The sequence below is a fragment of the Cornus florida genome, unplaced genomic scaffold (genome assembly GCF_030987335.1).
Source record: "Cornus florida cultivar Cherokee Brave unplaced genomic scaffold, ASM3098733v1 CherokeeBrave_3.0.0_Hap2_Chr04, whole genome shotgun sequence".
Classification (NCBI taxonomy): domain Eukaryota; kingdom Viridiplantae; phylum Streptophyta; class Magnoliopsida; order Cornales; family Cornaceae; genus Cornus; species Cornus florida.
The window spans coordinates 103152464-103216526 of NW_026775574.1; the positions used below are offsets into that span (position 1 = coordinate 103152464).

The window sequence follows — 64063 nt, forward strand, 5'->3', positions numbered from 1 at the left end:
CCATTGATGATAAGCACAGGTTTTACGAGCTTAGTTCATGTCTTGGTTTGTTGGATTTTGGTTTCTAGACTTGGCTTTGGCAACAAAGGTGCTGCCCTGTCCAATGCCATCTCTTATTGGATCAATGTATTGATTTTGGCCATTTATATCAAGTTTTCGCCTTCATGTCAGAAGACTTGGACAGGATTTTCTAAGGAGGGTATGAAGAATCTTCTCAGCTTTCTATCATTAGCTATTCCTTCAACTCTTATGCTCTGGTGAGTTTTGAATCTTCCTACATATCCAACATTACAATTTCTAATGTTTTTACCAAAATGAGCAATTAATTATTAAGTACATCTTTTCCAAACTACCCACCCTGCAAAGTCTAATGTGATCCTGTGATATTATTCAGCTTGGAAATGTGGTCATATGAAATTTTGGTTCTTATGTCTGGTTTTCTTCCCAATCCAAAGCTAGAGACCTCAATGATGTCAGTCAGGTTCGCGTCTTTATCTATATACTCAAATTTTTTGATAAAATATTCTTGGACTTTTCTTTGCTATGAAACATTTTTCTCTCAATTTTTTTGGGCAGCAGTTGTTTTCACTGTTATGGTCATGCTTATGAGGTGCATCTGTAGTGTAGTCTCAATTCTAATTCACACACACATACACACACGCATATGGTTCCAAGTGCATCACTGTAACTCCTTCATTGACTTCAATTTTCTTTCTACAGTCTCAACACAATTTCATTGGTCTTCAGAATCCCATTTGGTTTTGGCAGTGCAGTAAGGTATGTTCTGCTAAAAACCGCGACAATGACCCCTCACTAGCCACAGAACTGTGTGAATATATTTTGACAATTTCACTTCTTGTATCTCGGGTTCAAAGCACGAGAGTGTCAAATGAATTAGGTGCAGGGCAGCCACGTGCTGCACGACTTGCGGCCCGGGTTGTGATATTCCTGGCAGTTGCAGAGGGCTTCTTAGTGAGCTTGGTTTCAGTTTCAGTGCGAGGCGTTTGGGGCTATCTGTACACCAATGAGAAGGAAGTTGTAAAATATTTGGCTTGTATAATGCCAGTGCTTGCCATTTCCAACTTCATGGATGGAATTCAGGCTGTACTCTCAGGTATAAGCTTCAATTATCCCTCTAGAAAACATAGCACATTTGTTCTAATCGGTATAATTATATTAATTAATGAAAATATTTATTTTCAGAGAACTATAACAATTTTTTATTTTCTGAGTTTTTGAAAACAGAACGAAACAGTCCCTTAATTTCTTGAAAATGGTTGCTTTGAATTTCTTTTCCCCTTTAATTCATGTACCTCCTACAATTGATCCTAACATCAAGGGAACTTTTTGAATTGCAAAAGGCATCGCAAGAGGATGTGGTTGGCAGAAGATTGGTGCATTTGTGAATCTAGGAGCATATTACTTTGTGGGCCTTCCTTGTGCAATTATCTTAACTTTTGTTTTCCACTTGGGAGGAAAGGTAAGAATTTAGACCCATCTTTCATGCATCTCCTTTCTAGCATTATTTTTTTTACCCGACAAAGAACTTCCACAATATTTTTGAGAGACTCGAACCTTCTACCTTTTACCGTGAAAGGAAAGAATATCACTAAATTACAAACTTTGTACCTTTCTCGCATTATGGATGCGCACTTTTTGCAGGGTCTTTGGATGGGAATCATTAGTGGGAGTGGTCTGCAAGCATTACTACTTTTAGTTATCACCTTGCGCACAGATTGGGAGCATCAAGTAAAAATTTGATCTTTCCCTTCAAATTGGTCAATGAAATCTACAGTTGCATCAACATAGTTTCCTTAAAATGTTCTTTGCTTTACTTTTTCAGGCAAGGATGGCTAGGGAGAGAGTTTATTCTTCCAGCATACCCACATATACGTCAGGGTCATGAAAACCATTTAAGGGGAGAAATTATTAGATGGTCCCGGCCAATCACATACAGCCATGAATGCAATTCTGTTAAATTTTTACAATTCTTTTTTTGCTTGTGTATGTGATTGCGAGAATTATGCCAGGACTATGTAATAATTTTTTAGTACAAAATATCAAAATGCGTAATTCATGCAATAAAACTAGTGATTATATTAAATTCTCCTAAATTTGTTCTAGGGTTTCTCTCCCATTTCCTGTATGTTTTCTTAATTTATTTTAGAATTTTCCCTCTTTAAAATTTGCTTTTCCTTCTTGCTGCCAACTCATATATCAATATCATTGTAATGTAGTAGCATGAAAATCATTTACAATATGCCATATCAATAAAGTAGAAAGCATTAGCACCAGTGGGCCCTCCTTTGAAAAAATTGTACTTGAAGTACTTTGCAACCAATGTTGTCTGGGGTAAAACCAAACAATTATGTCTTTATCCAATTCACTGCAGGCTGCTAACAAATGAATGGGCTGGGACTCTTTTTTAATATTATTTCCTAAATGTTTGATTTCTTGTTGTGTGTGTTCTTATTTTATCCGACTGTGTGTTATATCAGGGAACACATATCTTGTTGTCTGCGTGCCGAAAGTTATTTAGTGTCAGTCTGTCTAATAATTTATTACTTCCAATGTTTCGTCGTATGGATCGGGTCGATACGCGATTTGTATCGGTCAGTTTACACTGATTTTATCCGAATCCGTTACATCGCAATCACAATCTATACCGCGACCGTGATTGATGTTGCGAACCATCCCAACACGAATCAAGCTTAGATTATGTCTGCGAGTGTAATTTTTAAAAAATTATTTGTACTTAAAAAAGGAATTTATTCTAAAACTTTATAGTGCAAAAGGTATTGGAGCCTAAATCTTTTTTAACTAGACCAACCTTATTACCTTTTGAGGTTAATTTGAATTCTTTTTCATCTTTGCTATGTTTCCGAACCATGGGCTTTGTATGAATCTTGATCCAATTTTATTTTATGGGTCAAAACCCAAGTTCTATATATATATATATATATATATATATATTACTAAGTAATAGGGCTCACATTGTTCATTGAGACGAAAGAGTGTATTAGGGCTAAGATTTGAGAGGTTTATACATCTCTCTTTTTTCTCTCAATGTGTTGTGCAATTTAAGATTTACGATTATGTTATTGGACATTATGCAGTGATGTAGTTGGTAGAGTGTCCAACTCTTCAAGTGGGTGTGCCCATATTCCAAAAAATTAAATCATTCAACAAGAACTAAATACACCCACAAGATCACCGTATTACCAGCTTACCCACTGAAAAATAATATTTTTGTCAATATTATTATATTATGAACCAATGTATGATAATTAATACAACAACAAAGAATACACAAGAGAATATATCATGTTCTTTTGCTTATTGTTTTTCCGTCTTTTCAATCTTCTACTTATACTTTCCACTTCATTTATCAAAGCCCGTAGACCGGCCCATTTTAAGCCCACAGCCCGGCGCTATCCCAAAGCCCAAGGGCCGGGCTGGGGTTTCTAAAATCGCCTTTCCTAAATTGCTGATTATAATGTTTTTTCTTGAGAACTTTAACGACTAATCCTTGTTATGCAATAAGGAATAGGTTACCTTAAAATTTTGACCTATTTTAAACAGTGGATAATGAGGGTTTCAATAATATCAATTTCCTTCATGTCTGTAACAGCAACATGGAATTAAAGGCAGATTATTATCATGACTTATTATTGCACTTGCAAGTCCCCCATCCTCTCTGGTTGGCATCAAGATCATGATAAATGTACTCACATGTCTCAATTGGATCACCTTTCAAGATACAATCAAGTGAACAATTGAATATACCAACAACTTTTTAGAATATATATAAGGGTAAAGGGCAAAAAAAAAACCCTGAATTATAGGCCAAAATGCAATAAATTTCCCTGAACTACAAAAAATACAATTAACCCTCTGAATTACGGTACTTGGTTGCAATTTACCTACTCCGGTGACCGACAGAAATATTTTGACCGTTTTTAGGCGCGTGTATGCTACTTTTTTTCTAAATGGCCATTTTACCCTTGTCATACAAAAATACCAAAAAGCCCTTTTATTCCCCAAAACCATTACCCTAATTTGTATTTATATATATATATATATCATTCTAAATCAATAGTTGGTGGATTCATCTTGGTCTTTATCTGCAATATCTCTCTTCTCTATCTCTATCATCTACTATCCACATATATACACAAATATATATAGATTATTGCAAAGAATGAGGTCAACTGGTGAATCCTCTTGCAATTCTGGCATTCAAAGAGGTGTGTTCAAGAATAAGAGATGTTTTTGTGGTGTCAAGGCTATTGTATACATATCTGACTCCAACAACAATCCGGGTAAGCTATATTTCAAATGCAATAAGGATTTAAGTCCTTATACGTTCTGGGAATGGTGGGTTGAACCTGGTATCGAAGATAAAGTACCAACACCAGCACCTCGCCTAGTTATTCTACCTCCTTCACCAAGTTTTGTAAATAATGGGCTGCCATTGAATGTAGAGTGCAATCAAATTGTAAAAACCATGTATATTAGGAGCATAGTTTTGTTTGCGATGTCTTTTGTAGTTTTAATTGTTTCAGCTTTTCTGAAATGAATATTTTGTTGGGTTTTCTAATCTATTGTTTTGGGAGTTTGTAGGTATGACATATGTCAGATCTCTTGTAATATGTTGGTTGTGTTGACATTGTAATATATTTTGAAGTTCTAATATGTAGGTTGTGTTACATTGTAAATCAAATGAATTCCATTTACACCAAAATCAGATGCATTAACACCACCAGCTGAGATGCAATGCATTGACACAAAAACCAGTTTGTGACACCAACTAACCTGCAATGCATTGACTCCAAGCATTTAAGCACTTATGGTACCTATATTCAATACCATTTATTGACACTAATAACACTTACAAATTGAGTTGTAAGTTTCAACCATCATGAACGCACAACTTATAGCACCTGAGCTACAGTTACAACATGTATTCACATCAGTCAATACCTGCACTTACCACATATATCACATCAATTAACACAATTTTTAACAAGTATTACTGAATTGGACTAAGCATTTATAGTACTTGTATTCACTTAACTTAATGTCTGCACTTACTACCTGTATTCACACTACTCCATGCAATAATAACATATCACTATTATAAGCAAGCATACTGAACTGGATTTACATAACCAAATTATTCTTACAATAGCCATAACCAAAGTACTTAACATTTTTACATAACATAAAAATACTTAAACATTCTTACATAACATTAACTTAATGCATACTACATGTCAACAGACACAAAGAGGCAAAAAATACTTCCAGTTCTTTATATCAATAGTAGCTATCATCAGTCAGTACCAACCACACCCAAAAATCTGCAGTTGAAGTTATCTACTATAATCACTGTCCATCATGGACCTGTAAAAGAAGTTGGAAAAATAAATAATTTATTAACATGTCTATGAATCAACCTATTAAGAAGTTGACAAAAAAATGAAACACACCTAAAACTGGATGCCTGTGTTGATGACAACTGTGAAAATTGTATGTTATAAACCTATCAAGAATATACACAAGTTAGTTCACCTTGCAATAAAAAATAAAATAAAATAAAAAACCTTGTTAAAAGTGTACCTCTTGACTCTGAATTGCAGTAGGAATTTCATTTCCAATAGCAGCTCTTCCACTTCTTACACCTCTCCTGCCCCTTCCTCTCAATAGTATTCCTCTTCCTCTTCCTCTTCCTCCTCCAAGTATTAGTGGTTTGTCTCCCCTTTTTGAAGGAGGTTTCTCAATGACCAAAGGTGCTGGGAGTTTACAAGTCCTTGAGTTATGGCTTTTCTCCCTGCATTTTAAACATTTCAACAAATCCTTTGACCTACTAACCTTGGTTGGTTTCCTTGAAATACTAGGCTCATCATTTTTCTTATTCCTTGTCTTCTTTGGTCTACCAATAGGTTTCTTAAAGATTGGTGGAAGCAATTGCTCACTAGGTTGTGATTTCAGCAACTTTCTCATAGGAAATGGATTGATCAAACCAGTATATGGCTTTAAGTAGGTTTCCTTATGATAGTATAGATCAACATATGATTTAGGCACATCCGTCCTTGTAAAAATGCATGCTACAACATGTTTACAAGGGATACCAGTCATATTCCATACCCTGCAGGTGCAAGTCTTCTTTCCAAGATCAACTGCCGCACTGATACCAAAGCATTCAACCTTATACTTGTTATCACCAGCATAGTGCACCTTGCACATCCTTATTGTCTTCTTCACTTTGTTCAATTTGTTTTGAATTTCTGGATACAATAAGCCATCCTTTGATTCCATCCACTCCTTTTTCTGTTGGAATCTCAACATGAGATGCCTCCTAATCCACTCTAACATATAAACTATTGGTTTATCCCTGACTTTAAGAATGACAGCATTCCAGCTTTCACACATATTATTGATCACCATATCACTTTTTGATTGGCATGTGAAACCTGACCCTAACCACATTTCAGATAGCACATTCTGAAGCCAACCATAAGCTTGAACATTCAATTCCTTTATCTTTCTCATACCTTCCTCATATGTGCATCAAAATCAACTTCTATATATGACCTTGCAGCCTTCAACAACTTATTTTTCACTGCTTGTGATACCCTCTAATTTCGGAACACGGGTTGATCAGGTCCACTCACAAAATCAGGGAATTTCAAAACAATTAAAGTATTTCAAATAAGCACAGAGTACAAAATGAAATAAAAGAATAAATAATACGCTGAAAAAAAACTAATAAATAAAATTTCCATTAATAACTCGCCAATGGATACAACTCGGGAATCACTTAACTCAATGACCCCTTAGCCAAAATCCACTATCCATAAATCCATTAATAATTACTAAAGTAATAATATCCTACTTTGAAAAAAAATAAAAAAAAATAGATAAGTCCTCCAGCTGCAGATCCTCAACCTTGAGACTTGAACTTCTAATAACCTAAAAAATAAATCGTGGGTTAAACCCTACGAGCAATCTCTCTCTACCAAGCCTCTGAAAACTAATAAGCAGATCATCTCTGATTAAAACCAAACCTAATAAAGTTTTAAGTTTAATAAAAATACACATATGTATAAATAATTATATATAATATAACATTCACATCCATTAATAGGTTCACTAATTTTCAAAACCATTAAACCATAATTAAAACATAATCCTACCTAAACCAATCCACAATTTCATTTTAAATAATTATTTAATCATTTAAATAATAAACCATAATCTAAGGAATAGTTCCTTTAATCCAAAATCCTATAACCACTAATGAATGATTTTATTTATTTAAATCATAAAATAAAGATTTATGCTTTGGCAATTTATCCATGCCCTCTCCAATATTATTTTATTAATATATATAAAATAATACACTAATTTGTAAATAATCGACTATTCTAATTTAAGAATAACAAATCATAATCCAACCTATACATACAATAACCATAGATGAAATTTTAATTATCTAACACATAACAATTTAATTACGCTTTGGCAAATCAACCATATCATTATAAATATATTTATTTATATATTGGCAACTCAAAAATGCCTCCTTAAGTATATTTATTTATACTTTAGCAATTCAACCATGCCTCCATAAGTATATTTATTCATACATTGGCAAATCAACCATGCCATGATAAATATATTTATTTATATATTTAAATTAATCACTCATCCATGTTTCCTATGTATATATTTTATTCATAAAAACAAGGCAATATTTTTTTTTAAGCCTTTGGCAACTCACCCATGCCTACAATTCATCCATGTGATACCACTCGAATCCGAGACATGGACTGATCAGGCCGAAGCCCAAACCCTATGGAATATCAAACAATTAATATATAAACGAACACGGAATACAAAAAGATTTAAGAAAATGAATAATAAAGCTGAAAGAATTATTAAATATAAAATCCTCCAAAATTAAAGATTAAAATAATCCAACTCTCCAAAACTTCCAAGAGTATAACTCGGGAATCCATCTAGTGGACCCCTAAATAAAATCTCAAATCATAAGTAAACAACTGAAGGTAGAATCCAAATCAAAACATGGAATGAAATTCTACATCATCAGTAGAGTGAATGACCTTCTCTGCTCAGCCCGACCAAGCCCTAAGACTGGAATCGTCTGATACTTGAAAAATATAAGAGTGGGTCAGGCCAACGAACAAGTTCCAATCAAACTGCAATCCATACAGTGACCCGATACGCAGATATATCCTAGATATCTCACAATATCTATCTAGTCCATAAATATATATATATCCACACTAAGGGACATTCACTGAACTAAAAAGGGGGTCTCAACTTGAATAGAAGGCAACATGCAAAAACGCACTCAAAGGTGGGCATGAATACCAAGACCTAACAGGGTACACCTCAACCTATCATAGTCAGCTACGCATCCACTGCATATATGCACCCTAACCAACGAGCCTGAGACTCAAGCTCATCTTGTGGTACCATAACCATATATTTAAAGTCCGTCCAAAACTAGAGTATGTCATTCAATTATATAATGATCTGATATAAGATTTATAATCCAATTAGTCACTCAACTTATTCAGTTGATCTGACATAACTTCAAACACTAATTAATCCATGTAGTCACTCAACTTACTCAGTTGATCTGACCTAAATATAATTAGGATTCAATTTTTACAATCCATTCCCTTATTCCAATTGGGTAGGTCCTGGCGTTTTGAGCTAAACCATCCCTAGTATGCCACCCTCACATACCGGTGCATACAATCCACAACATACAGATAATTCACAGAACTTAATGTAATAATTCAGCAATTATAATCCAACACATAAATCCAAATAATTAACAAAATATAAGTTAATAATTCCTCAATTAAAATCCAGGTTAACTTCCATTAATTGGCAGAATATAATACAATAATTTAGCAATTAAAATCCAACACCTAATTCCATGTAATTCACATAATATATTTTAATAATTCTTTAATAAAAATCCAAGAGAAGCATAACAAAATCTAATATGTATAAGACCTTATTATGCATCCAAAACAAATTTAGAAATCATACTCCAATCATCTAAGTTGTTAAAATAAGTTTAAGCAACTAAATACTTTATATCGGTCAACAGTGTGCGACATTGCTTAGAACTTCCACACTGTGAATACCATTAGCATATAGAGATAAATTATGCATTGTGGATTCTAATATAGCATAATATCATGTTTAGAGTCCATGCTACAGTCCGTTAAATTGTTAACAAAAGATTAAACAATTTAATCCTTCCTATCCGTTAACAGCGTGCAAAGTTGCTTATTTTTATACTGTTCATTCTATTTGCACAACGGATCAAATTATGCAATTAGAGAGTTTAAAATCCCATGAAATTACTTTTAAAATCCTCAATCCAGTCCTTGAAACAATCTAGAATACCAAATACGGCCAAAACAGTGCCCAAAACAGTTCTGGAACACGTCTAAACAAAGGAGCCTGCTCTCAAAACCACAGAGCAGGCTCAATACACCATGGAGCCGGCTCCCTAGCCCTTGGAGCCGGCTCTATGAAGAGGGGAGCCGGCTCCCAACCTCCTAGAGCCGGCTTTCTCCTCTTTGAGAACACTAATCCGCTTCTGATCCGTTTCTGCCCATCTGCTTCGTCTCCGGCCTCTTCCTACCCTTCTGTTCTTCCTTAAAACTGATCTTAACTGTCTAATATATATCCAATATCATCCCAGTCCTTTGTTTACAACAGTAAGAATTAATACAACGATTAAAACAGTACCACTTTGTTATGCTTTAAAAACAGACGACGAACTTCCAAACTTGCAAGAATTATTTCAGACAAAATGAAACACATACAGATAATCAATTTGACATATATTACACATGCAAAAATCAATTAATATTCAATTAAAATCCCAGAGATCATCTAGGTATGCACAGAACACAGGCCAATGGGAGAGAGGAAGAAAAGAACTTGCCTGTGCAGTTTTGGAATCAAAACCTTGTCGCCATCTTCCTAAGCTTTTCGACGACGTCCGTTTACTGTCAACTCAACCTTCCCTTCTCTTAGGTCCGACCTTTAATCCATAGCCGAAACCCTTACTGCAATTGCTCTGTTTTTCTCACAATCGCTCTCTATTTCTCTCTATATCTTTGGTACATGAATAGGGTTTTTCCAACCCTTTTTGCAGACTTATAATAGTATATTTATAGGCACAAAATAAAACCTAAGTCCAATTGCTAACCTAAGACAGAAACCCTAATTAAACCCTAGTCGGCCAATACGTGATATAAAAGAACCTAATATTCACCTTAATAATTACAACTAAGTAACTACCACACAAGCGTAATATACAGAAAACAAATAATTAAAACAAAACCCAATTAACTCATTTAAATAACCTTCAATTAAAATAAACAGGCAAATCAATTAAAAATAAACAGGCAAATAAAACAATAAAAATGTAATAAAATAATTATTAAAAATGCCGAGACTATCCTTTTAAAATTAGGAGTATTACATTCTTCCCCCCTAACAAAAAGAATTCTATCCTCGGAATTCGCTCTTACCTTCTTCCATTATTTCAGGAAACTGCAAGCGAATAACATCCTCCCTAACTCGATCCGTAATCATAAATGGACCGACAAACCACGATAACAACTTCCCTTTCTTCCTAAAGCGAATTATTCCTTTCATAGGAGACATTTTGAGTAAAACCTGATCCCCAACCTGAAACTCCAAAGCACGAGTACGACGATCAGCATAACTCTTTTGCCGACTCTGAGCAGTGCGCATGCGATCCCTAATAGGAGCAATCTTCTTAGAAGTATCCTTAATGAACTCTGGACCTAAGAATTTGCTCTCGCTAACCTCCAACCAATAAACAGGCAATCGACACGGTCTGCCGTATAATGCCTCAAATGGTGCCATACCAATAGTCTTCTAAAAACTATTGTTATATGTAGACTCCACAAGTGGCAAATAATCCTCCCAGTGGCCCTTGAAATCAAGAACACACGACCGAAGCATATCCTCCATAATCTGATTAACCCTCTCAGTCTATCCATCAGTCTAAGGATGATAAGCACGCTAAGATACAATTCTGTACCCAAAGCCTGCTGAAAACTCTTCCAAAATCTTGACACAAAGCGAATCCCTGTTTGATATAATAGACAACAGAATTCCATGCAGCTTTACAATCTCCGCAATATAAAGTCTCACCAACTGCTCCGAAGTGAAGTCAGTGCAAAAAGGCAAGAAATGAGCTGATTTAGTCAATCTATCAACGATGACCCAAATGGAATTGTGATCCTTATAGGAATTAAGCAGTCCCTCTACAAAATCCATAGAAATGCTCTCCCATATCCACTCCGGTATCAGTAGTGGCTGTAGAGCTCCTGGAGGCCGCTAATGATCAATCTTGACCATCTGACAAGTACTACATCGAGAGACAAAAATAGCAATGTCCTTTTTCATACCTGCCCACCAAAACTGCCGCTTCATATCCTGATACATCTTGTCTCCTCCTAGATGAATAGAAAACTCATAGTGGTGAGTCTCCGTCATCATATCCTTCCTCAAATCGTCAGTAGAAGGTACCCCCAAATGTCCTTTGTACCTCAAACCTCCATCAGTCCCAACATAGTAAAATGGGACCTCCCCAGAAGTGATCTCTCCAATTTTGTCAATGCACTGTTGATCTGTGAGTTACGCCTTCAAAACTTTATGAATGATAGAAGGTGTAACTACTATGCAAGCCATAAAAGCATCCGACATCTCATCTACCGTCATCAAAGCATTCCACTCAGTAGTGTTTAGAGTAGAAAGACTAGCAACAGGTCAGTGACTGAGTGCATCTGCCACCACATTCGCTTTCCCCAGATGGTACCGTATAGAGAAATGATAGTCTTTCACAAACTCTAACCATCGATGTCGTCTCATATTCAACTCCCACTGAGTGAACAAATACTGCAGACCCTTATGATCACTAAATAATCTGAAGGATTTTCCCAACAGATAATGCTTCCAAATGCATAAGGTAAGGACCACAACTGCCAATTCCAAATCATGTGTTGGATAATTAAGCTCGTGTAGCTTAAGCTTTCAAGATCTATATGAAATCGGTCGCTCCTCCTGCATCACAACACATCCAAGACCCTGCAAAGAAGCATCTGTATAGACAAGATACTCAACCTCGCTCTATGGAGTAGATAGAACCGGTGCAAAAGTCAAATTGCGCTTTAGCTCATCAAGAGCTTCCTGACAGTGTTCATCCCACACGAACCGTACACCCTTTTTAGTCAAATGAGTGAGTGGTCCCGCTATTTTTGAAAACCCCAGGATGAACCTACGATAATATCCTGCCAACCCGAGAAAACTTCGAATCTCGGTAGGTGAAGTAGGCTGTCCCACTCAACCACTGTTGAAACCTTGGCTGTATCTACCGCTATTCCTCTTTCTGACACCACATGACCCAAAAACTTCACCTCCCGCTGCCAAAATTCACACTTCTCGAACTTAGCAAATAATTGGTGCTCATAAAGCGTCTGCAAGACTATGCAAAGATGTTTAGCATGATCGTCATCTGACTTTGAATAAATCAAAATGTCATCTATGAAGACAATGACAAATTAATCTAAATAAGCCCTGAAGACTCTGTTCATTAAGTCCATGAAAACTGCTGGTGCATTAGTCAGTCCAAAAGGCATGACACGAAACTCATAAGACCCATATCTAGTGAGAAACGTTGTCCTCGGAACGTCTTGCTCCCTAACCCGAAGTTGATGATATCCAGAACGCAGATTAATCTTAGAGAAGTATGTAACTCCCTTCAACTGATCAAAAAGATCATCAATCCTGGGCAAAAGGTACTTGTTACGAATAGTAACCTTATTCAACTCCCTGTAATTTATACACAGGTGAAGCGAACCATCTTTCTTCTTCACAAACAAACCAATGCTCCCTAGGGTGAAGTACTCCTATGAATAAAACCTTGGTTGAGTAATTGTTGAATCTGACCACTCAGCTCTCACATCTCCACTGGTGCCATCCTGTATAGTGCCCTAGCAATAGGCGTAGTGCCTGGAGCTAAGTCAATCACAAAGTCGATCTCGCGGCGAGGTGGCAACCCTGGAATCTCCTGAAATACATCTAGAAAATCCTGTACAATTGGTATGCTATCCAAAGATACAGTAATCCTTTCCTCCGTTTCCTCCTCCATATGGAACAAATAAGTGCTAGTGACCCCATTAGAACGTAGCATAGCGACGACGTACATACCTGACCAGGTATGGTAAAAACAAAAGACCTATCATAATAATTAACTTGGGCATGGTAGTGAGATAACCAATCCATCCCAAATATCACATCATAAGTTTGTATGTCCAGGACCAAAATATTAGCTAGAAATCTGAGTCTACCAATATCTAGTGTCACAAGCCCATCACTCTCATGTAAAATGGTTGTATTGCCTAAAGGTGTAGAAATTCCCTGAGGTCTATTGGATACCCGCGTCGTCATCCCTAAACTATATCCCAAATGCTCAGAATACTCCGTAGAGCAAAACACGTAAAGTAAACAAAATACTCCAAAATCTACCCACTTTTAAATTATTGTTCTATCCTGGGAATTCCTCCTTCAAAATCAAACCTACCATATTGATTTACAAAAGTTCTTTTATAAACTCCTTGGTAATCGTCCCGTCTCAACACAACGTACATACAAGCAAATATTTCTTTACATGTCCAAAAACCAATCACTCCACTGTGATAATCATTTATTATCGCGACAATCACATTCCAAACTAGTTTAATAAAACCATTAATGTAACTATCACTAAAATGATCTCATGTAACACAAAAGAAACCAAACCAGCAGTTCATTTTATTAAGAACTTTTCCAAACCATAAACTATTAAACGAATAGTCGTAAAATATTCTTTAACATAATATTAGTGTACGTGATAAATCCGTACTACACTTTTACTAATACCTCCTCTACTACTAGTAATTGAAATTACTCTTAAAAGAGCATTCATCCTTGAACACCGGTGCCCTCTATCTTGGATGCTCTCCTCCATCCTGATCTTCTTTTGGGTCTTCCTCTCCGCTTGGCTCAGTTTCGAGCACCACCGAAGTTGTGTTGGGTCCACAGTAGGGTGGCCAATCTTGCACACCAGAAACCTTCCTTGACTTATACTCCGAAGCAACACCTATTGGAACCAATTCCTTGGTCTCCAATTCTGCCTTCTTGGTCGGCCTTCGCAGGGGAATCGTCTGAGTAACCTTCTTCTTCCATGGGTCCTTCTTTGCTTTCATCGCGGACCACATCCTTTTCCTAGTGCCAAACATTCTGGAATTACAGAATAAACTTGACATCAGTACTTTCTAAACGAACCGTAAAGGAATCTAACGAATCTTAAACTTAAGCTCTAATCAAAAGAAAATGTTATGCGGAAGTCTTAATACGAAACACCCTAGAGACACTTGAACCTGGAGTGCTCTGATACCAACTGTGATACCCCTCGAATTCGAGACATGGATTGATCAGGCCCAAGCCCAAACCCGAGGGAATATCAAACAATTAATATATAATCGAACACGAAATACAAAAAGATTTAAGAAAATGAATAATAAAGCTGAAAGAATTATTAAATATAAAATCCTCCAAAATTAAAGATTAAAATAATCCAACTCTCCAAAACCTCCAAGAGTACAACTCGGGAATCCATCTAGTGGACCACTAAATAAAATCTCAAATTATAAGTAAACAACTGAAGGTAGAATCCAAATCAAAACATGGAATGAAATTCTACGTCGTCTGTAAAGTGAATATAAGAGTGGGTCAGGCCCACGAACAAGTTTTAATCTAACTACAATCTATACAGTGACTCGATACGTAAATACATCCTAAATATCTCACAATATCTATCTAATCCATAAATATATATATATATATATATTAAGGGACATTCACTGAACTACAAAGGGGGTCTCAACCTGAATAGAAGGCAACATGCAAAAACGCACCCAAAGGTGGGCATGAATACCTAGACCTAACAGGGTACACCTCAACCTATCATAGCCAGCTACGCATCCACTGCATATACACATCCTAACCAACGAGCCTGAGACTCAAGCTCATCTTGTGGTACCATAACCATATATTTAAAGTATGTCCAAAACTAGAGTATGTCATTCAATTATATAATGATCTGACATAAGATTTATAATTTAGTTAGTCACTCAACTTATTCAGTTGATCTGACATAACTCCAAACACTAATTAATCCATGTAGTCACTCAACTGACTCAGTTGATCTGACCTAAATATAAGTAGGATTCAATTTTTACTATCCATTCCCTTATTCCAATAGGATAGGTCCTGGCGTTTTGAGCTAAACTATCCCTAGTATGCCACCGTCACATACCGGTGCATACAATCCACAACATCCAGATAATTGACAGAATTTAATGTAATAATTCAGCAATTATAATTCAACACATAAATCCAAATAATTGACAGAATATAAGTTAATAATTCCTCAATTAAAATCTAGGTTAACTTCCATTAATTGGCAGAATATAATATAATAATTCAGTAATTAAAATCCAACACCTAATTCTATGTAATTGACATAATATATTTTAATAATTCTTCAATAAAAATCTAAGAGAAGCATAACAAAATCTAATATGTATAAGACCCTATTATGCATCCAAAACAAATTTAGAAATCATACTCCAGTCATCTAAGTTGCTAAAATAAGTTTAAGCAACTAAATACTTTATATCCGTCAATAGTGTGCGACATTTCTTAGAACTTCCACACTGTGAATACCATTAGCATATAGAGATAAATTATGCATTGTGGGTTCTAATACAGTATAATATCATATTTAGAGTCCATGCTACAGTCCGTTAAACTGTTAACAAAAGATTAAACAATCTAATCCTTCCTATCCGTTAACAACATGCAAGTTGCTTATTTTTATATTCTTCATTCTATTTGCACTACGGATCAAATTATGCAATTAGAGAGTTTAAAATCCCATGAAATTACTTTTAAAATCTTCAATCCAGTCCTTAAAACAATCCAGAATACCAAATACGGCCAAAACAATGCCCAAAACAGTTCTGGAACACGTCCAAACAAGGGAGCCTGCTCTCAAAACCACAGAGTAGGCTCAATGCACCATGGAGCCGGCTCCCTAGCCCTTAGAGCTAGCTCTATGAAGAGGGGAGCCGGCTCCCAACCTCCTAGAGCCGGCTCTTGTAATACCCCTAATTTTAAAATGATAGTCTCAGTATTTATTTATTTGTTTTAATTGTATTTTTAATTATTTAATTGATTATTTGACTAATTGCTTATGTGTTTAATTGAATTAGATATTACTTGATTATTTGATTATGTGTCTATGTATTATTTGTATTTGTCTATGTGTTAATTGTTTAATTAGATTATGTGCTTAAATGGTGTTTTGATTAATTGTAAATTAAATATTTTCTTTTCTTTTATTATTTTATTTTATTTTTCTTTTATGGTTGTGGTTAGTAGTAATGGGCCAACCAATTGGGTCCCATGAACTACTTGGATAGGAGGTTGGATGTTTATGAATTATTACCCATGGATAATGTATGTGTATATATAGATATATATTATATACATATATAAAAAGGAAAGTAATTTATTAATTATTTTTATGGTAACTTGGGTAGTAATATTTAATCTGATGTATATGTTTTATATTTAAATAATAAAAATATACATAGATTTGATACGTGTTATGTTTTAAGTTACTTTATAATATTATGGTAACTTAAGTATTATTGGATAATCCATTAATAAATAATGAAATGTGTATAATTTATTTATTTAATAAACATATATATAAATTATATACGTAACATATTTTACTTACCTTTTTAATATATATATAAAAGAGAAAGTAATTTATTAATTACTTTTACGGTAATTTGGGTAGTATTATTTAATCTGATGTATATGTTTATTTAAATAATAAAAATATACATAGATTTGATACGTGTTATGTTTTAAGTTACTTTATAATATTATGGTAACTTAAATATTATTGGATAATCCATTAATAAATAATGGAATGTGTATAATTTATTTATTTAATAAACATATACATAAATTATATACGTAACATATTTTGCTTACCTTTTTAATATTTTTATTTTCATTTTTTTTTTTTAGTTGACTTGGATTGGGAAAAGGGTTAGGGTTATTTTATTTAGCCTATAAATATATAGCTATAGGTTGTAAAAAGGGGTTAGAAATATTCACGTGATATATACTGGAGAGATAGTGTTAGAGAGGGAAGGAGGAAAAGGAATGAATGAGGAGAAAAACCATGTAGAGAGAATATTAAGGAAGAAAAAGTTTAACTTTCGATCCGAAAGTTTAAGGCAAGTTTAATTCGTGTTTCTGTACATGCCTAGGAAATTCCAGGATTTATTAAACACATAAAATTAAATAATTATGCATGTTTAATTGGATTAGAACATAGGTTTTATGAAATTGGTTCATATCTGTTCTTGTATTATGAATTGATAAATACATGATTTTGATTAGATTTTCGGTGTGAATTTTTATATGTTTACATTATGTATTTTTCATATCTGTGGAATGATGGAACGTATAAACATGCCTAAGATTCCTGAACATTAAATAGGAACTAGCTTTGGGTTTAAATAAATTTAAATAGACTCAATCATAATGATGTTTGCTATTTGAATGTTTTAAACAAACGAATAGATTTAATCTTTTAAAATATTTTAGTAATTAAGATTAAATGTGTAGGATGAATTGAATATGGAGAATGCTTATGTGATGGTATAATAAAATATCATCATGTATAAGATTCAGTTTGTGTGGGACATATGATATAGCAAGCTTAAATAAATAATAAGCCATTCCTATTTTGTGATAGCTTGATATCATATTATCATAGTTATTTCTGGATTGTTTGATGTTTTTCCTTAATTGTTACATTAATTATTGAATTGTGTGGTTTAATGCACCGGTATGGGACGGTAGCATTCTAGGGATGGATTAACTTATCAGTTAAGTCCTACCTATTTTATATAAGGGAATGGATTAACTAAAATGTTAAGTCCTACTTATATTTAAGTCAGGTCAGCTGAACAAGTTGAATGACTTATGGAGGATTAATTTATTATATAAGGGAATGGATTAACTAAAATATTAAGTCCTACTTATATTCAAGTCAGGTCAGCTGAACAAGTTGAATGACTTATGGAGGATTAATTTATATTGGATAGGATGGTTACTAGATTTTATATATATAAGTATGGTGCCATGGTATGAGCTTAAGTCTAAGGATCAATGGTTAGGGCGCGTATATCGCCAGGGATGTGTAGCTAGATATAGTGTAGTTGTATACCCTGGTAGGTCTAGGTACTCATGCCCACTATATGTGCGTTTTGCATGTTGCCTACTATTCAAGTTGAGACAACCCTATAGTCTAGTGAGGTTCCTTTAGTGTGTATATATATATATATACGAACTACTAGTTACTGTTGGATTGACTAGGATGTATACGTGTATCGGATCTCTGCTTGGACTGTAGTAGAGTAGAACTTGTTTGTGGGCCTGACCCACCATTATTTTTCAGGTGTTCGTCACGAGTAGAGGTTGTTCGTGCTGAGCGGGGATCAGTCTACTTCATTCTTCTGATGCTACATAGGAGTTCCTTTATGATTCAGTTTCCTATTTTAGATTACTGTCATTTATTTAGTTTGGATTTTCTAGGGGTCCACACAGTATGGATTCCCGAGTTGTATTTTGGAGGATCAGTTGTATCAGAAGAGTTTATTAATTAATAGAAATATATTATGAGGTTTATTATTAGATTATCATTTTAGTTTCTTGTCAGCATTTTATTTATTCTTCTTTATTCTTTTGTACTCTGTGTTCGTTTATTATCAATTTGCTTTGATATCCTCGGGTATTCGGGCGTGGGCCTGGCCAACCCGCATTCAGAAATTCGGGGGTATCACAGCTCTCTCCTCTTTGAGAGCACTAATCCGCTTCTGATCCGTTTCTGCCCATCTGCTTCATCTCCGGCCTCTTCCTACCCTTCTGTTCTTCCTTAAAACTGATCTTAACAGTCTAATATATATCCAGTATCATCCCAGACCTTTGTTTACAATAGTAAGAATTAATACAACGATTAAAACAGTACCAATTTGTTATGCTTTAAAAACAGACGACGAACTTCCAAACTTGCAAGAATTATTTCAAACAAAATGAAACACATACAGATGATCAATTTGACATATATTACATATGCAAAACTCAATTAATATTCAATTAAAATCCTAGAGATCATCTAGGTATGCACAAAGCATAGGCCAAGGGGAGAGAAGAAGAAAAGAACTTGCCTGTGCAATTTTGGAATCAAAACCTTATCGTCGTCTTCCTAAGCTTTCCGACGATGTCCGTTTACTGTCAACTCAACCTCCTACCGCTCAACCTTCCTTTCTCCTAGGTCCGACCTTTAATCCACAGCCGAAACCCTCACTGTAATTGCTCTGTTTTTCTCACAATCGCTCTCTGTTTCTCTCTATATCTTTGGCACGTGAATAGGGTTTTTCCAACCCTTTTTACAGACTTATAACAGTATACTTATAGGCACAAAATAAAAAACAAGTCCAATTGCTAACCTAAGACAGAAACCCTAGTCGGCCAATGCGTGATATAAAAGAATAAAACCTAATTTTCACCTTAATAATTACAACTAAGTAACTACCACACAAGCGTAATATACAGAAAATAAATAATTAAAACAAAACCCAATTAACTCATTTAAATAACCTTCAATTAAAATAAGAGGGCAAATCAATTAAAAATAAACAGGCAAATAAAACAATAAAAATGCAATAAAATAATTATTAAAAATGCCGAGACTATTCTTTTAAAATTAGGGGTATTACAATCCATGTACCAATTTTAGACTCAACGATAGCTAATAGACATTCATATAGATTATAAGCATATCACTAATTTAATAACCAGTCCATCCAAATATATCAAGTAAGAATAATAACACTAATAATCTTAATTAACATACATATATATACACATATATTGTGATACCCCTCGGATCCGAGACATGGGTTGATCAGGCCCGAGCCCAAACCCGAGAGAAATATCAAACAATTAATATTTAAAACGAACACAGATTGCAAAATGAATTAAGAATAAATATTAAAACCTGCAAGATCTCTAAATATAAAATTCTCAAATATTAAAGATTAATAAAATCCAAATCCTTCCAAAACCTCCAATAGTTTAAACAACTCGGGAATCCATCTCTAGTGGACCCCTAATAAAAATCCAATCCGAAATGTAAATAACTGAAAGAACATCTCGACGGAAGAGTGAGTGATAGTCTCTGCTCAGCATGATCAAGCCTACGACTAGAACTGTCGAACACCTGAAAAATAGAAGTGGGTCAGGCCCACGAACAAGTTTTATCCTACTACAATCCGAACAGAGACTCTATAAGCATGTACATCCTAAACAACTCAACAATAGCTATGTAGTCCGTACATATATATATATATATCCACACTACGGGACTCTCACTAGACTATGAAGAGGGTCCCAACCTGAACAGAAGGCAACATGCAAAACGCACCTGAGTGGGCATGAGTACCTAAGCTTAAACAGGGTATACCTCAACCAACATAGCCAGCTACGCATCCTACTGCATATATGCTCCCTAACCGTCAATCCTAAGACTCAAGCTCATATCGCGGTACCATAAGTATATATTTAAAGTCCTATCATATCCATCCAAACCAATCAAATTAGTCATTCAGCTTGTGTAACTTCTTTGACTTAACATAGATAACAAGTAATCCATTTAGTCATTCAGCTTGTGCAGCTTCTTTGACTTAAATATAAGTAGGATTTATTTTATAATTCATTCCCTTATTCCAGCGTAGGTAAGATTTAATATTTTGAAACTAAAACAATCCCTAATATGCCACCGTCCCATACCGGTGCATACAATCCATACATCTAATAGTTGATAATACAGATAATGATTATAAATACCAACTAATCCATAATAAGCAGAATCAAAATATGTAATTGAACATGCTTGCTTTACACCACTACACAGTTATCCAAGAATTGATAACACATTTAACATATGTATGCGTCAATTTATCCATTATAAGCATATAATCATTCTGTAATCTAACATGCTTATATTTTCCTACGGAAACATGAACAAACAATAATTTCATTCACAAATAAATTGTTACTCATAAGATTATGCAATTTAAATCCTCCACCTCTAGGAACAGTCCACAAATTTACTTAAAAATTATATATTGTTCAAGTAACAACCATTAATTGGTTTATCATGCATTAACAAATCCTCTAAAATTTTAATTTGATCTTAGACATCAACTAAATTTCTGAATTACAGCTCCTACGCACCTCAGTAGTGCCGAAAACCAACCCAGAATTCGAAAATATGTTAAAACTGAAAAAGGGGTGGAGCCGCCTCCACACCATGTGGAGCCACCTCCACACCACCTAGAGCCGGCTCCACCCTTGTGGGGAGCCGCCTTTTCTCCCTCTTTTCCTATCTGCTAGTTTTCCTTCACATGTTTCCTCTCCGGTGACGTCCAGTTTATCTGTCCTCAACTTTTAAGGTTTCTACTGATTAAAATTAAGTTCCAGTGTGTTCTAGAGATTTTAAAAATCATTAATCGCTAATTAACTTCAATACGAACAAGAAATATGCACAAAAACAAGAAAACAAGTAAATATGGATTCATGCACACATACAGATTTAATCTAATCTATCATGCAAACCAGATTAATCTTTGATGTTTATTTACTCTTGGAGCTGTATTAGGCATGTAAAGAACACGAGTCAAAGGAAAAGAGTTAGGAGTAGAACTTGCCTTTGAGATTTGGTTCAAAATTTCAGCGTTGTCTTCCTAAGGTTTCCAGCGAACGTTCTGTTTTCTCTCTATATCTTCTCCTTGGTCCAACTCTCGAACAACACCCCTTTAATCCTTCCTTGGTTCAGCCTTAGTCCTAGCTAAACCCTAACCAAGGTACTCTATTTCTCTCCGTCTCTCTGTATACGTGAATAGGGTTTTTCTAACCCTAGCAAACGTACTGTTCTATATATAAAGGCTAAAACAAAACCTTAGTCCATGTATAATTAGAGACAAAACCCTAATTAAATCATAGTCGGCCCATAGAATAAAACCTAAGTTATAATCTATGTCGGCTACACAAACGTGACTTCTAAAAGAAAACCCTAAGTAAATAACGTATTACTCATTTAACGTATGTACATAATTAAACAACTATAATAAATAACTATAATAAATCAATTAAAGACACATAATAAATAAAAACAATTTACCAATTAAATCAAATAATTCAATTAAATCAAATAATCCAAATAATTCAACTAATAACAATTAATTCAAATAACCAAGCAACAAAAAATAATTAAATAATTAAAAATGCAACAAAATACTTAATTAAAATACCAAGACTACATATATTATATAATATATGTGTATAATCCTTCCTTAATAATCCTTAATTATTTAAAATCACATGTACATATATATATATCAACAATTATATATATATATATATATATATATATATATATATATATATATATATCATCATTCCATAACCAATTATTAATTTATTATATTAGTAGCAAATTAAATGCTACTAAATATGTCAGAAAGCACATAAATACTCCATCTCGGTTTAAATAATTTTACGACACCGTCTCACTAAAATGTAAATATCTTTTAGTATGATGGGAATCTAAGAATGAAATTGGTACCATTGGAAAGAGGACGAAAAATCCTTAAATTTGAGCTCAAGAATGACCCAATTTCGATTTAAAATGATTGAGTTATGACCGTTTCAATTTTATGTCACAAACATGGAAAAAAATAGGCTGAGCTCAGACGCTAATGTGAGAGCGCCCACACCAGATTATATCATTGAGCTCACACAAATGCACCCACACTAGATTAGCTCACTTGAGCTCACATGTATGCACCCACACCAAATTATTTCACCTGAGCTCACATGTATACACCCACACCAGATCAATCTTCTATTGACCAAAGCTAATCCATGGTCCAGATTCATATGCGCACCATACTTCAATGCGCCGCGATGCACCAAATCAATCCACTTATATCAAACTCTTTCAACAGTCTAGAGCAGCGTACGCACCATCATTCCATGCACCATCCCACACTGGATTACAACCCAATTATTGCGCCACTCTTACGGACGCCTCCGGTGAGTATATATGTATAAATAATATATATATATATATATATATCCAATAAATATATAAAAATAAATTCTAATAAATTCCCAAAAATATCAGAAAATTCCAGAAAATTTAAGAAAAATTTCAGAAATTCCGAAAACCATAAATAACCATCTTAGGTCATAAATAACCTATAAATTGATTTAAAATATACACAACACCTATATATTACAATTAAACCTTAAAACTCCAAAAAATATTAAATAATAATAATTCATGCTTTTAACCATTTCGATTAAATCCTGATTTAATCAAACAAAATTAACTTAATGTATTTGATTAATCTGTTCTAATCATGATTTAAATTAATAAATTTAATCTAAAACATTGATACTTAAGGTGAAATACTTATGAGTTTAAGGAGGAAAAATAGAGAAAACTCACCTGAAGGTTTCAAAACGAAACCGACGCTTCAAGCATTAATCGTCTCTTCCAAATCCAACGTCCTCTTTTTTCAGATCCAGCATCCTCCTTGTCAGCCTTCTCTTCTTCTCTCTCTCTACCTTTTCTATTTTCTAACGTGAAAAATTTTCAATAATAAAACCTTATGTGTATATTTATACACATTAATTACCCTAACCCTATTCCTACTAGGATTACCAAATAAAAATAATAATTTTTATCTTTAAATAATATTTATATATATATATATATATTTATACCTTTTATAATTAATCATTCGTTAATTAAATCGTATATATCTATATATATCTATTAGTTAATTAGTTATTGATATATATAGATATATACGATTTAATTAACTAATGATTAATTATAAAAGGTATATATATATATATATAATTATCCAAAAACGATCATTTAAATAATCACATAACCATGAGCCTTTATTAATTAACCCAATAAGGCTTTATCCAAGCCCAAAACCATATCCTTTGGTCCAACTTTCCTTAAGCCTAACCCAATTAATTTTAAAAAATAAAATAATTAAATAAACACTTAAATTAAAATAACTTATTACATAAAGCACATAAACAAACAAGAATTTACAACTAAGTCATATTATACCAATAAAATCAACACGCCAACAATTGAATCAATAATTAAGCACACACACAACGATCATCATATCAATAATTCATGAAATATAAATAAAATAAAACAATTAATCTAAGCACCCAATAAAACAAATCAATTAAAACTTAAAATAAACGCAATTAATTTAATTTAAATCAAATAAATCATTTAAAAATAAAATAAAAGTAATTAATCCCAATTTAATAAATCATTTAAAATATCGGGGTATTACACTGCTGCCCTTTAAATCTGAGTTTGAAGTTCTCATATAAATGCCTCACATAATATCAATAGACTGAACCCTCCATGATATGCTCAAAAGTTTCAATCAATCCCTGCATTAATAACAAATTATAGTAAAATAACAAATTTTAAAATAAAATATTGTACTACCTCCATCCCAATATAGTTGTCCACTTCGTAAACTGTGACTCACAATGTGAGTCACAGTTTACGAAGTGTGAGTCACAGTTTACGAAATGGACAACTATATTGGGACGGAGGGAGTAGTAAAATACTGACCTTTTTATTTATCAGATATGAATGTGATGTCAATATGAGGCCCCATAGCCTCCATCAGTCCTGTCATAAACCAACTCCAATAACCCCTTGTCTCAGCCTCAACTACTGCAATTGCAATTAGGAACATTTGTTCATTCCCATCAATAGATATTGCACTCAAAAGGTGGCCACCATATGAACCCTTCAAAAATTAACCATAAACACCAATAAGTTGCCTACAACTTTCTTTAAAACCCTTTATCATTGCAGCAAATCTCCTCACATTCTCTTCACATGTGGGGTCAGTTTGAATTTTAACAACACTTCTAGGGTTCGATGTATCTACTAACTGATAGTATTCCCTCTTCTTTTGATATTGTTCTTCTTCATTTCCCTCAATGACTTCAATAACTTTTCTTTTTACCCTTCTTACTTTGTGTTTGGACACATCAATGTTCATATCAGAAGCAATAGTGGTCCTTAGTGCATCACAAGGCATGGTTGTTCATTCTCATTTGCTCTAAGTACTTAGTGACCAAGTAAAAAAAAGGATGTTTGTCCATTACTATGAAACCAAAAGCAGTTGGTATGTTCTGATTGATAGGTCTTCACTATCAAGCAATCCTCACCATCTAGTTTGCTTGCATATACCTTCCACCCACATTCAGCCTTATATACTGTAGAGATCCTATCACCATCATTTTTTTTGAACGTTATATCAAACCTGCCTTTCAATGATGTTTCTTTAAATGTCAATTTAAAGTGTGCAGCTGTCCCAAATTTTATTCCTAATTCTAGTTCTTTTACATCCAAATCCCTTGAAGGAATATACTTTGGGTACTTAGGACTACTATCCTCCTCATTTGATCCACAAAAACTGATTAACTCATCACTAGAAGCATAATCTAAATCCTATTTTGAAATATCATTATTTGACCTATTTGAGTCTAAGTTATCTGTTGGAAGCCAAATCTCTTCCCCTTGCACATTCAACAAAGGTGCAACAATGTACAACTTAATGGTGGTTGTTTCATAGTCATAAAACATCCTAAGTACATCCAAGTCACATCTAACTTCTCTGAAGCTTTGATTGCCCTCTAAAAACGGTACTTTGTAAAACACTTCAACCAACTCCCCATATCCCATGTTATTTTTCATCTCTTGAAAATCATCATATGACATGATGTCTGGGTCAACTGTTGGAATCATAATGAAATTTTCTCCTATGTATGACATAGGGGGTATTTTAGAGAACACACCCCTATGATAGAGTTCAATGCTGTAAAAGTGCATCTACATAACAAAAACCCAAATAAACCAAAAATTTTAATCACACTTGAAAGTAAACAATTAAAAAAGTTAACTAAATACTTTAATCGCACATTAAAGTAAACAACTAAAAAGGTTGTTGAGATTTCAAAAAGGTCAATAAGAAGCACAAAAAGTCAAAAAGTGCAATAGAGGATACACTTAAATAAGAGTACAAAAAAAAAAAAAACAAACAAACTTGAGCAGGGCCACTTCACCAGTAACATTGTCAAAACCAACTGCACACTTTAATCATGAATATGCACAAACAAAAAAAATGAACAACAAGGACCACTTAATAATAAAACAACATACAAATGGGCCACTAAATGACAGAACATAACATATAAGACACAAATAGTGAAAGCATATATAGTGAAGATCACAACTTTATACATAAAACACATATCACAAGTCTTTTTTTTGTTGGTCGACAACAAAACAAAACTTTAAATAAAAAATTGTGAGCAAGATTCTTTAGATAATAAATCATGTATTGTCAACGTTAAATTGGTACAATGTTCATTGTTGAGCCAAATGTTTCTGCCAAAAATTATACAACCATGCACCATTATCACGTCCCATTCATAGATGAAAAAAACAAAAGAAAAATAACAGCAAAAAAGAATCCTAAACCCTAACATTCTTGCAACAAAAAATAGTAGAACACTTGAGAAATGATAGTATCGCAATTGATTTTCGTGATTTAAACAAAAAGAAAAATAAAATAAAATTATAATATTAAACCCTAACATTTTTTAGACACAAAATTGTACCCAACAACACTATAATAGTTGAGATTAGTAAATTGCAACTAATTTTTGTGGATTAACACAATATTTAGTAATTAATAGTCATATATTTACCGATTAATTGAAGAACAAAAATCAAGTACGTTTACAATTTTTGGCTTGTTCTCAATTGCGATCCTTAGCTTCAGAAGCTTGGTGGCCTCCAAGCCAAAATAGTTGTATTCGGCGCAAAGTGAGGATGAGATATAACTGAGGTGGTTCACATTCCTTGATAAGGTGGTTTCGGTGGTGTCAATTTGTTATTGGCTCTTCAGATTACAATTGTCATGTCATTGTTTTCATTTTAGACCTATAAAATTTTAATGAAACTACGTCGTTTTGTATGAGGGTATGAATGTCATTTAACATTTCCGGTGAGGGAGTTTGACCGAATAAGTTACTGTTGTCCTTAATTGCAACAAATTAATATTTCAAGGGGGTTTCTTGTAATTCAAAGTAGTTATTTGCAAAACTCTCATAGTTTAGGGGGGTTTTTTTTGCATGTTACCCTATATATAATTATATATCGTAAAAGAGCAAGTCTATGATGAGAATGCTCTCAGCAGTTTCATCCATTGTATAATTCAGGGGTCCATGGCGTGAGCTCTTCAAGAGATTGCCCCATTTTTTTAACCAACCACATATGTCAGTTTTATTTAATTTTTTACTTACGATTTGCCGGTACAATGTAATCTCAGACCACATAAAGAGCAAGTCTATGATGAAAGCACTTTCAACACCTCATCCATTGAATCCGCTTTATAATTCAGCTAATCTAATGGACAAGGGCGCTAGCTCACTGGGAGGTTGTCCTCACCTTTCCTAATTATATAAGTTAGTTAATCAAAGTTGTGGGTGTTGTCTCACCCTTCTCTCACATACAGAGTCCTCCTCCCAATTTCTTCAAGCAACAGTCAAACATGGATGAAGAAGACTCCAAAACTCTTCTTGAATCTCCTCTGATTCCTGAAAAGGGTCATGACCTTGGTGGTGAACTAACCAAGAAACGTAGTGAGATACCAGAGACTATTGCAGAGCTCAAACTGCAACTGAAGTTGGCAGGCCCTCTGGTTGTGGTTAATTTCTTGCAGTACAGTCTACAGATGATATCGGTCATGTTCGTAGGCCATCTCGGAGAACTTTCTCTTTCAAGTGCCTCTCTGGCTACTTCATTTGCAGGAGTGACAGGTTTTAGCTTTATGGTAAGGCTTCTTCTTGTATATTTAATTTTATGTCCCATTTTCTCTCATTTGTTTTACATTTTCTTCATAAATATACACACTAAATCAATCCCATTATGTATGTATTCATCTCATTGTGTTCAGATAATTAAAAACTTTTCAAACTTTTAAATTTGATGCATTGCCTGGCTTCATAACCTTCTTATTTTATCAGCATGTTGATGAAATTAAAGAGATGCCCTTCAGAAGTATGTCTTTGTCATTGTCATCTTGATGTAATCTACTCATTTATTATGTATGGCATGCATATATCACATTTGTCCCCACACTCATTATATACCATCTACCACATCTACCATAGTTGGAGCAACTTAGAACTCCTAAAAGAGTTTCTATAATAGTAACATATATATATATACATACAGCAACAACAGCAAAATAAACTATTAACCACCATATATATACTCTTAAAACATGAGCTGTTAGAGTACATTATGGATAATATGATTTTAGATTGGACAAAGTCTCTAGTTCAAATCTCATCGTCTACTTGATGAACATAATTGATACACAAGTAGAACAATCTGGCTAGAGCAGATGATGATGAGATAATATAAATGCTCAAGTTAAACGCTCTCTAACACTTAAACCTTTTTAGAGTATGTGGATAACATAAACTGCAGATCCAAAATGTGATTACATCTCAAATTTGAGAGAATCATTTAGCATTTCAATTTTTCATTTTTAACTAGATGGGAATGGGAAGCGCACTAGAAACATTCTGTGGACAAGCCTACGGAGCAAAGCAGTGTCGTATGCTTGGCATTCACATGCAGAGAGCTATGCTTGTGGTTGTGCTACTGAGCATTCCTATATCAGTCCTCTGGGCCTACTCGGGGTACATTTTCACTAGATGTGGACAAGACTTGGAGATTTCAGAACACGCGGGGATATACGCTCGTTGGTTGATCCCTAGCATTTTCCCTTATGGCATCCTCCAGTGCCAACTCAGGTTCTTGCAGACTCAAAATAGTGTAAAGCCATTGATGTTGATCACCGCCTTCACAAGTTTAGTTCATGTCTTTGTGTGTTGGACTTTGGTTTTTCGGGTTGGATTTGGTAACAAAGGTGCTGCTCTGTCCAACACCATCTCTTATTGGATCAATGTACTGATTTTGGCCATTTATATCAAGTTTTCGCCTTCATGTCAAAGGACTTGGACAGGATTTTCTAAAGAGGGTATGAAAAATATTGTCGGATTTCTTTCATTAGCTATTCCTTCTGCTATTATGTTCTGGTGAGTTTGAATCTTCCTACACTTCCAAGTTCCAACATTAGTATTTGTAATATTTCTAACAAATTGAGCAATTACTTATAAAGTACATCAATGTCTAATTTGATTCTGTGACATGTACCAGCTTGGAATACTGGTCATTTGAACCTTTAGTTCTCATGTCTGGTCTTCTTCCCAATCCAAAGCTAGAGACCTCAATGATGTCAATCAGGTTTGTATCTTTATATATATATATATATTATCCTGGATGCCTATACTCAAATATTCTATATATATACTGAAATGTTCTTAGAGTTTCCTATGATAAGAAACAATTTTCTCTCAAAATTTGGGCAGCTGTTGTTTCTACTGTTCTGGCCATACATATGAGGAGCATCTGTAGTAGTTTTTACTTCTAATTCAGCAGGAAAAAAAAAAAAAAAAAAAACACACTTGCACCGCAATTACATATCAGAAAACGGAACGTTGTTTTCTGAACTATATTTGTTGTTATTATTGACTTAGGATGACCTACTCATGTATATATGATTCCAAGTGCATCACTTTAATTAATTTCAATTATCTTTCCCCAGCTTTAACACAAGTGCAGTGGTCTTCAGAATCTCATGTGGTTTTGGCAGTGCAGTTAGGTATGTTCTGCTAAACACCGCGACATGACCCCTCATTAGCTATAGTACCCTGTGAATATTATTTTGACAATTGCAACTCTTGTATCTCGGGTTCAAAGCACGAGAGTTTCAAACGAATTAGGAGCAGGGAAACCACATGCTGCACGACTTGCAGCCCGGGTTGTGTTATTCCTGGCTGTTGCAGCAAGCTTCCTAGTTGGCTTGGTTTCAGTTGCAGTACGAGACGTTTGGGGCTATCTGTACACCAATGAAGAGGAAGTTGTCAAATACTTGGCTTCTGTCATGCCAGTGCTTGCCACTTCCAACTTCATGGATGGAATTCAGGCTGCACTCTCCGGTTAGAGCTTCTATTATCCCTCTCAAAAACATATATACCACATTGTTTCTTGAACATATACCTCCTACAACATAGTTTCTTGAAAATGGCTCCTTTTTAAAAAATAAAAAATAAAAATTAGGGCTTTTAATTCATAACATATACCACCTAGAATTGATCCTAACAATCATCGGAATTTCTTGAAATGAAAAAGGCATAGCAAGAGGATGTGGTAGGCAGAAGATTGGTGCAATTGTGAATCTAGGAGCATATTACTTTGTGGGCATCCCTTGTGCAATTATCTTAACTTTTGTTTTCGACTTTGGAGGGAAGGTAAGAATGTATAGATAGCTAGCTAGCTCCTTCTTCCGTTTGACATTTATCGTGCTTTCTAGCGTTATTCATGGCCCGGTTTTTTGCAGGGTCTTTGGATGGGAATCATTAGTGGGATTAGTGTGCAAGCATTGCTGCTTTTATCTATCACCATGCGCACAGATTGGGAGCAACAAGTAAATTAAATTGAATCTTTCCCTTCAAATTGGCCGGTCACTGAAATAGTTTTCGTTAATTGTTCTTTGCACTATTTTTTCAGGCAAGGAAGGCTAGGGACAGAGTGAATTCTTCCAGCATCCCCATTGATATGGCATGATCATGAAGATGTTTAAGCAGCATCCCTTCCACTCTAAGACATATATGGAAGTTTGATGATACAAATTATCAAAATGTACACTATATTCCATAAGACCAGTGATTATATTAAACTTTGTGCTAAGTAGGAAGCATAAGCTTTAAGCACAAGAGCTATCAGAGAAGTTACAATACTCCAGCGGTATTTTGACATGTGATACCTCTCAGGGACGGAGGCAGAAATTGTGTCAAGGGTGTACAATGCAATAAAAAAAATTTTGAGAGAACAATTTTAAAATTTTAAAGAATTATACATACAAAAATACAAAATTTTAAAAGTTGAGGTGGGCCAATTTAGAAAAGCGTTCATTATGAGGTTAAAATAGTAGTATGAAATTTTAAGTAATTGAGACTTTCCTCTCTATGAACACTTCTCTAACTTGTCACGAGTCCAAAGCCATCTTAATGAACGATTTTAACCTAATTTTTACACTTAAATTTTTGAAAGTGTAAAAATTTTCTTAATCTATAATTAATACTCCGTATTTAAATTTTTACATTTCAAAATTCAGCCCTTAAAAAATTAGTACTTCATTTTCAATTTTATCAAATAACAATTGTTTAATAATAGTATGAGTTGTCATGGCTTTGGACTCGTGACACTTTTTTCCGTCACATCGTACACAGTACCAAATCAGGGACATGAATTTAGAAATAAAAAAAATTAGTTAAAATTTTAAATTAAAATTCCTCTAATTTGATATTCCAAATGTAACATTACTGCTTTTGTAAATCACAACAATTTGTCTGAATATATATATACACACACACAATTGGTGTCTATATATATATATATACCCAATTGTTATACCCCAATTGTTATTGAGGTAGGTGCTAGTCTACTGAGCTACCACAATTGACCGTCCCATGTGCAGCACATGGCTTCCAATTTCAAAAAAAAAATCAACAAGCACTCAATGCCCAAAAAGACACCCACAACCCCAAACCACCATCTTCTTCTTGTTCCCTCATTCCTTCCTCATATCCCCTCTGTATTCCAGATAAGCCTGAAAGAGTACATATGAACCTCACTAGATCCAAAACAACATGTCTGTTTTCACTATTTATTTCCTTCTTCATCCTCTCATCTTACACTGCTCATGACCAGACCAGCACCAGTGGCTGCTCATCCTTCTATGCTTGGATCCTCCTGCTTGCAGGGTCCTTTCTCGTTGCAGCATTGGCCATTGTTGCTCTCCGCGCCACTGTCGTGACATGGATCACCGTGTTGGTTCTCCTAACCGTCGCTGGAAAGCATAGCCGGGTTCTTGTTTCTGAGGGAAAGAAGATCACCACTGATGTTGCAGTGTACCTGGTCAAGGCTGTGCTCAAAGAAAGAGGCGTTTTTGCTGTTACAACTTGTGCAACTGTTCTAAGCTTAATGGCCATGGCTTTTAGCTTTTAATATAGGTACCCTTTTTTCTTTGCCCTCGCAGAAATTTGAACTCCCGGTCTTCTATTTGAATGTAAGAAAGTACTACCGATAGGCACGATGAATTATTTTAAAGTATGATTATGTATGTGTGTGTATATATATATATATATGAAATGATTCTTTAAAACTTCTTAGGATTTGCTTTATGCTATATTTGGGAACACTGAATCAATATTTTGGATTTGAAATTGAAAAAAAATTTAATCAAAACTTTGAACTAAATTTTTTCCAATCCTAAATCTAAACTATCGATTCAGCGTTTCCAAGCACAATATAAAAGCCATGCTTGTTTAAAGCTCCTTATTGCTAACTGTATGATATAATTGGGACTGATTAAGTTTGATTTTGTGTATTGATGAAACAAGTTAAGAAATTGGATGATTAATATGATAGGTATATATTGATGACATTTTTTGTTATGGTATGTTCCTTTGTTTAATCATTGAAAGGTTCTGAAGATTCCCTTAATTTCAGTTGCATATTTTCTGGTTCAATAAGTGGTATATGTACTTAAAATTCAAACTAAAAGGCCATATGGAAGCGATTCAATAAGTGGTATATATACACGATGGAGTTCAATGTTGTAAAAGTGCATCTACATAACAAAAACTCACATAAACCAAATACTTTAATCACACTTGAAAGTAAACAATTAAAAAAGTTAACCAAATATTTTAATCACACATTAAAGTAAACAACTAAAAAGGTTGTTGAGATTTCAAAAATATGATACCCCCAGATCTCCGAATGCGGGTTGGCCAGACTCACGCCCGATTACCCGAGGATATCAAAACAAACTGGTAATAATCGAACACAGAGTACAAAATAGATAATAAGAATAAAAAAATGACTGAAAGAAACTAAAATAATAATCCATTAATAAATCCTCATAATAAAATTTTATTAATAAATTTTTCTGATACAAATAATCCTCCATCTTATACAACTCGGGAATCCATACTATGTGGACCCTTAGAAAACCAAACTAACCAAATGACAGCAGAAACTGTCTACATCAGAAAACTAAAATATAAAGAAACTCCTAAATAACATAATCCGGAAGAGTGAAGTAGATGATCCATGCTCAGCACGAACAATCCCTACTCTTGACGAATACCTGAAAAATAATAGTTGTTCAGGCCCACAAATAAGTTCTACTCTATTATGGTCCAAGCAGAGACCCGATACGCAAATACATCCTAGGTAACTCAACAATAACTATATAGTCTATAACTATATATATATCCACACTAAAGAACTCTCATTGGACTACAGGCCGGTCTCAACCTGACTAGTAGGCAACATGCAAAACGCACCTGAAGTGAGCATGAGTACCTACACCTAGCAGGGTACACCTTAAACCATCATAACCAGCTATCCATCCCAATGCATATACGCTCCCTAACCGTCGATCATGAGACTCAAGCTCATATCGAGGTACCATAAAAATATATTTAAAATCCATCCAAACCAAAGTAGTGCCGCTCAACTGTTTTTTGCCATGACACGAAATATAAGTAGGATTTAAATGTTATAATTAATCCATTCCCTTATTCCAGAAGAGATAGGAGTTAACATTTTGATCTAATCCGTCCCTAATATGCCACCGTCCCATACTGGTGCATACAATCCACAAAACAAACCAATAATTGATAAAACAGATGAATCAGTTCAACAATTAAAATCCAGAATAGGTAGAAGTTAGCATTTTGATCTAATTCGTACCTAATATGCAACCGTCTCATACTGGTGCATATAATCCACAAAATCCATATAATTGATAGAAACAGAATTAAACAGTTCATCAATCATAGTCCAGAGCAAGCATAATAAAAATCTGATATGTGCTCGAGCAAAATAATAACTCTAAGTAGAATGCATTTAATTTTTACAATCATAAATTACCATGCATCTCAAATAGATTATTTTAACCTCCAAGACATAGTTAAACTATTTAAATTCAATTAATTGATTGAATTAGTTTAACTCCATTATTCCTCCATTTAAATTTCTAAATAATAGCAAGCAGTTTAATTCCTTCAATAACAATACGCAGACCTATTTAAAGTGTCGTATTGTTCAAGTCCATTAACCTGTTAATGTAGATTATGCATTGTAGGAGTTAGTCCCATCATCTCAACCATTTAATTCATCTAAATTGTCACAATGCCATTGGAACAACCCAAACTGCCAAACAGAACTTAAAAAAAAAAAAAATCAATTTCTGCAAGTTCCAGCGCAAGAGCAAGCTCTGTCCTCTTGGGAGCCGTCTCCCCACAAGTGGGAGCCGGCTCTGTAGTGCTGGGAGCCAGCTCCCTCCAAGTGGGAGCCTGCTCTGTCCATGAGGGAGCCGGCTCCCTCCATTAAGGAGCCGTCTCTCTCTCCCTTAAAAGCAGTCTACCTATTTCCGTCATCTTCTTCGCCTCCGGCAATGTCTAGAACCCTCTGTAGTTATTTTATTAAGGTTCCTAGACTTAAATCTGTGACCCAATTAATCCCAGAAATTCATACAACATAGTATGCATCATTAACAAGAATTAAAACATAATATGAAACAATTTATGCTATAAATCAATTTCAATTTAACAACACATAATATAATTTAAAGTCTAAATTAACATGCATACTTAATCAATATTAATGTCCGTTTAGTTCCCGAAGACTGTCTAGGCATGCACAGAACACAGGTCAAAGGAAAAGAGCAAGAAATAGAACTTGCCTTTGGTTTCAGTTTTAGAACCTTAAACCGTCTTCTCTAATATTTTCGACGACTCCTTAACTGCCATCTACTACTTCTGGTTCAACCCATAAGCAACCATCTTCCTTCCTCCTTGGTCCGACCTTCACTCTACTGCCAAAACCCCAACTGATCCTCTCAATTTCTCTCCAACCTCTTTGTATTTTTCCCTGCCTCCACTGATACATGAACAGGGTTCTAAAACCCTTGGCAAGCACAACCTTACATATATATAGGTTTATACAACCCTAATCCCAACCCTATTAAGTCGGCTAACACAAAAGAAAAGAAAATAAAATAAAAATATAATTACACACACACATATAAAATCCTATACTTGATCACCAAATATATATATATATAATATCCTAACATAATATGACAAGTATTAACATTAAAATAAACAATTAATAATAATAATACTCAAATAATCAAACAATTAAACAATTAAACAATTAATATAAACAATTAACAATTAGCCAAATAATCGAACAATTAATTCAATTAAACACATACCATCAAGCCACATAATCCATTAAAATACACAAGAAATAAAAATTAAATTTCAATTATATCCTTTTAAAAATTAGGGGTATTACAAAAAAAGGTCAAAAATAAGCACAAAGTGTAATAGAGGATGCACTTAAATAAGACTACAAAAGAAAAAAACTAATTTGAGTAGGACCACTTCACCAGTAACATTGTCAAAACCAATTACACACTTTAATAATGAATAAGCACAAAAAGAAAAAAGAACAACAAAGACCACTTAATAATAAAACAACATACAAATGGGCCACTAAATGACAGAACATAACATATAAGACACAAATAATGAAAGCATATATAATGTTTGATGCAATAAAGAAAAACAAGAACATAACTTTATACATAAAACACATATCACAAGTCTTTTTTTGTCGATCGAGAACAAAACAAAACTTTAAATTTTTTTAAATAATTTGTCAGCAAGATTCTTTAGATAATAAATCATGTATTGTCAACGTTAAATTGGTACAATGTTCATTGTTGAACCAAATGTTTCTACCAAAAATTATACAACGATGCACCATTATCACGTCGCATTCACAGATAAAAAAAACAAAAGAAAAATAACATCAAAGAAGAATCCTAAACCCTAAAATTCTTGCAACAAAAAATAATAGAACACTTGAGAAATTATAGTATCGCAACATATTTTTGTGGTTTAAACAAAAAGAAAAATCAAATCAAATTATAATATTAAACCCTAACACAATAACCCAACAACATAATAACAGTTGAGATTAGTAAATCGCAACTAATTTTTGTGGATTAACACAATATTTAGTAATTTATAGTCATATATTTACCGATTAAAGAACAAAAATCAAGCACGCTTACAGTTTTTTGCTTGTTCTTAATCGCGATCCTTGGCTTCAGAAGCTTGCTAGTCTCCAAGCCAAAGTAGTTGTATTCGGCGCAAAGTGAGAATAAGACAAAGTGAGAATGAGGTATAGTTGAGGTGGTTCACATTCCTTATACCTAGGGTTGTTGATAAAGTGGTTGCTGAGGTGTTAATTTATTATTGGCTCTTCATATTACAATCTATCATGTCATTGGTTTCAATTTAGACCTATGAAATTTTAATGAAACTACGTCATTTTGTATGAGGGAATGAATGTAATAACCCGAACCCAGAGGTCTGAATCGTTAACCGGGTCCTTACCCGAACCCGTGGTCACCTAAGTCCATTTGCATCACTTCTAGTGTCAAAGCGTCACCAATACACCTCAAGTCTAGGTCAACACATCATCATTATGCCTTAATTATACTTCAAAAAGGTTCTAAGTAACTTTTCAAGGTTCAAAGACTAATCATGCAAGAGAAGGAAACAAGGTACACCCAACAGCTTCATTTCGGTCGACCGAAGTGGAGCTTCGGTTAGCCGAAGTGAGCTTCCTATTCCGGTCGACTGAAATGGCCAACCGGTCAGCCAAACCCTAAAAGTCCCAAGAGCAAGAAAATAATCGGTCGACCGAAGTGCCATTTCGGTCAACCGAAATGGCTCTGATGAGCCCTGGGCCTGATAATGAACAACTGCTCTTGTAGAAATGATTAAAGTTCAATGGAGACTTTGAAAAATGATCTAAGTTTGTCCCAAAACATTATGAAATGAATCATACTACAAACATGGATGAAAACATCAACAATTGATCACATTATAACATCATTTACTTCATCCGAACCAGAATTAGACATTAGTCTTTACAATTTATCGGATTACATCAAAATGAAGTCAAGGCCCAAAGTTATAAGTTACAAGGCCATACTGCACAACTTGATACATGTTCAAAATGACATTTTACAAAATGGCATCAAGTCCACAAAATGGTTGTAAGACACACACTTCTGTTCTCTTCACGCTGGTGGTGGATTATCATCCACCAACTCCTTCCCGTAACCTAAAAAATGTTATAATGAATGGGTGAGCATAAGCTCAGTAGGAGGTGCCTAAGGCACACCTCTTGGGACCCTTTGAATCCACACAATGAAAAGGAATAAAGGAATTGGGATCATACCACTTTCGGGAAGAATATAACTACAATAGCAACGTCAATAATCCAAGTCATGAGTGAAAATGCCGTGCAATGAAATGCAATGACATGTGATGTTGCTCTCCATTTCCAAAACCAATTCCATTATCCTTTCCAAACCGTTAGTGAAACCTGTCACATAGCAACTCCGTGGTGGCACGAGAGGAAGGTTAGCCACTGTCCCTGACCCATGGCAACTCCATGGCGTCATTTGGGACCTAGGTGACTAAACCATGCTAAGGAGATCTCCCTAGTCCCCTCTAGGCCTCACTAATGCCACGGTCCCTAGGTAACTCCTAGGCGGCCTAGTTTTCGTAAAACCCTTTCAAAACTTCTTTCCCAAAATCCCATTTTTCTTTCTTTCAAAACCATATTCCCATTTCTTTCCCAATGAAATGCATAGATGTTTCATGCCTTTTATGTCATATCAACCTTTATCATCACACATCAATTTCAAGATTTTACTACTTAGCATGCTTCACAAGAAGTTCTAAAGAAATAACATACTTCTTTCAACAACATGCTAGCATGGTCAGAAAGTAAGACATGGAATTAAATTCATATAAGCATGTTATTTCATGTAACACCAATTAAAACACACAAACACATATCTCATTGCAACAATTTGATCATTTTAAAGGAAAACTAACACAATTTAACATGCTCGACAACAAATCAAGTAAGATGATTCACAAGGGAGCAAGAAAAAGTGAATTAGGAACCCCTACCTCAAAGAAGATGGAAAACCCCCAATTCCCAAGCCCTAGATTTGAAAATTCTAGGATGCACCCAAGCTGAAATTGCTTATATCAATGTGAAGATCTCGCTGAGTTCTTCGTCTTGCCGCAAACGGCACCCAAAAGTTCCTACAAATGAGGGAGAAATTGAAGTTTGAAGCTTTGATGCAAAAGAAAAGAAAAAATGGAAGAAAAAGAGTGAGAGAGATAGAGTGCTAGGAGTGGGAGGAAAGATTGAGGCCAAACAAGGCCTCTTTGCCACTAATACGTTTTAGTGGAAAGTGGGTCCCACCCTTAAAATTCAAGTTTTTGACTTTTCTTTTCTTTTTCCACCACACACGCACATGTACACAAACCAAACAAATACCACATAAAGCACATTAATTAAACTAAATGAAATGCAAATGGAACCAACCAACACCCCCATGCGCGACAATTTCGGTAGTAGGTCCCACACGGGACCGTCCGGCCCGAAAAACAGAAAAATGCAAAAATGACAACACTTACATTTCCAAGAGACCTAAACTAAGTGGAATGCCCCCAACCAACTCTCTGACACTCCCGACACACCCCACGGTGTCCGATACGCAAAACGTGAAAAGACAAAAATTTCCTTGCAACAACAACAATTCTGAAAAAATGGAAAATGAAGAAAAATGGAAATATTACAATGAATGTCATTTAAGATTTCCGGTGAGGGAGTTTGACCGGATAAGTTACTGTTGTCCTTAATTGCAACAAATTGATACTTCAAGGGGGTTTCTTGTAATTCAGGGGGGTTATTTGCAAAACATTCATAGTTTAGGGGTTTTTTTGCACTTTACCCTATATATAATTATATATGGTAAAAGAGCTAGTCTATGATGAGAATGCTCTCAGCAGTCTCATCCATTGTATAATTCAGGGGTCCAAGGCGTGAGCTCTTCAAGAGATTGCCCCATTTTTTTAATCAAGCAAATAGGTCAGCTTTATTTAATTTTTTAGTTACAATTTGCTGGTACAATGTAATCTCGGACCATATAAAGAGCAAGTCTATGATGAAAGCACTTTCAACACCTCATCCATTGAATCCGCTTTATAATTCAGCTAATCTAATGGACGAGGGTGCGAGCTCACTGGGAGGTTGTCCTCACTTTTCATATTTATGTAAGTTAGCTAACCAAAGTTGTAGGTGTTGTCTCACCCTTCCCTTCACATACAGAGTCCTCCTCCCAATTTCTTCAAGCAACAGTCAAACATGGATGAAGAAGACTCCAGCACTCTTCTTGAATCTCCTCTGATTCATGAAAAGGGTCATGACCTTGGTGGTGAACTGACCAAGAAATGTAGTCAGATACCAGAGACTATTGCAGAGCTCAAACTGCAACTGAAGTTGGCAGGCCCTCTGGTTATGGTTAATTTTTTGCAGTACAGTCTACAGATGATATCGGTCATGTTCGTAGGCCATCTTGGAGAACTTTCCCTTTCGAGTGCCTCTCTGGCTACTTCATTTGCAGGAGTGACAGGTTTCAGCTTCATGGTAAGGCTTCTTCTTGTATTTTTTATTTTATGTCCCATTTTCTCTCATTTGTTTTACATTTTCTTCATAAATATACACACTAAATCAATCCCATTATATATGTATTCATCTCATTGTGTTCAGATAATTAAAAACTTTTCAAAGTTCTAAATTTGAATCATTGCCTTGCTTCATAACCTTTTCATTTTATCAGCATGTTGATGAAATTAAAGAGATGCCCTTCGGAAGTATGTCTTTGTCATTGTCATCTTGATGTAATAATCTACTCATTTATTATGTATGGCATACATATATCACATTTGTCCCCACTCTCATTATATACCATCTACCACATCTACCATAGTTGGAGCAACTTAGAACTCCTAAAAGAGTTTCTATAATAGTACTAACATATATATATAAACAGCAACAACAGCAAAATAACTATTAACCACCATATATATACTCTAAAAACATGAGCTGTTAGAGTAGATTATGGATCATATGATATTAGATTGGACAAAGTCTCGAGTTCAAATCTCATTGTCTACTTGATGAACATAATTGATACACATGTAGAACAATCTGGCTAGAGCAGACGATGATGAGATAATATAAATGCTGAAGTTATATGCTCTCTAACTGCAGATCCAAAATGTGATTACATCTCAAATTTGAGAGAATCATTTAGCATTTCAATTTTTCATTTTTAACTAGATGGGAATGGGAAGCGCACTAGAAACATTCTGTGGACAAGCCCACGGAGCAAAGCAGTATCATATGCTTGGCATTCACATGCAGAGAGCTATGCTTGTGGTTGTGCTACTGAGCATTCCTATATCAGTCCTCTGGGCCTACTCGGGGTACATTTTCACTAGATGTGGACAAGACTTGGAGATTTCAGAACACGCGGGGATATATGCTCGTTGGTTGATCCCTAGCATTTTCCCTTATGGCATCCTCCAGTGCCAACTCAGGTTCTTGCAGACTCAAAATAGTGTAAAGCCATTGATGATGATCACCGCCTTCACAAGTTTAGTTCATGTCTTTGTGTGTTGGACTTTGGTTTTTCGGGTTGGATTTGGTAACAAAGGTGCTGCTCTGTCCAACACCATCTCTTATTGGATCAATGTACTGATTTTGGCTATTTATATCAAGTTTTCGCCTTCATGTCAAAGGACTTGGACAGGATTTTCTAAGGAGGGTATGAAAAATATTGTCGGATTTCTTTCATTAGCTATTCCTTCTGCTATTATGTTATGGTGAGTTTGAATCTTCCTACACTTCCAAGTTCCGACATTAATATTTCTAATCTTTCTAACGAAATGAGCAATTACTTATAAAGAACGTCAATGTATAATTTGATTCTGTGACATGTACCAGCTTGGAATACTGGGCATTCGAATCTTTAGTTCTCATGTCCGGTCTTCTTCCCAATCCAAAGCTAGAGACCTCAATGATGTCAATCAGGTTTGTATCTTTATATATATAATTGTACACTTTTTTTTTTTTTCCCCTTGATGCCTATGCTCAAATATTCTATATACTCAAATGTTCTTAGAGTTTCCTATGATAAGAAACAATTTTCTCTCAAAAAATTTGGGCAGCTGTTGTTTCTACTGTTCTGACCATGCATATGAGGAGCATCTGTAGTATTGTTACTTCTAATTCAGCAGGGAAAAAAAAAAAAAAAACACTTGCACCGCGATTACATATCAGAAAACAAAACATTGTTTTCTGAAATATATTTGTTGTTATTATTGACTTGGGATAACCTACTCATGTATATATGATTCCAAGTGCATCACTTTAATTAATTTCAATCATCTTTCCCCAGCTTTAACACATGTGCAGTGGTCTTCAGAATCTCATTTGGTTTAGGCAGTGCAGTAAGGTATGTTCTGCTAAACACTGCGACATGACCCCTCATTAGCTATAGTACTCTGATTATTATTTTGACAATTTCAACTCTTGTATCTCGGGTTCAAAGCACGAGAGTTTCAAACGAATTAGGAGCAGGGAAACCACATGCTGCACGACTTGCAGCCCGGGTTGTGTTATTCCTGGCTGTTGCAGCAAGCTTCCTAGTTGGCTTGGTTTCAGTTGCAGCAGGAGACGTTTGGGGCTATGTGTACACCAATGAAGAGGAAGTTGTCAAATACTTGGCTTCTGTAATGCCAGTCCTTGCCACTTCCAACTTCATGGATGGAATTCAAGCTGCACTCTCTGGTTAGAGCTTCTATTATCCCTCTCAAAAACATACCACATTGTTTCTTGAACATATACCTCCTACAACATAGTTTCTTGAAATTGGGCTCTCTTTTATTTATTTTTTTTTTCGGGCTTTTAATTCATAACATATACCACCTAGAATTGATCCTAACAATCATGGGAATTTCTTGAAATGCAAAAGGCATAGCAAGAGGATGTGGTAGGCAGAAGATTGGTGCAATTGTGAATCTAGGAGCATATTACTTTGTGGGCATTCCTTGTGCAGTTATCTTAACTTTTGTTTTCGACTTTCGAGGGAAGGTAAGAATGTATGTATAGCTAGCTAGCTCCTTCTTCCTTTTGACATTTATCGCGCTTTCTAGCGTTATTCATGGCCCGGTTTTTTGCAGGGTCTTTGGATGGGAATCATTAGTGGGATTAGTGTGCAAGCATTGTTGCTTTTAGCTATCACCATGCGCACAGATTGGGAGCAACAAGTAAATAAAATTGAATCTTTCCCTGAAAATTGGCCGGTCACGGAAATAGTTTTCGTTAACTGTTCTTTGCTTTATTTTTTCAGGCAAGGAAGGCTAGGGACAGAGTTAATTGTTCCAGCATCCCCATTGATATGGCATGATCATGAAGATGTTTAAGCAGCATCCCTTTCAAAATGTACACTATATTCCATAAGACCAGTGATTAAATTAAACTTTGTGTGTTAACCTTAAATGCTACTCATTTCAGACATGCATATATATGATGCTCATATGAAATGACATGGGAAATTAGATGAGCTGAGACTAATGGAAAAAAAAAAAAATCCTGGTAAATAATGTATGATTTATAGAAATGTGATTATGACACCTCTTTGTTTATAGACTTCTAAGGGTATAATCTTATAATTGATCACAATGGCATTCTATATTCAGACAAAACAATCCTCAAAATATTAACAGTTAACTTGCAAGAAGCGCAGTGTATCAATTAACAAAATTATTTTGGGCAATTAATTGATGAGCAAATTAAACAACTCCTCAAGTGTTTTAACCCTCTAAATCATCAACAATTGACCATCAAATAGAAAATCTTAAATTTTAATCAACCCATGAAACAATTGCAGTTTAGAGTGTGAAGACATCAAACTCACCAACACCCCCATCTCTCATAGAAAATTCTAGAATATTTCAGGCTATCGTATTTCGGGACTCCGAGCGATCGAATGTCATGATGAGACTCACTTAATGAATGATCTAACGAGGAACTCATCATTGCCTCTGTATTAACAGCTTTATGATCCATTGGATCAAACTCTCTAAATCACTCCTCTTTGCTTATAATACATGCCATAAGAGCCCCCATAATGGAGGTGCCCTGATGGTGTCGGTTGAATTGACCAGCATTTGGTTACTTAGGATAACCCAATTAAATAATCCAGCCATCTCATTTTAAGTGTTTTAATAAACTTAATTTAAAATAAATAAATAATAATAAATAAATAAATAATAATTATGGGTAAATTAAAAAGTGAGTATGATAACCCAATAATTAAAAAAACCTCATCATAATAGTATGAAATTCTAAGTAATTGTGACTTTCCTCATAATGAAGGCTAAAACACTTAAAATTTCGAAAGAGTGTCAAAATATTCTTAATCTATAATTAATATTTAAATTTCTACATTTCAAAATTCAACCCTTAAAAGATTAATGCTTAATTTTTAATTTTATCAAATAATAATCGTTGAATAATGATATGGGATGTTAGCGACTTAGCGCATTTACACAGTATCAAGATGGCTTTGGACTCGTGGCACTTTTTTTCATTTAGAAATCACCAAAAAAAAAAAAATTAATTAATTAATTAATTAATTAAAATTTTAAATTAAATTTCCTCAAATTTTAAATTTAAACCAACCCTTTCATAACAATTAGTGCTTTTCTAAATCATAACAATTGGTGTATATATCTATAGATATATATATACACACACCAATTGTTATTGAGGTAGGTGCTAGTCTACTTAGATAACACAATTGACCGTCCCATGTGCAGCACATGGCTTCCAGTTCCAAAAAAATTCTACAACCACTCAATGCCAAAAAGACACCCACAACCACAAACAACCCTCTTCTTCTTCTTCCCTCATTCCTTCCTCACATCCTCTCTGTATTCCAGATAAGCCTGAAAGAGTACATATGAACCTCACTAGATCCAAAACAACATGCCTGTTTTCACTATTTATTTCCTTCTTCATCCTCTCATCTTACACTACTCATGACCAGACCAGCACCAGTGGCTGCTCATCCTTCTATGCTTGGATCCTCCTGCTTGCAGGGGCTTTTCTCGTTGCAGCATTGGCCATTGTTGCTCTCCGCGCCACCGTCGTGACATGGATCACCGTGTTGGTTCTCCTAACCGTCGCTGGAAAGCGTCGCCGGGTTCTTGTTTCTGAGGGAAAGAAGATCACCACTGATGTTGCAGTGTACCTGGTCAAGGTTGTGCTCAAAGAAAGAGGCCTTTTTGCTGTTACAACTTGTGCAACTGTTCTAAGCTTAATGGCCATGGCTTTTAGCTTTTAATATAGGTACCCTTTTTTCTTTGCCCCTTGTAGAAATTTGAACTCTCAGTCTTCTACTTCAAAATGTAAGAAAGTACTACTGATAGGCATGATGAATTATTTTAAAGTATGATCATGTATATATATATAAATATATGTATATGTATATATGAAATGATCCTTTAAAACTTTTTAGGATTTGCTTTATGTTATATTTGGAAGCACTGAATCAACATTTTGGATTTGAAATTAAAAAAATTTAATCAAAACTTTGAACTAAATTTTTTCTAATCCTAAATCTATACTATCGATTCGGCGTTTCCAAGCACAATATAAAAAGGTCATGCTTGTTCACTAACATATAAGGATGAAAGCTCCTTATTACTAACTGTATAGTATAATTGGACTGATTAAGTTTGATTTTGTGTATTGATGAAACAAGTTAAGAAATTGGATGATTAATATGATAGGTATATATTGATGACATTTTTTGTTATGGTATGTTCCTTTGTTTAATCATTGAAAGGTTTTGAAGATTCCCTTAATTTCAGTTGCATATTTTCTGGTTCAACAAGTGGTATATATACTTAAAATTCCAGCTAAAAGCCCATATGTAATGAGATTCATAACTTTTGCAACTATCATTTTGATGATACATCTCGCGCGCACACACGTTATATATGTAAATATACATACATACATATATATATATATATATATATATATATATATCACACACACACACACACACACACATATTTAATTAAAAGGTCTAATGTCCAAACTTTTCCCAAAGATATTCCTTAGTCAGTCACTTTTATGTATGTATCTTTTAACCTATAAATAATTCAAAAAATTTCAAATTTAGGCAGATCATGTGACAGTCAATATATTAGCAATGAAAAATCCTTGGGTTGAAGAGGGTTTCAAGTGTAAGACAATCAAACCCAGTTCAAATTGGACTGTGTAGTTCAATATAAGTTGGCTCAGACTTTTTCTGCTCACATTTTAATGTTTGTACTTTTTTTTTTCTTTTTTGCAATAATTATTATTATTTTTATAATGGAGAATCTTTTTTCTTTTCTGTTCTGTTCCTTTAGGCTAAGAGGAAGTTTCGAATTTCCTAAAAAAAATTTCTTTTTTTTTTTTTTTTTCATCAGAAGGATCATTTGTTGTATGTATTTATTTATTTATTTCTGGACAAGTACTTCATATGTTTGATAATTATTAATTTCTTGAAAGGGTTGTACAAAAATTATCAGTGTTAGCATTCCTAACATTTTTGGCCTCCTATGTGATTTAGGCAGCTCTCCTTCAAGTTTTCTCATATCACAACTTAAGGGGATCGGGAAATATGACTCTCATCTACTTTATTGGTTCAAGACACTTTATATTTTTTTGTTTAGAGTAGTAATATCAAAAGAATCATCTCATTGTCAATTCTTTTTACTTAACTAAATTGAAAGAGGTTTTTTAAATTGGTAAAAAATCAAAAGATCATTTAATAAATCTTTAAATCTAATAGTAAATAGGGCGAACTCAATACTCTGATAACGAGAGAGTTCTTTTAATAGCATTACTCTTTTTGTTTCATATAAACAATTATGAATAGTTCAAGCTCGGATTGAATTTGTTCGTCAAGTAAAAGAATCAAACTCGAGCTATTTTTTAAGCTCCTTTTATTGAACATGGTGTGCCTCAATCATGTCCCATGGCTTGTTATGCTTTTGAACAGGCTCAAAAGGCCCATGTACATTTTGAATTCTTATATTTAAAAGGTTTTACTCATACTGTATGAAATAAGTTGAGCCCAACACTCATCGTTCCAAAAATAAGGCCCAAATAGATTTTACCCTAACAGATTGAATTCAAGTCGATCTCAAATTCTCAATGGTTGCATTTGTCAAAGGGATAAGTACGAAATCTAGCGAACACCAGCCCCACATCGCTCTTCTCCATCGCATGTCGAATGGTTCAAGTTTTTGGGTTTTGGGCCTCGAATTTAGTGTGTGCGGGGCATTTTGAGAAAGATGGACCAGTCCAATTTAGGTGAAGTTTTTAGCTGAGGAAGATTGTCCCGGTTTCAAACCCCAACACTTTATTATGACTCTTGATTTAACAGCGCTGTTGTTGTGGGGCCAGTTGCATCCTCTAGTTAAATTTTTATCTAATTCACAAATGTCAAAATGATTTATTTCTAATAGTTTTGAATTTCGATCAGCTTTAGGAGAAGGTTTCTTAATCATTTTTTATTCAATGCAAATTTCACATTTATCATTGTAATCATCATTGTAAGAAATGAAACCATGAATTCACATATACTTTAAAGATCAAAACTTCAAGTGTGCAAAACGTGCATGCCAAATAGAAAAAGAACAAACAATATAAGCAGAAGAACTTATTTTATTAATACTTAACCTAAACATTCCATCACAAACATAATCCTTCTTAACAAAAATTTCGTTCTTTGACAGAGTTAACTTATCGACTTCTAGTATAGCCTTAATGCCATTCTTACACAACAAATTTACATATACAAGATTCTTTATAATTTTTGGAGATGAAAAATATTCCGCAATATCAATTTCTTTCATGAAGTAAGCTTTATTTCAACATTTCGTTTTCAAAACTATAGTGGAGTTAAGATTTCCCATCAGAACCTCTAGATCATCCACATATTTTTAAGTCTTGTAATGTGTTTTATCATTACACATATGAATAGTAGTCGAATCAAGCCACCAATCTGAGACTTGGTTGTTGTTGCCATGTTCAATTCAGTAATCATGCCAATTTGCATTGTCGACACCATAGCAACAAGATCAGTTATCTTTTCTTCCATCATATTAGCACTATTTGAATTGTTGACAGTCTTTTTCTTTTCATTCTTCTTATACCTCCAATCATAAATAAAATGCCTTTTCATTTCACAATGGAACACATAGTCTAAGAGGCTTTTTATTCTTATAAGGATAGTTTCTTTTGAAAATTCCTTTATTTTTTTAACTTGAGACTTTTCTGATATTTATTTGATTTACCTCCCTTCACATAATTCACTTTGAAAGAATTTTCAACATAAAATTTCTTATCACGAATCTAAGTTTCTTTTAAGGAAAGTGAATATCTGCCTCAGAAGTTTGTACTTTTTTGGATTATCAAGTTCGTGTTTGATCATCTTTAAGTTTCAAAAGTATAAACATTGAAATTTCGGAAGTCTGGTCATCTTCAACAATTTTATAGTTTACAAACGTTGGCATTGGGTTCTTTTGCTTCAATAGAATTTTATTTTAAAAGTTCTTTCATGATTATGGATGTGTAACATCTTCAACAATTGTTATGACATATCACAATTTATGTTTAGGGATGTATAGGTGCACTCAATGGAACACAAGTTGGTGTAGTCATTCTAGTAGATAAATAACTTCATGGCGTATATGATTTAATTTAGGGTAAATTACACAGACACCCTTAAGGTTAGGTCATATTTTAGGTAGATGAAAATTTTGGTTTTAACTTTTACTTACACCCCAATTTACTTTTTGACCTTGACACATGCAATTTGACCCTTTTACCCCCTTTGTGTATATACACATATATACACAATGTTTGTAAATGTCAAAATCTTCATCACCGCCAACTACCACCGCTGGTCGCGGTGCTTAGACCATCAAATCCCCATTTTTTATTTTCATTTTCAGCCCCATCATTGCAACTTCACACATCAAAAAACACACAAACCACAAACTCATTTTCATACCCGTCTCTGCAACTTCACACATCAAAATAAATAAATAAATAAAATTGTATGTATATATGATAGTGGTGGTCCTCGTCAACAACCTCGTACCCCTCGCCGGAATCCAATCTTTAATTTAAAATTTGAGAACCATCATAATCTTGACATACCCCCCATCTCCTCGGTGGTGGTAATTGTTGGGAAACGTGCAAGTTTTAAAAACTTTTGAGGGATTTTAATTCATAGATCTTGATTTATCACATAGAGACAAGTTTTATGCAAAAATAAAAATATGATGTATCATTCAATTAATGGATTGAATACTTGCATCAAAGGTCTGAGTAAACCTTTAAATCTTTCCTCTAAAGTGAATGTTCTCACTTATTGTAGATCCTTTAGCAAGATGCCTTATCCTTGGATCTCCATCTTTTTGGTAATTGTTTTGCCTTTAGGAATTACTCATAAGCCTCCATGAATGATCTTCGAAAATTATGCTTGTGGGAGCCTCCATTAGATGAGAATATAAACCTAATTTTCTAGAAAGAGAAAATATATTGTTTTTTCCTTCTACTAACATTACACCTAAAATATACATAGACCATGTATATTTATAGGCAACATAAAGGTAAAGAAAATGAAACAACTAATCATTCTCAATCTCTAATTCACATGTCTCAAATCTAATATGATTCCAATATCAAGTTGGGCTGTGAGTGAGAATCCTTTGGGCTTATTATTTTATTGGCTACAATGAATTAATAATTGGCCTGGTTCATGGACCCAATTCAATCAATTCATAAATTAATTTCTACTCCACTAAAAGAAATTAATTGAACTCCAATTAAATAATAAATAACCTCTAAGTCAATATTGCACTTTGACCCCTCTATGTATAATTAGTTATCGGATAAATAAAGCTATCAATCCGACTACTTAATTAATATATTTATTTTGGTACCATTGATTATTTCTAGCTTGATCACAATAAAACATTTGTTTGACAAAAATAATAATTTAAATAAATAAATATATAATAAATCATTTTGTTTAAAAACACACGAAGGCCTTCGAATTTACTTTGTGATCAACCATAATCAATACAAAATAAATACAAGTAGCAATGATGCAAATATTGAAAATATAACCCTCTAACTATTAATTACATAACTACCCAAAGTGTCGGTCTAAGGATCCCGAAGAATCCGCCGAACAAATCAAAGTAATTATTAATTAATAAAAAAGTCTATAATTTTCTCATGCTTAAGAGTCAAATGCCATGACGGTGATATGGAGCAATTGCATACGACAACTCTCACAATATATCTCAACCTAACGCGGATCCAGTTCAAATCTTAATTAATTATGAGTCCATCCATAATTACCGATTATGAACCATTTATGATTACTATTTATATATCATGCATTGATTGCCATCACATACATATATATAAATATCTCTTGTAATCAAATGGACACTATCAATTCTATAATGAATCGAAATATAATACATTGAATTCACCAATTGTATAAAATATAAATATTTCAGAAACGTTAGGAACATATGTCACTTTAATCCAAACAAGAATTTGCTATGCCAGGGCATATAAATCCCAACAGTAATTGGCAAGCAAATAGAGGCAGCGGCGTTTAGGACAATGGTGGTTTTAATGGTAGCGACGATTGGTGATGAGTTGGGATTAGGATTGTGTGTGTGATTTTGGAGCTGATTTGCGATGGCGAGAATGAATTTGCAGATCGGCGCCGCGTTGTGCCTCGCATCGGTGATTGACGCCTTGCCGGTACTGTTACCGCGGACTCCTCGACGAAGCCGGTAACCTCAAGATCTTCGACTTCGGCCTTCTCCGCCCTACCGAATCAGCTCGGCTGCGCCCCCTGCTCCTTCGCCAGAACCATTCGACGGAGCTTGGTTCATCATCTGCACCGGAGCCTTCTGCTTCATTGGCTTCTTCACGGCCATCCATGTTTTCGGCAAGCTCTACCGCTACCGATCTGGTGTCGCATGAGGTTGTTGAGAATGGATATTCAAGGCCAAACCCCTATCATCGATCTGGCCGACGCTTGTTTGGCTGTTTATATGTGTGTATATATATGTGTGTAATTTTGTGTGTATATATCTATACATATATATATATAGATATAGATATGTGTGTAATTTTATGTATATATATATATATATATGTTTGGCTGTTTTATATATTTATATAGATATATGTGTGTAATTTTGAGGAGTTTGTTTTGGGTGGTGGTGGTGGTCCGGTGGTTCTGTTTAAGGTTGAATTGGGGATGATGATAGTATGAGGAGGAAGAAGATGAAGGTGTATGCTAAGGTAATTTGGTAAACAAAAATAATCAACAAGAGGTGAAAGGGTAGTATAATCATTTAACACCTCAAAAGTATTAATCTAAAACCAAAATGTTAATCTAATTGTAAAATGACCTAATCTCAGGAGTCTAAGTGTAATTTATCCTTGAATTTAAATTCATCTTCATCACATGAGGGTAATATGGTAAAGTGAAATTATTTTACTCGTGAATGGAGGGCAAGGAAAGCAAGATGCCTTTTGGGAACCTAAGCCCTCCAAACGCTACCTAAAATCAAGAGTTCTGGGCGCTTGATAGAAGTGTTCATTGACCCATCCGACGGTGATTACTCCATCAACCCATGTAATCCTTAGTCCCACCGCATCAAGCCCCCACCGCGTGGTATTTCCTAAGCGAGTTTAAATCCAGTGTATCCAACTTCAAGCAAAGATTCTTACAATGCATACGTGGCCACCACTTGCACACAAAAAAACAAAAACCATTACAGTTCCACCCAATAGGTTAAGCGCGTACATGATGTCCACGGTTCTTACAATGAACCTGGACCATTTTTCAAATGGGATTGAAACGACTTTTGTTTCCTTCGTCTCGAATTTTTCTTTGGGAAGAAGAAAACCCAACTCCGTACGACGCTATATATATATATATATATCCATTCTTATATATAGACTTATATATACACACACAGCAGAAGGCTAGTGACATTACCATTCTAGAGAGAGAAAGAGGGAGAGTGGTGAGAGATACGGCTCATGGCTACGCGTGGAGTGCGTGAATAAAATTGAGATATATATCTCCAAAAAAAAACCAATCTTTCTATTTGTTCTCACCGATCATATCGCTCTGAATTTTGAACGATTCCTCCTAATCGCCATCGGTTCTAGGGTTAGGGTTTCGTTTATTATTTTCAGTTGAGATATACAAAAACCCTTTCGGTCCTTGAAGGTTCACACCCATGGAGTCAACTATTGTGATTAAGGTTCGGTGTATTCTACTGTTGTCGCTTTGATTTTTTCGGATCGTATAGATTGCTGTTTGGCACTTTGTTCGATTGTGATTGTCATCTGTGTTGCTTTATTATTGATGCTTTGTGTTTGTATGGTTGTGTTTTGTAGTTCAATTGATTGATTTTGTTGTTGTGTTGGTGATAAAATTGAGGAGAACGGAATTAATTATGGATATTAGGGTTTGTGTTATATGATGCACGAGAGAGAAAAAACTTTTCTTGGTTGTCTATACAATCAGGATGAGGGTTAGGGTTAGGGTTTCTGTTGGTACCCTTGGTGGGTTTTGGGTCAACCTGTAATCGGTTGTTCTATTATGTAAGCAATGCACACCCCCATGTTGGGGCTGGACTCCTCTTACCTTCCCCTTCGAGGAACAAAATTCAGTTGTGATATCTTTTTCACAAACATCTGTTACTTTCTTGTCGTGGTAGCTTGCAGATCTAGAGAATTATAGGCGGTTCGAAACCATTTTTTAAGTGGTGCATTACATTCTATCTGAAGACTTCTATATAATTCAAATATTGATTTTCTGTTTACAAGTAGTTAAGACAAGTTCTGTTATTCCTGCAGTTTTAGTTCTCACGTAATGATACAGTAGAAATAAAAGCTGTTATTTTTCTGAATGCTCAAATGTACTAATTTTTGCACCGTGGGTCTTTTTTGTAAGAACGTGAATCAAGTATATATTTACAACAACACTAATTGCATTTCATGGATAATTAAGAACCTCTACTGACACTTGGGTAGGGCTATTGTTAATTCTCTCATGAATGAAAATTTTTAAGTACTTAAAAAAGTAATATCATGTACAAATTTTCTGGACCCCTGTTCTACTCTCTACAGGGAGTTTACTGTCTTAAAAAATTGAGTTCACCTCATCTGGATGCTTTACATATTTAAGATCAGTAAAGTAGGTTTGAGCAAGTTCTGGCATTTTACAAAATTTAATAATTTATTATCATATTTCTCTAGAACTTGCTGAAGATCTTGAGCCTTGAATATTCTCTTTAACGGGTAGCATTGTGTTTAGGGAGAATGGTGATGGATCTTCATGATCCCTGAGCCCAAGGGTTGTGTTGCAGCACTAGACTTTTCTTGAAAAAATAAAGGAAGGAAAATGCTATACAATTTGGCTCCTCACCAATTTTTTAATCTGTAGACACATACGAGTGGGCCCGCATGTATTTTTCATGTGGATCTCACTACTCATGTTATAAATAAAAAGAAATGGGTTTGTTTAGCATTAGTAAGAAAAGCTTACCAATCATTTTTTCTTGTTTATAATTATTGTAATAAGGGTAACGTATGATTATATTAGCAAATACATTATTCTTTTGCTATATTTTTTACCACCTCTGAATTGGACATGTCTCCCCCTGGGGGAGGGTCTATTTGGTCATCTATATTTGGTACCATTTTACATCTTAGCTTTTACCTTGTTTTAAAACGTCTATGGGTATATTGCTCAGGTCAAATATGGAGAAACACTTAGGCGCTTTACTGCACATGTTGATGAAAATGAACAACTGGACCTTGACATGGATGGGTTGAGAGAGAAGGTCCTTAGTCTATTTAATTTTGCTCCTGATGTGGATCTTACGCTTACGTATGTGGATGAAGATGGCGATGTAGTAACCCTTGTTGATGAAGAAGATCTGCATGATGTGATGAGGCAGTCCCTGAATCCCTTGAGGATTACTGTAAAGTTGAATTCAGATAAGGGTGGTAGGTCTTATGCTAGATCTAGTGGAAGTTCTACCCCCATGAGATCACCTCGCGTACAGAATCCATCACCAATCTTTAGCACTGGTGTTACTGAAATTTTGAGATCTTTACCTGACCCGGTCCGTAAAGTACTTTCAAAACTGCCATTAGACTTTACGTCTAAAGCTACACCCTCTGCTCCAATGATCGCTGAAATTATTGAACATTATTCAAAGATTGGACAATCCCACCTGAATTCAGTTTCTGAGTTTCAGGTTGGCTCAGCATCTAGCACACATGGTGAGGGTTCAAGAAGAACTACTACGGAAGCACCAGCAAGTAAATATCCCAAGGCTAAAATGGATGAAAAGGCTACTCCAGAGGTGTTGCCAAACTCAAAACCTGAAGAACCAGCTTCTAAAATCACTGAGAATGTGAACCTTGCAGAAGTGACCAATGGAATTGAGGCATCAGTTTCAGATATACCAGCCTCTGGCCCTGTGAATCTTAACGCTAGCCCCTCTGGTGATTCTTTTCTCTCTGGGTGTGCATTTGTTAATGATACTGTTGATGACGAGGATGAGATTAAGAAGTCAGGCGAATGTCATCTGATTGGGAAGTCTGTTGGTTCCACCTCTGTTAATCTCACGCCAGTTGCACCTAAAGTTATTGCTGCTGATAACATCAAGGATATGAAGAAGGATATGAAGAAGTCTTCTTTTGGTCCTCCCAGGCTTTGTAATCCAGATTCCCAGCTTATTACTAATTTGAATGCCGGTATAAGCAACCAATTCCCTAGTAACTTTGGGAGCTCCTCAATGTCACATCTTGGTGTGAATCCTTTTAATGAATGTCCATTTACAGGGATGCCTCTGGCAAATGACTTAGCTGCTACTTGTGCTCGTGTGCATCCATTTAAAAGGAGCTACTACTACAAGAACAGTGATGATGGCTTGAGCTGCGTTGTCCATAGGGGTGTTCAATGTGATGGCTGTGGTGTTCATCCAATCATTGGACCACGGTTCAAATCCAAAGTGTAAGAAATTATGAAATATTTTCTGTTAAACTGGTAAAGATGTTTCCAAAATATAGTTTATCTTCCTTTCTTTTTGCAGGAAAGAGGATTTTGACCTGTGCAGCATCTGCTTTGCACAAATGGGAAATGAAGCTGATTACACTCGGATAATCACTCGGATGGACCGTCCCGCTTCACATCATCATCCATGGTATCCTGTATGTAAAACCATTCATTTAATATTATGTTTATCTCTTTCCCACAGTTATTTGTTACTTTAAACTTCATTTTTTCTGTTACATTGATCATTATTTTTTTCTCCAGATGCAGCAGCCGAGCGTGCATCCACCAATAGCACCAATAGTACCACAAGTCTTGAGAAGAGGTTGTCCAATGAAATCGTACCAAGTCAAACTAGACGGTCGTTTTATTCGCGATGTTAATATCATGGACGGTACTGTCATGGCCCCCTTAACCCCATTTACCAAGATTTGGCGGATGCGGAACAATGGTAATATGGTGTGGGCTGAAGGAACACAGCTTTTGTGGATAGGTGGAGATAAGTTAAGTGATACTCTTTCGGTTGAGGTAGAGGTAAGCATGTTTAAATGCTAATCATCTTTACATTCTTCTATTAGTATTGTATGATTTTTGTGTTGTGTGTTCTTTAGATTCTTTTGGACAAAAGTTCTTAGTTCTTAATTAGTTATATACTATATTAACTGATTATTTCTCGGATAAGCTTGTTGTAATGATTCTTAACACATGCCAGATTCCATCGGATGGATTGCCTGTGGACAATGAGCTTGACATTGCAGTCAATTTTACTTCTCCTGAACTACCGGGTCGGTACATCTCGTATTGGAGGATGGCCTCTCCATCTGGCCAAAAATTTGGGCAACGTGTTTGGGTTCTCATCCAGGTCTTAGTGCCATCTTTCCCTTGCTTGTCAATGTTGGCATATTTCTAACATTTAGATATGGTTCTAATTCTTTCTTCAAACATACAGGTTGATGCTGCAATGAAGGACACGGGCAATAGCATCCATGGGTTCAACTTGAATCTGCCACCTGACAGCAATGATATGACTAGCCCAGAAATTATAGATTCGAGTGTTGAGCCTATGGAGGAAGGCAGCATTTTGGAGGCTGACAAGAGTGCCATTGAGTCAGTCCAGCCAATAGGTGAGGAACACACCAACAAGGACCCGGAGCTGAATTTCCCCATCAATGATACTTTGCTAGTTGGTGATGGGGTTTCAAATCCCTTTCCTGCAATGGCTTATTCACCAGTGTCATATCCCATGATTGATTTATCTGAAGTAGCACCAATTATGCCTCCAACTATGCCTCCCCATGAACCATCCCCTGTTACAAATGTGCCGTCGTCTGCTCAAGATACCAGCAGTGGAAACGACGTTGTTGAGCAGACCCTACTCAGAGAACTTCAGGAAATGGGCTTCAAGCAGGTTGATTTAAACAAGGAGATCTTGAGGAGGAATGAGTATGATTTGGAGCAATCAGTGGACGATCTCTGTAGTGCTGTGTCCGAGTGGGATCCTATTCTTAAGGAGCTGCAAGATATGGTTAGTCAATCTTAGTGAACTCATTTTGTCTGGTTTGGTGCATAAGTTTTATTTTCCCTGATTGCATTGTAAATGTGAACTATGGTTGCAGGGTTTCTCCGATAAAGAAATGAACAAGAGGCTGCTAAAGAAAAACAATGGAAGTATAAAGCGCGTGGTGATGGATCTTGTTACCGGAAAGATGGCCTAGTCTTATTAGAAGCTTCCTTCTTATATCTATATGGATAGTATATACTATAAATAAATGTTGGTAGTGGAAGTATATTATGATGCTTTTTAGTTTTCTCAGGTTCCTTATTTATGAAACTGGTGAAACTGGTGTGTGATTGGTACCCTAGAACTTTTATTAAATAAAAAAATTGTCTATATCTACCCATTGGCTTTAGTAATGTGAGATTGCTGCTTCTTTATTATTTTTTTTTAAACCACTGTTGTTAGTCGTTTTGGCTGTTGGATGTAGAGGACAGACAAAGGATTTGATGGAGGAGATGAGGAATCCTCTAATTGTGTGGGGTCTCTATCCTTTTTACTGTCTTCTGTCTGGTTTTTAAGGAAGGCAGTGTAACATACCAAAGTGTGATATTATAGAATTGAAAAACACAAAAATGAAGGATATTTTTTTAGTTGGTACTCACATATCATGCTTCCACGGACTCGAATGCCGTTAGGCCAGTCTGGCCTGTTGGTTAAAAAACGAAAGATTAAACCGTGGAATTTGGCCGAAACCAGTATGTCACTGCCATAAGTTACACGTCACTTCTAATATTAATGTTTAGCTATTGTGTGCGTGTTGTTTGGTTGGAGAAGAGTAGGGGTGTTATGTGCCAATGTGTGCAAATGTATAGGTGGATGGAACGAAAAAAAAAGGTGTGTTCAGTGCATTACGATTGTATACAATGTGATGTATAACTAAATTAAAATGTGCATAAGAGTAAAGGTGATAATGTAGTATTGGAGGCCGCCTTAAAATTTTTATTTTAGGACTTCACTTATATGAAGTGGCATTCGTGTCCCCAACACGAGAATAGGTGCTTTTCTATCTTTTTTTTAAATGTGACAGAATGGACCTAAATCCTCCCCAATACACTCTTTCGCAAGGCAGTTGCTGCGGTGCACTCTTTCACTGCATTTACTTCTAAATTTCACCATCAATAATCACGTAAATTATGAAGAATATCCAATCTTTTTGGTGGTGTAAAAAGCCTAATTCTCGGGTGGTTCATTGGTCCTCATGGGATACGCCGTGTAAGAGTAAGAATGAAGGGGGTTTGGGTTTTCGTGATATGGCGGATTACAATTCAGCCCTTCTGGCAAAGCAGGCTTGGAAATTTCCAGTGTGTAAATCCGGTTTGGTGTACTAGCTTTTTAAGGCGAGATATTTCTGAAGATATTCTTTTATGGAACCTTCCTTGGGTTCTAATCCATCCTGGACATGGCGTAGCATTTAGTCAATTAAGCCTATTTTCAAAAGGGTTGCGTTGGATTGTGGATGATGGTAATTCTGTTAATATTTGGAATAACCTGGTGGGTGTCATCTATGCCGACATTGCCTTGTCCACAAAATGATGACACGTTTCAGAAAGTGGCGGACCTTATTCATGTTGACTCTCATTCATGGAATCTCCTTATGCTTAATCATTTTTTTTCTGCTGATGTGATGGATGCCATTAGACGAGTCCCAATTAGTGTGCATGGTCTTGCAGATAGACAAAGCTGGGTTTCATGAACTCTGGTCTTGTCTCGGTAAAATCGGCTTATCATGTGGCCAGGTCTCTGAATTTTGTGCAGTCAAACAGGAGGCCGATTGTGTCGAAGAGCTGGGAACTTATATGGAAATGTCGGTGTCTTCCTAAAATTAAGCACTTTTTATGGCAATGTGTCCATGGGGCGGTTCCAACCAATGTTGCATTGAAGAGCAGAGGTCTATCTACAGATGATTGTTGTTGGGTTTGTGGGGATGGACCTGAAACAGTGGAGCATTTGCTTTTTCGGTGTAAGGTATCTATTCAAGTGTGGAAGATTTCTCCCCTTTGAATTGATTGTTTGTCAGGTGATTTTCAATATGTTGTCGAATGGTGGGGGGATGTGTGTAAACGTGGTCATGAGGCTGGTAGCATGGCGGCGTTTTTAGTTTGGGCAATCTGGAAAACTAGGAATGGGTTAGTATTTCGTGGTGAATCCTCATGCCCTCAACTTATTGTTCAAGTGGCAATCAAAGCTTTTTGAGAGTTTAGGGTGTAAACTATAATTTATGCCCTCAACTATTCATCACAAATAAGCATGAATCCCAAATCTTAGAATTTCATTATTCTCACATACCTATAATGCATAAATAAATATAGTTAGATATAAATTTCTCGATCTGTGATTGTAAATATCATAGAGATCAAGTCCAATATCGAGATCCTTTCTGCCATGAACTAAACTGCAACTCTGATCAATAGGCAAAGTGTGGAAACTGGTTTCTCTCTCCTTTACGTGTTGTATCATTAGCGTACATAATTGATGGGATATATGTACTTTTATAAAAGTAGAGAGAGGACCAGTTTTCCTTTTTAGTAACATTAATTCCACTTTCCATCAAAATAAAGAATAAATAGAAAAATACTTCTCCAATAATTAATTACCATAAAGGTAATTATAAGTTGATCAAATAATATAATATTAATCTGATACCTATTTAGTTAACCACTAATTAATGAAATATATCACATGTCCAAAACGTGTGGGTCACACAATTAATAAACAATCTTACATTCTCCCATTTGGCCCATATGATAACATTTGTAGTGGTTTAGTAAAATAGTCATTAATGTGCACCATAAATCAAATTGAGTCCTTAAGTTGGTCATCAAAAATACCATAATAAATAAATTATCAATGCGAGTCATGGCGGTTATATATCACTAAATGACATAGTTCCTTACATGTACCACAAAACTAGTAACCTATTCAACATAGTCTATAAATGAGAAGTATCAATAATGTCTTTTTCAAGACTATTCCTATTACCACTTATTAAAGTAATACATACATGTACATTAATTAATAGAAAATATTAGAAATACATTTAATGAGCGCAAAATGTCAAATATATATAAGCACTGTTAAGCAGTCCACAAGTAAAAAATAATCAACATTGACTACATTCAAGACCCATTCTTTCAACATGTTCATAAATGTCTTGGGTGGTATTCCATTCGTTAATGGATTGCAATTATAAGTTGTGTGCTTATATGTTTAAAAGACATTTGTTATTTCTAAACATCTTCTTTAATGATAAAATATTTCAACTTTAGAATACCTATCATTTTTCTTACAAAAAGATCAATAATTGTAGCATAAATTTTCAGTAATCTGAAAATGGTACATGTAACTCCAAGTCCTGAAATAAATTCTGCAACCATAAATTGTAACCTCAAAGCATGCTACAAATTAAAAATTCATAATAGTCAAAGTAATAAATTACTTTGCACTTTTTTATAATATTGTTCCTCCAGCCAAAAGGAACAAATAACCAATTGCGAATTAATTATTATCCACATATTCATAAAAATGTCTTTCTAAAGTATGAGCATATAATCTTTGATCCCCTACCAACTTGTATATACACCAAACTCAACAACATATGTATAAGGAATATTTTTCGTTTCTTTACCTTTCTTAACTAACTCATTATTTGGGACTGCATTAAGCTGAATTTATCCCCTTTTATGTATGGAACAATACTGGTTGAATAATTTTTCATACCAAATTTTTCTAGAATCCTTTCAATAAATGCTTTCTGAGATAATACTAAAAATTCGCGTGATCTATCATGGAATATTTCTATTCCTATCACATAGGATGCCTCATTCATATATTTCATTTCAAAGTTCTTATAGATAATTTTTAATTCCATATAATAAACTAAGATCACTGCTAGTAAACAAACTATCATCAATATATATAGAATCATAAATATAAACTTACTCCCACTATCTTTCTGGTTTATACACCGATCAACAGTATTTTCCTTAAAACCAAAAGAAATAATAGTATCATTTAACTTAATATACCATTATCGTTAAGCTTGTTTAAGTCCATATATTGACATCTTAAGTTTACAGACATGTATTATTTACTCTATAATGTGAAGCCTTTAGGGTGTTCCATATAAACTTCCTCTTTCTAAACCCCATTCAGAAAATTAATCAAAATCAAATTCTTGCAGATATACCACATAATTATCTGGAATAGCAGATCTCTTTTTTGAGATCGTCTTAATGTTATTCCTTGTGGTTCTTTTACAATCTATTCATTGGTAACAATCTCATTATGGAGTTGTTGATCATTCAATTATTTTTTGTTATTATACGGTTCAACAACTGAAGGAACAATTATTTCTTTAGAAGTTATGAATAAATAAATTTATACCATAATTTCTTAAATGATCACATTCTTATTTTTATCACTCCCACTGACTTTACCATTCTCAATGAATCTGACATTACCGGTTTCAATAATAATCATACTATGTTTAAGATAGTAAAACTTGTACCCTTTAGATTACTTAACATCCACAATATTATGGGTAACGAGGAATTATTTAACATACTCCTAACCAATTCCATAATAGTACGATTACGCCTTACAACTACACGCTTCTGCTGTGGCATGTATAGCAAAGTGTATTAAACACAAATGTCATACATTTCAAGAAGTTTAACAAACGGTTAAAGTATTAACCCGTTTCATCATACTTTTAATAATATTCATCACCTCTATATGACCTTATGATTTTCACTTTTCTATTTAGTTATTTTTCAACCTCATTTATGTATACTTCAAGAGTACCCACTGCCTGAGATTTTTCATACAACAAATAGATATATCCATAACGTGAAAAATCAATTATAAAGACGATAAAATAATTTTCTCTTCCAAAAGATAGAACATTAGAAGGTCTACAAATGTCTGTATAAATAATTTCAAGAAATTATGTACTTATTGTGACTCATTTCTTTGTGTGTTTGGTTTGTTTACCCTCAATACAATCCACACACATACCAAAATTAGTAAAGTTTAGATTTAGAAGAATCACATCATTTATTAATTTTTCTAACATTTCACTAAATATTGACCTAGTCTTTTATGCCACAAGAAAGATAAATTTTCTATTAATTGAGCTACGATTAATTCTAACATTATGATGCAAGATCAAAAGGTTTTTAATAAATAAACTATCAAGTTTGAATTTACAGAAATCATCAACAATAATATCATAACTCACAAATTAGAATTTCTTGAATAAACATCACTATCAAATTTAAATAAAAAAACCATTAACATAAAGTTTTGAAATAATATCAAATTATGAAAAATTGAATAAACATAAAAAGTTTAATATAATTTACATAAAATCCACTGTCTAACATTAAACATAATGTCACAATGGTTTCAACAAAACTTTTTCCCAATTATCATAAATAAGAAATTCTTATTTAAATTTGTGATTTAGGTCATAAGAAATTCTTGCATCTATTAGAAATATAAACATTAGTACTTAAATCAACCTATCATATATTAGAAAGAATTTTAATAAGTAATTCAAAATATACAAAAGCCAAAAACTTATCATTCTTTTTCGAATCATTCTTTATATTTCATGTAATCTTTCTAAAAGTGTTCAATACATCAATGACACTTTTTCATTATTACATTCCTTTCTTTTAGTAGATTGACCTAAATCTTTTAATTTTGGGTGTTACTCACTTAATGTCTTTTCAGGCTTATTCCCAAAATTTATTTATAACTTCTTGAGTCATCAAATGAACATAATGATTACCTTGCTACTTAAATCTTGTCTCCTCCTAAATTAACATAATGGTTAATTAAATCACTTTCCACTTGTCTTAATAGTGTTAATTCGTAATGACTCATACTGAATAGACAAAAAATTGAGAATAAATTGAATAAGAAAATTCTCATTCACAATCATCCATAAGGTTCTCAATTTTGCAGCAACATTAGTCATCTAAAAATACGTTCATACATGGTACGAGTACCAACAAAAAATGCATAGTATTTAATATTAATTAATTATCTACAATACGAAAACATTCTTATAATCAAATATTCATTAACACTATCACTATGGGGAACAATTATTCGCATAACCATAATGCTTAATCGGTTCGATCTCTCCCAAACTTTATAGAGAATCTTTTCTTTCTCACTATTTTTATCAGTAATAACAGTAGGTTTCTCAATTTAAAATGTTAAATCAAAATTTAACACATCTAAATTTTAAACCCAACTTATGCATTCTATTATGAGAAGTTAGTCCTATCAAGAATTATAACAGATGTAGCATGTGAATTAAGGGATATAATAAAACAAATATAATAAGATAAAATACTCACAATAATAATGCTTTGAGTTAACAACACATATGTATAACTTAAAAATATAAATACAATGTATAACTATAGTACCCCTTTGGGTGGCAACTATAAAATACTAATAATGATGCTTATATGTATTTATATGTATACATTTATTGGTAATGCATTTTTTTAATTAAACAGATGAGTTACCTTTGGATATCCTATATCTACCCAATTAAAAAATATATACAATCCCTTAATGTCCATTTAATCACTTGAAGATCAATTCCCTTTGTGAAATTATTTCTCATGATTAAATAAACTCAATATTCATGAATATCATAAGAAATTATAAGCATCAATAATTCATGAAATATTGCAATTATGTTTACCACTAAAATTAATATTCATCAACCATTATGATTAGGCAACTTTGGTTGCTACCAACCTTTACATAATATGAATATTAAATTAGATAGTAACTAATTTATAATTAATTATGTCTACTACAAAAATTAATATTCATTAATCATTATGATTAGGCTACTTTGGTAGTTACCAATCTTCATATAATATGACTATTAAATTAGACAATGATTAATTCATCATTAAGTTACCCATTTAACATTAGACACACATACTCATACTAATCAATCCAAATTTAGGTAAGTTCAATTTCAAAAACTTAATAGTTCAAAAATTCAATAAAAATATCGTTTTACTTTAAATATATAATAAAATATATATTTTTATTTTTAAACTTGAATATCATAATTGAATGAATTTAAAATTGATTTTTCATCATGTATGTATATATGGGTACAAATACAATAATTTATTTGTATGTCTAACAAAATTAAATTAAATTTCTAAACTCACACATTATTCCAGAAATTTAATTTTTTACAATGAAATAAATCATTCTCCATTAATTTATCGTATATGTAATTAATGATATATGATAACAAGTATATATATAAGTTTGTACAAAAAATCAGTAGTTAGTATTAAAATTCATTACCTTGATTTACGCAAAAAGCAAAACCAATTATTTCAATTCCAATTGCTATTCTAATCATACACGGAATAAAAAACCAAACTCATACATATACTTCAACTATCAGATAATTCAATAAGGATAAGAAATCAATTTATGGAAATCAATTTACAGGCTCAAAAATCGATCATGCAAACCAAAATAAATTGATCAACTGATCTATCATACTAATCCATTATACACCCACGATTCCAAAACAAATTTAATTATTTTATTTTAATTTAAATTTATATATATAATATTTATGCAAACTTTAGTGAAAAATAATGAGTTCCTATACCATAAGCTCTGATACCACATGTAAACTATAATTTATTCGTACAAACTATTCATCACAAAT

At 34.2% G+C, this 64063-nt stretch overlaps 6 protein-coding genes across 8 annotated transcripts in view; all 6 read left to right on the forward strand.

Moving 5' to 3' along the window:
* The window catches only part of LOC132305494 (protein DETOXIFICATION 16-like), a 3296-nt gene extending 1390 nt beyond the window's left edge, over positions 1 to 1906 (forward strand). Inside the window, exons 2-8 of the mRNA XM_059803129.1 lie at positions 1 to 257; positions 395 to 481; positions 721 to 777; positions 876 to 1114; positions 1362 to 1480; positions 1663 to 1749; positions 1844 to 1906. The exon at positions 1 to 257 is cut by the window's left edge and continues 288 nt beyond it. Coding sequence (XP_059659112.1) covers positions 1 to 257; positions 395 to 481; positions 721 to 777; positions 876 to 1114; positions 1362 to 1480; positions 1663 to 1749; positions 1844 to 1906 — 909 coding nt within the window. The remainder of the gene's footprint in view (positions 258 to 394; positions 482 to 720; positions 778 to 875; positions 1115 to 1361; positions 1481 to 1662; positions 1750 to 1843) is intronic.
* Positions 1907 to 27611: 25705 nt separating this feature from the next.
* LOC132304354 (protein DETOXIFICATION 16-like) lies at positions 27612 to 31944 on the forward strand. Its single transcript, XM_059801996.1, has 8 exons — positions 27612 to 28256; positions 28988 to 29532; positions 29654 to 29740; positions 30102 to 30158; positions 30257 to 30495; positions 30689 to 30807; positions 30897 to 30983; positions 31067 to 31944. The coding sequence occupies exons 1-8, from the start codon at positions 27975 to 27977 to the stop codon at positions 31121 to 31123; spliced, it is 1473 nt and encodes a 490-aa protein (XP_059657979.1). The 5' UTR covers positions 27612 to 27974; the 3' UTR covers positions 31124 to 31944.
* A 115-nt stretch (positions 31945 to 32059) lies between these two features.
* On the forward strand, positions 32060 to 32730 carry LOC132304355 (uncharacterized). The gene has a single exon (XM_059801997.1). The coding sequence runs from the start codon at positions 32183 to 32185 to the stop codon at positions 32564 to 32566; it is 384 nt and encodes a 127-aa protein (XP_059657980.1). The 5' UTR covers positions 32060 to 32182; the 3' UTR covers positions 32567 to 32730.
* On the forward strand, positions 32430 to 43232 carry LOC132304353 (protein DETOXIFICATION 16-like). Of its 2 annotated transcripts, none has more exons than XM_059801995.1 (9): positions 32430 to 32571; positions 39848 to 40165; positions 40862 to 41406; positions 41528 to 41614; positions 41982 to 42038; positions 42135 to 42373; positions 42558 to 42684; positions 42766 to 42852; positions 42936 to 43232. In XM_059801995.1, the coding sequence occupies exons 2-8, from the start codon at positions 39884 to 39886 to the stop codon at positions 42818 to 42820; spliced, it is 1392 nt and encodes a 463-aa protein (XP_059657978.1). In that variant the 5' UTR covers positions 32430 to 32571; positions 39848 to 39883; the 3' UTR covers positions 42821 to 42852; positions 42936 to 43232. The 2 variants fall into 2 exon arrangements, with proteins under 2 accessions (XP_059657978.1, XP_059657976.1); XM_059801993.1 differs by having other exon boundaries at positions 42558 to 42676.
* Positions 43233 to 44375: 1143 nt separating this feature from the next.
* Positions 44376 to 45123, forward strand: LOC132304356 (uncharacterized). Its single transcript, XM_059801998.1, has one exon. The coding sequence runs from the start codon at positions 44550 to 44552 to the stop codon at positions 44931 to 44933; it is 384 nt and encodes a 127-aa protein (XP_059657981.1). The 5' UTR covers positions 44376 to 44549; the 3' UTR covers positions 44934 to 45123.
* A 6529-nt stretch (positions 45124 to 51652) lies between these two features.
* Positions 51653 to 56670, forward strand: LOC132304357 (protein JOKA2-like). Of its 2 annotated transcripts, XM_059802000.1 has the most exons (8): positions 51654 to 51966; positions 53464 to 54475; positions 54563 to 54734; positions 54814 to 54931; positions 55038 to 55307; positions 55486 to 55635; positions 55723 to 56298; positions 56390 to 56670. In XM_059802000.1, exons 1-8 carry the CDS (start codon positions 51943 to 51945, stop codon positions 56486 to 56488), a joined length of 2421 nt encoding a protein of 806 aa, XP_059657983.1. In that variant the 5' UTR covers positions 51654 to 51942; the 3' UTR covers positions 56489 to 56670. The 2 variants fall into 2 exon arrangements, with proteins under 2 accessions (XP_059657982.1, XP_059657983.1); XM_059801999.1 differs by having other exon boundaries at positions 51653 to 51966; positions 53464 to 54734.
* Positions 56671 to 64063: the final 7393 nt, after the last annotated feature.

Coding starts and splice junctions, on each gene's coding strand:
- LOC132304355 (XM_059801997.1), top strand. CDS start 32,183: ATGAACCTCACTAGATCCAAAACAACATGTCTGTTTTCACTATTTATT.
- LOC132304353 (XM_059801993.1), top strand. CDS start 39,884: ATGGATGAAGAAGACTCCAGCACTCTTCTTGAATCTCCTCTGATTCAT. Junction 41,407..41,527: donor CCTTCTGCTATTATGTTATG/GTGAGTTTGAAT, acceptor GACATGTACCAG/CTTGGAATACTGGGCATTCG. Junction 42,374..42,557: donor AATTCAAGCTGCACTCTCTG/GTTAGAGCTTCT, acceptor GAAATGCAAAAG/GCATAGCAAGAGGATGTGGT.
- LOC132304356 (XM_059801998.1), top strand. CDS start 44,550: ATGAACCTCACTAGATCCAAAACAACATGCCTGTTTTCACTATTTATT.
- LOC132304354 (XM_059801996.1), top strand. CDS start 27,975: ATGGATGAAGAAGACTCCAAAACTCTTCTTGAATCTCCTCTGATTCCT. Junction 29,741..30,101: donor ACCTCAATGATGTCAATCAG/GTTTGTATCTTT, acceptor ATCTTTCCCCAG/CTTTAACACAAGTGCAGTGG. Junction 30,159..30,256: donor GGTTTTGGCAGTGCAGTTAG/GTATGTTCTGCT, acceptor TCGGGTTCAAAG/CACGAGAGTTTCAAACGAAT.
- LOC132304357 (XM_059801999.1), top strand. CDS start 51,943: ATGGAGTCAACTATTGTGATTAAG. Junction 54,735..54,813: donor CCACGGTTCAAATCCAAAGT/GTAAGAAATTAT, acceptor TTCTTTTTGCAG/GAAAGAGGATTTTGACCTGT. Junction 55,636..55,722: donor GTGTTTGGGTTCTCATCCAG/GTCTTAGTGCCA, acceptor TCAAACATACAG/GTTGATGCTGCAATGAAGGA.